This window comes from Aphelocoma coerulescens, chromosome 29 (genome assembly GCF_041296385.1).
Source record: "Aphelocoma coerulescens isolate FSJ_1873_10779 chromosome 29, UR_Acoe_1.0, whole genome shotgun sequence".
NCBI classification, from domain to species: Eukaryota; Metazoa; Chordata; class Aves; order Passeriformes; family Corvidae; genus Aphelocoma; species Aphelocoma coerulescens.
Window position 1 is genome coordinate 255,897 of NC_091042.1, and position 71,856 is coordinate 327,752.

Below are 71,856 nucleotides of genomic sequence, written 5' to 3' on the forward strand. Positions count from 1 at the left end.
TTGCTGCTCTATGCCCAGAAGTGAACTTTGTGCATTTCTGTGCCTTTCAACTGAGCCTGAGAGGGGGGAGAGGAAAAAAAAGCCAGACAAACTTCTCAGAGCGTTTGTTCAAGGACACACATACACACTCCTCTGCATCCTGCTTGCAGCAAGAGCAGAGGAAGCAACTTTGTTTCTTTTTAGCCAGTTTTCAGCTCCTTTTCTCTGGGGGGAGATGGAGAGTTGAACTTTGTTTTCCTGGGACTTCGGGGGTTTTTTTTCCCTTCTTCTCTTCTTGACTCTTTCAACATCAGAGCACATTGGGAGAATTTTCTCCCGAGGTGGGGGCCCTGAATGTGGGCCCATGAGCCAGCTGCAAGGAGGAGGAGAGAGACTACACCTACGGAAGTGTTGGGGTTCCTCCCCCCTGCCATGAGGTCATGGGAGAGGGGACCCTGGGGTAGAGGCATGGCCTGGGCACGGGGTCTCCCTGCTCCCTGCTCACATGTGCCCTAATCCTGTTCAGCACTGCTTATTTTGTGTTGCCCTCTGTGAGGAGGGCCCTGGTTGTCCCTTGATTGCTCAGTTCTTTGGCAGTGCCCCGCCCATGTGGCTGGAGAAGAAAGAGCTCTGCAACTTCTCTCAAGAATGGCTCCCTGTTTCTTTGCACGGGCCTCGCTGTCTATGGATGTTTCAGGAGACCCCACCGAAACACAGAAGGACTCTCAAATTATCCCAGCTTTCTCTGCACAGCGAGAGCTTTTAATATTTAGCATTGCTATCCTTTTCCTGTGTGTTTGTTAAAAAAATAGTTTTTATCTCTTTCACTTTCTTCCCAGGAAAGTTCTTTCTTCCAAAAACCTGGTGGGGGAGGGCTGGGTGTAACCTGCCTTCTATCAGAGGATATTTTCCTCCACATTTGTCCAAACTGGCACAGCCTGTCCTTTCCTGGGTCTCTGTTGCAGATGGAAGCTGCTGGTGCCATTGTCAGCTTGAAGCACTCTTTTGATGCAAGCAGATGTTGCCAGGTGTGTTCAGCAGCTGTTGCTCAATGCTTATGCCAAGCTATTGTGTTCCTCATGGAACCAAGGAGCCATTGTGACACTGCAGGGGCTGATGGCATCAAGGAGGCAATTGTGACAGTACAGAACCTCCTAGAAACAAGGCTCCATTGTGACACCGTGGGGAATCATGGAATCAAGGAGCCCATTGTGACACAGCCAGGCTGCATGGAACCAATGGTCCATGGTTACACGGCGGATTCAAGAAGAGCACGGTGACACCACGCAACATCATGGAACCGTGCGTCCATTGTGACACAGCGGGGCCTCATGGAAACAAGGGGACCATTGTGGCAAAGCAGGGCCTAATGGAAGCATGGAGAGCATTGTGACACTAAGGAAACTCCTGGAACCAAGATGACCACTGGCACATAATGGAACCTCATGGAAGCAAGCCTCCACAATGACTTTGGAGGGCCTCAGGGACCACAGGACCCATTGTGACACAGCAGGACCTGGTGGAACCAAGGAGCCTTTGTGATACTCCACATCCACATGGAAGCCAGGGTGCACTGAGACACAGCGGGGCCTTGTTGGAACCAAAGACACCTCTGCAAAAAGCAGGCTAGCTCATAGAAGCAAGGAGTCCTTTGTTACAACATCAAACCTATGGAAGCAAGGGACCATTGTGACACTGCGGGGCCTCATGGAACCAATTGTCCATGATGACAATGCGGATCAAAGGAGACCATGGTGACACTGCGGAACCTGATGGAACCAAGGAGCCATTGTGACACAGTGGGGCCTCATGGAATCAAGGAGACCATTGTGACCCAGGTGTTGCATGTGAAGGCAAGGAGCCATTGTGACACTTTGGGCTTCTTCCCTTGAGCTCTGCAGCTGGCTGTCCCAGCCCAGCGCACCATGTGCCACCTGCTCTCCTCAGGGCTCTGCCTGCACACAGCCCCAGGAGAAGTTTTCCTGTTTGGAAGGAAAGAATGGAAAAGCCGGAGCAGGTTTCCTAAACAACAAACCCCACTCAGGAGCCACATGCTCAGTACAGGCTGCCTGGAACGATGTCCCCTTTCTACAAGGGTCAGTGTGAGCAGGAATGATCTCTGGGAGCAGAATTCTCGGAGTCTTTCCACTGAATTCTCTGTCCCTGTGTCTTGGGGTGACTTTATCATGTGTATCCCCTATTGCTGCTCTATGCCCAGAAGTGAACTTTGTGCATTTCTGTGCCTTTCAACTGAGCCTGAGAGGGGGGAGAGGAAAAAAAAGCCAGACAAACTTCTCAGAGCGTTTGTTCAATGACACACATACACACTCCTCTGCATCCTGCTTGCAGCAAGAGCGGAGGAAGCAACTTTGTTTCTTTTTAGCCAGTTTTCAGCTCCTTTTCTCTGGGGGGAGATGGAGAGTTGAACTTCGTTTTCCTGGGACTTTGGGGGTTTTTTTCCCTTCTTCTCTTCTTGACTCTTTCAACATCAGAGCACATTGGGAGAATTTTCTCCCGAGGTGGGGGCCCTGAATGTGGGCCCATGAGCCAGCTGCAAGGAGGAGGAGAGAGACTGCACCTACGGAAGTGTTGGGGTTCCTCCCTCCTGCCATGAGGTCATGGGAGAGGGGACCCTGGGGTAGAGGCATGGCCTGGGCACGGGGTCTCCCTGCTCCCTGCTCACATGTGCCCTAACCCTGTTCAGCACTGCTTATTTTGTGTTGCCTTGTGCGAGGAGGGCCCTGGTTGTGCCGTGATTGCTCAGTTCTTTGGCAGTGCCCCGCCCATGTGGCTGGAGAAGAAAGAGCTCTGAAACTTCTCTCAAGAATCGCTCCCTGTTTCTTTGCACGGGCCTCGCTGTCTATGGATGTTTCAGGAGACCCCACCGAAACACGGAAGGACTCTCAAATTATCCCAGCTTTCTCTGCACAGCGAGAGCTTTTAATATTTAGCATTGCTATCCTTTTCATGTGTGTTTGTTAAAAAAATAGTTTTTATCTCTTTCACTTTCTTCCCAGGAAAGTTCTTTTTTCCAAAAACCTGGTGGGGGAGGGCTGGGTGTAACCTGCCTTCTATCAGAGGATATTTTCCTCCACATTTGTCCAAACCGGCACAGCCTGTCCTTTCCTGGGTCTCTGTTGCAGATGGAAGCTGCTGGTGCCATTGTCAGCTTGAAGCACTCTTTTGATGCAAGCAGATGTTGCCAGGTGTGTTCAGCAGCTGTTGCTCAATGCTTATGCCAAGCTATTGTGTTCCTCATGGAACCAAGGAGCCATTGTGACACTGCAGGGGCTGATGGCATCAAGGAGGCAATTGTGACAGTACAGAACCTCCTAGAAACAAGGCTCCATTGTGACACCGTGGGGAATCATGGAATCAAGGAGCCCATTGTGACACGGCTGCATGGAACCAATGGTCCATGGTTACACTGCGGATTCAAGAAGAGCACGGTGACACCACGCAACATCATGGAACCATAGGTCCATTGTGACACAGCGGGGCCTCATGGAAACAAGGGGACCATTGTGGCAAAGCAGGGCCTAATGGAAGCATGGAGAGCATTGTGACACTAAGGAAACTCCTGGAACCAAGATGACCACTGGCACATAATGGAACCTCATGGAAGCAAGCCTCCACAATGACTTTGGAGGGCCTCAGGGACCACAGGACCCATTGTGACACAGCAGGACCTGGTGGAACCAAGGAGCCTTTGTGATACTCCAGATCCACATGGAAGCCAGGGTGCACTGAGACACAGCGGGGCCTTGTTGGAACCAAAGACACCTCTGCAAAAAGCAGGCTAGCTCATAGAAGCAAGGAGTCCATTGTTACAACGTAAAAGCTATGAAAGCAAGGGACCATTGTGACACTGCGGGGCCTCATGGAACCAATTGTCCATGATGACAATGCGGATCAAAGGAGACCATGGTGACACTGCGGAACCTGATGGAACCAAGGAGCCATTGTGACACAGTGGGGCCTCATGGAATCAAGGAGACCATTGTGACCCAGGTGTTGCATGTGAAGGCAAGGAGCCATTGTGACACTTTGGGCTTCTTCCCTTGAGCTCTGCAGCTGGCTGTCCCAGCCCAGCGCACCATGTGCCACCTGCTCTCCTCAGGGCTCTGCCTGCACACAGCCCCAGGAGAAGTTTTCCTGTTTGGAAGGAAAGAATGGAAAAGCCGGAGCAGGTTTCCTAAACAACAAACGCCACTCAGGAGCCACATGCTCAGTACAGGCTGCCTGGAACGATGTCCCCTTTCTACAAGGGTCAGTGTGAGCAGGAATGATCTCTGGGAGCAGAATTCTCGGAGTCTTTCCACTGAATTCTCTGTCCCTGTGTCTTGGGGTGACTTTATCGTGTGTATCCCCTATTGCTGCTCTATGCCCAGAAGTGAACTTTGTGCGTTTCTGTGCCTTTCAACTGAGCCTGAGAGGGGGGAGAGGAAAAAAACCGGACAAACTTCTCAGAGCGTTTTTTCAAGGACACACATAAACACTCCTCTGCATCCTGCTTGCAGCAAGAGCAGAGGAAGCAACTTTGTTTCTTTTTAGCCAGTTTTCAGCTCCTTTTCTCTGGGGGGAGATGGAGAGTTGAACTTTGTTTTCCTGGGACTTTGGGGGTTTTTTCCCCTTCTCTTCTTGACTCTTTCAACATCAGAGCACATTGGGAGAATTTTCTCCCGAGGTGGGGGCCCTGAATGTGGGCCCATGAGCCAGCTGCAAGGAGGAGGAGAGAGACTACACCTACGGAAGTGTTGGGGTTCCTCCCCCCTGCCATGAGGTCATGGGAGAGGGGACCCTGGGGTAGAGGCATGGCCTGGGCACGGGGTCTCCCTGCTCCCTGCTCACATGTGCCCTAATCCTGTTCAGCACTGCTTATTTTGTGTTGCCCTGTGCGAGGAGGGCCCTGGTTGTGCTGTGATTGCTCAGTTCTTTGGCAGTGCCCCGCCCATGTGGCTGGAGAAGAAAGAGCTCTGCAACTTCTCTCAAGAATGGCTCCCTGTTTCTTTGCACGGGCCTCGCTGTCTATGGATGTTTCAGGAGACCCCACCGAAACACAGAAGGACTCTCAAATTATCCCAGCTTTCTCTGCACAGCGAGAGCTTTTAATATTTAGCATTGCTATCCTTTTCCTGTGTGTTTGTTAAAAAAATAGTTTTTATCTCTTTCACTTTCTTCCCAGGAAAGTTCTTTCTTCCAAAAACCTGGTGGGGGAGGGCTGGGTGTAACCTGCCTTCTATCAGAGGATATTTTCCTCCACATTTGTCCAAACCGGCACAGCCTGTCCTTTCCTGGGTCTCTGTTGCAGATGGAAGCTGCTGGTGCCATTGTCAGCTTGAAGCACTCTTTTGATGCAAGCAGATGTTGCCAGGTGTGTTCAGCAGCTGTTGCTCAATGCTTATGCCAAGCTATTGTGTTCCTCATGGAACCAAGGAGCCATTGTGACACTGCAGGGGCTGATGGCATCAAGGAGGCAATTGTGACAGTACAGAACCTCCTAGAAACAAGGCTCCATTGTGACACCGTGGGGAATCATGGAATCAAGGAGCCCATTGTGACACGGCTGCATGGAACCAATGGTCCATGGTTACACGGCGGATTCAAGAAGAGCACGGTGACACCACGCAACATCATGGAACCATAGGTCCATTGTGACACAGCGGGGCCTCATGGAAACAAGGGGACCATTGTGGCAAAGCAGGGCCTAATGGAAGCATGGAGAGCATTGTGACACTAAGGAAACTCCTGGAACCAAGATGACCACTGGCACATAATGGAACCTCATGGAAGCAAGCCTCCACAATGACTTTGGAGGGCCTCAGGGACCACAGGACCCATTGTGACACAGCAGGACCTGGTGGAACCAAGGAGCCTTTGTGATACTCCACATCCACATGGAAGCCAGGGTGCACTGAGACACAGCGGGGCCTTGTTGGAACCAAAGACACCTCTGCAAAAAGCAGGCTAGCTCATAGAAGCAAGGAGTCCATTGTTACAACGTAAAAGCTATGGAAGCAAGGGACCATTGTGACACTGCGGGGCCTCATGGAACCAATTGTCCATGATGACAATGCGGATCAAAGGAGACCATGGTGACACTGCGGAACCTGATGGAACCAAGGAGCCATTGTGACACAGTGGGGCCTCATGGAATCAAGGAGACCATTGTGACCCAGGTGTTGCATGTGAAGGCAAGGAGCCATTGTGACACTTTGGGCTTCTTCCCTTGAGCTCTGCAGCTGGCTGTCCCAGCCCAGCGCACCATGTGCCACCTGCTCTCCTCAGGGCTCTGCCTGCACACAGCCCCAGGAGAAGTTTTCCTGTTTGGAAGGAAAGAATGGAAAAGCCGGAGCAGGTTTCCTAAACAACAAACGCCACTCAGGAGCCACATGCTCAGTACAGGCTGCCTGGAACGATGTCCCCTTTCTACAAGGGTCAGTGTGAGCAGGAATGATCTCTGGGAGCAGAATTCTCGGAGTCTTTCCACTGAATTCTCTGTCCCTGTGTCTTGGGGTGACTTTATCGTGTGTATCCCCTATTGCTGCTCTATGCCCAGAAGTGAACTTTGTGCGTTTCTGTGCCTTTCAACTGAGCCTGAGAGGGGGGAGAGGAAAAAAACCGGACAAACTTCTCAGAGCGTTTTTTCAAGGACACACATACACACTCCTCTGCATCCTGCTTGCAGCAAGAGCAGAGGAAGCAACTTTGTTTCTTTTTAGCCAGTTTTCAGCTCCTTTTCTCTGGGGGGAGATGGAGAGTTGAACTTTGTTTTCCTGGGACTTTGGGGGTTTTTTCCCCTTCTCTTCTTGACTCTTTCAACATCAGAGCACATTGGGAGAATTTTCTCCCGAGGTGGGGGCCCTGAATGTGGGCCCATGAGCCAGCTGCAAGGAGGAGGAGAGAGACTACACCTACGGAAGTGTTGGGGTTCCTCCCTCCTGCCATGAGGTCATGGGAGAGGGGACCCTGGGGTAGAGGCATGGCCTGGGCACGGGGGTCTCCCTGCTCCCTGCTCACATGTGCCCTAATCCTGTTCAGCACTGCTTATTTTGGGTTGCCCTGTGCCAGGAGGGCCCTGGTTGTGCTGTGATTGCTCAGTTCTTTGGCAGTGCCCCGCCCATGTGGCTGGAGAAGAAAGAGCTCTGCAACTTCTCTCAAGAATGGCTCCCTGTTTCTTTGCACGGGCCTCGCTGTCTATGGATGTTTCAGGAGACCCCACCGAAACACGGAAGGACTCTCAAATTATCCCGGCTTTCTCTGCACAGCGAGAGCTTTTAATATTTAGCATTGCTATCCTTTTCCTGTGTGTTTGTTAAAAAAATAGTTTTTATCTCTTTCACTTTCTTCCCAGGAAAGTTCTTTTTTCCAAAAACCTGGTGGGGGAGGGCTGGGTGTAACCTGCCTTCTATCAGAGGATATTTTCCTCCACATTTGTCCAAACCGGCACAGCCTGTCCTTTCCTGGGTCTCTGTTGCAGATGGAAGCTGCTGGTGCCATTGTCAGCTTGAAGCACTCTTTTGATGCAAGCAGATGTTGCCAGGTGTGTTCAGCAGCTGTTGCTCAATGCTTATGCCAAGCTATTGTGTTCCTCATGGAACCAAGGAGCCATTGTGACACTGCAGGGGCTGATGGCATCAAGGAGGCAATTGTGACAGTACAGAACCTCCTAGAAACAAGGCTCCATTGTGACACCGTGGGGAATCATGGAATCAAGGAGCCCATTGTGACACGGCTGCATGGAACCAATGGTCCATGGTTACACGGCGGATTCAAGAAGAGCACGGTGACACCACGCAACATCATGGAACCGTGCGTCCATTGTGACACAGCGGGGCCTCATGGAAACAAGGGGACCATTGTGGCAAAGCAGGGCCTAATGGAAGCATGGAGAGCATTGTGACACTAAGGAAACTCCTGGAACCAAGATGACCACTGGCACATAATGGAACCTCATGGAAGCAAGCCTCCACAATGACTTTGGAGGGCCTCAGGGACCACAGGACCCATTGTGACACAGCAGGACCTGGTGGAACCAAGGAGCCTTTGTGATACTCCACATCCACATGGAAGCCAGGGTGCACTGAGACACAGCGGGGCCTTGTTGGAACCAAAGACACCTCTGCAAAAAGCAGGCTAGCTCATAGAAGCAAGGAGTCCTTTGTTACAACATCAAACCTATGGAAGCAAGGGACCATTGTGACACTGCGGGGCCTCATGGAACCAATTGTCCATGATGACAATGCGGATCAAAGGAGACCATGGTGACACTGCGGAACCTGATGGAACCAAGGAGCCATTGTGACACAGTGGGGCCTCATGGAATCAAGGAGACCATTGTGACCCAGGTGTTGCATGTGAAGGCAAGGAGCCATTGTGACACTTTGGGCTTCTTCCCTTGAGCTCTGCAGCTGGCTGTCCCAGCCCAGCGCACCATGTGCCACCTGCTCTCCTCAGGGCTCTGCCTGCACACAGCCCCAGGAGAAGTTTTCCTGTTTGCAAGGAAAGAATGGAAAAGCCGGAGCAGGTTTCCTAAACAACAAACGCCACTCAGGAGCCACATGCTCAGTACAGGCTGCCTGGAACGATGTCCCCTTTCTACAAGGGTCAGTGTGAGCAGGAATGATCTCTGGGAGCAGAATTCTCGGAGTCTTTCCACTGAATTCTCTGTCCCTGTGTCTTGGGGTGACTTTATCATGTGTATCCCCTATTGCTGCTCTATGCCCAGAAGTGAACTTTGTGCATTTCTGTGCCTTTCAACTGAGCCTGAGAGGGGGGAGAGGAAAAAAAAGCCAGACAAACTTCTCAGAGCGTTTGTTCAAGGACACACATACACACTCCTCTGCATCCTGCTTGCAGCAAGAGCGGAGGAAGCAACTTTGTTTCTTTTTAGCCAGTTTTCAGCTCCTTTTCTCTGGGGGGAGATGGAGAGTTGAACTTCGTTTTCCTGGGACTTTGGGGGTTTTTTTCCCTTCTTCTCTTCTTGACTCTTTCAACATCAGAGCACATTGGGAGAATTTTCTCCCGAGGTGGGGGCCCTGAATGTGGGCCCATGAGCCAGCTGCAAGGAGGAGGAGAGAGACTACACCTACGGAAGTGTTGGGGTTCCTCCCCCCTGCCATGAGGTCATGGGAGAGGGGACCCTGGGGTAGAGGCATGGCCTGGGCACGGGGGTCTCCCTGCTCCCTGCTCACATGTGCCCTAACCCTGTTCAGCACTGCTTATTTTGTGTTGCCTTGTGCGAGGAGGGCCCTGGTTGTGCCGTGATTGCTCAGTTCTTTGGCAGTGCCCCGCCCATGTGGCTGGAGAAGAAAGAGCTCTGAAACTTCTCTCAAGAATCGCTCCCTGTTTCTTTGCACGGGCCTCGCTGTCTATGGATGTTTCAGGAGACCCCACCGAAACACGGAAGGACTCTCAAATTATCCCAGCTTTCTCTGCACAGCGAGAGCTTTTAATATTTAGCATTGCTATCCTTTTCCTGTGTGTTTGTTAAAAAAATAGTTTTTATCTCTTTCACTTTCTTCCCAGGAAAGTTCTTTTTTCCAAAAACCTGGTGGGGGAGGGCTGGGTGTAACCTGCCTTCTATCAGAGGATATTTTCCTCCACATTTGTCCAAACCGGCACAGCCTGTCCTTTCCTGGGTCTCTGTTGCAGATGGAAGCTGCTGGTGCCATTGTCAGCTTGAAGCACTCTTTTGATGCAAGCAGATGTTGCCAGGTGTGTTCAGCAGCTGTTGCTCAATGCTTATGCCAAGCTATTGTGTTCCTCATGGAACCAAGGAGCCATTGTGACACTGCAGGGGCTGATGGCATCAAGGAGGCAATTGTGACAGTACAGAACCTCCTAGAAACAAGGCTCCATTGTGACACCGTGGGGAATCATGGAATCAAGGAGCCCATTGTGACACGGCTGCATGGAACCAATGGTCCATGGTTACACTGCGGATTCAAGAAGAGCACGGTGACACCACGCAACATCATGGAACCATAGGTCCATTGTGACACAGCGGGGCCTCATGGAAACAAGGGGACCATTGTGGCAAAGCAGGGCCTAATGGAAGCATGGAGAGCATTGTGACACTAAGGAAACTCCTGGAACCAAGATGACCACTGGCACATAATGGAACCTCATGGAAGCAAGCCTCCACAATGACTTTGGAGGGCCTCAGGGACCACAGGACCCATTGTGACACAGCAGGACCTGGTGGAACCAAGGAGCCTTTGTGATACTCCACATCCACATGGAAGCCAGGGTGCACTGAGACACAGCGGGGCCTTGTTGGAACCAAAGACACCTCTGCAAAAAGCAGGCTAGCTCATAGAAGCAAGGAGTCCATTGTTACAACGTAAAAGCTATGGAAGCAAGGGACCATTGTGACACTGCGGGGCCTCATGGAACCAATTGTCCATGATGACAATGCGGATCAAAGGAGACCATGGTGACACTGCGGAACCTGATGGAACCAAGGAGCCATTGTGACACAGTGGGGCCTCATGGAATCAAGGAGACCATTGTGACCCAGGTGTTGCATGTGAAGGCAAGGAGCCATTGTGACACTTTGGGCTTCTTCCCTTGAGCTCTGCAGCTGGCTGTCCCAGCCCAGCGCACCATGTGCCACCTGCTCTCCTCAGGGCTCTGCCTGCACACAGCCCCGGGAGAAGTTTTCCTGTTTGGAAGGAAAGAATGGAAAAGCCGGAGCAGGTTTCCTAAACAACAAACGCCACTCAGGAGCCACATGCTCAGTACAGGCTGCCTGGAACGATGTCCCCTTTCTACAAGGGTCAGTGTGAGCAGGAATGATCTCTGGGAGCAGAATTCTCGGAGTCTTTCCACTGAATTCTCTGTCCCTGTGTCTTGGGGTGACTTTATCGTGTGTATCCCCTATTGCTGCTCTATGCCCAGAAGTGAACTTTGTGCGTTTCTGTGCCTTTCAACTGAGCCTGAGAGGGGGGAGAGGAAAAAAACCGGACAAACTTCTCAGAGCGTTTTTTCAAGGACACACATACACACTCCTCTGCATCCTGCTTGCAGCAAGAGCGGAGGAAGCAACTTTGTTTCTTTTTAGCCAGTTTTCAGCTCCTTTTCTCTGGGGGGAGATGGAGAGTTGAACTTCGTTTTCCTGGGACTTTGGGGGTTTTTTTCCCTTCTTCTCTTCTTGACTCTTTCAACATCAGAGCACATTGGGAGAATTTTCTCCCGAGGTGGGGGCCCTGAATGTGGGCCCATGAGCCAGCTGCAAGGAGGAGGAGAGAGACTGCACCTACGGAAGTGTTGGGGTTCCTCCCTCCTGCCATGAGGTCATGGGAGAGGGGACCCTGGGGTAGAGGCATGGCCTGGGCACGGGGGTCTCCCTGCTCCCTGCTCACATGTGCCCTAACCCTGTTCAGCACTGCTTATTTTGTGTTGCCTTGTGCGAGGAGGGCCCTGGTTGTGCCGTGATTGCTCAGTTCTTTGGCAGTGCCCCGCCCATGTGGCTGGAGAAGAAAGAGCTCTGAAACTTCTCTCAAGAATCGCTCCCTGTTTCTTTGCACGGGCCTCGCTGTCTATGGATGTTTCAGGAGACCCCACCGAAACACGGAAGGACTCTCAAATTATCCCAGCTTTCTCTGCACAGCGAGAGCTTTTAATATTTAGCATTGCTATCCTTTTCCTGTGTGTTTGTTAAAAAAATAGTTTTTATCTCTTTCACTTTCTTCCCAGGAAAGTTCTTTTTTCCAAAAACCTGGTGGGGGAGGGCTGGGTGTAACCTGCCTTCTATCAGAGGATATTTTCCTCCACATTTGTCCAAACCGGCACAGCCTGTCCTTTCCTGGGTCTCTGTTGCAGATGGAAGCTGCTGGTGCCATTGTCAGCTTGAAGCACTCTTTTGATGCAAGCAGATGTTGCCAGGTGTGTTCAGCAGCTGTTGCTCAATGCTTATGCCAAGCTATTGTGTTCCTCATGGAACCAAGGAGCCATTGTGACACTGCAGGGGCTGATGGCATCAAGGAGGCAATTGTGACAGTACAGAACCTCCTAGAAACAAGGCTCCATTGTGACACCGTGGGGAATCATGGAATCAAGGAGCCCATTGTGACACGGCTGCATGGAACCAATGGTCCATGGTTACACTGCGGATTCAAGAAGAGCACGGTGACACCACGCAACATCATGGAACCATAGGTCCATTGTGACACAGCGGGGCCTCATGGAAACAAGGGGACCATTGTGGCAAAGCAGGGCCTAATGGAAGCATGGAGAGCATTGTGACACTAAGGAAACTCCTGGAACCAAGATGACCACTGGCACATAATGGAACCTCATGGAAGCAAGCCTCCACAATGACTTTGGAGGGCCTCAGGGACCACAGGACCCATTGTGACACAGCAGGACCTGGTGGAACCAAGGAGCCTTTGTGATACTCCAGATCCACATGGAAGCCAGGGTGCACTGAGACACAGCGGGGCCTTGTTGGAACCAAAGACACCTCTGCAAAAAGCAGGCTAGCTCATAGAAGCAAGGAGTCCATTGTTACAACGTAAAAGCTATGGAAGCAAGGGACCATTGTGACACTGCGGGGCCTCATGGAACCAATTGTCCATGATGACAATGCGGATCAAAGGAGACCATGGTGACACTGCGGAACCTGATGGAACCAAGGAGCCATTGTGACACAGTGGGGCCTCATGGAATCAAGGAGACCATTGTGACCCAGGTGTTGCATGTGAAGGCAAGGAGCCATTGTGACACTTTGGGCTTCTTCCCTTGAGCTCTGCAGCTGGCTGTCCCAGCCCAGCGCACCATGTGCCACCTGCTCTCCTCAGGGCTCTGCCTGCACACAGCCCCAGGAGAAGTTTTCCTGTTTGGAAGGAAAGAATGGAAAAGCCGGAGCAGGTTTCCTAAACAACAAACGCCACTCAGGAGCCACATGCTCAGTACAGGCTGCCTGGAACGATGTCCCCTTTCTACAAGGGTCAGTGTGAGCAGGAATGATCTCTGGGAGCAGAATTCTCGGAGTCTTTCCACTGAATTCTCTGTCCCTGTGTCTTGGGGTGACTTTATCGTGTGTATCCCCTATTGCTGCTCTATGCCCAGAAGTGAACTTTGTGCGTTTCTGTGCCTTTCAACTGAGCCTGAGAGGGGGGAGAGGAAAAAAACCGGACAAACTTCTCAGAGCGTTTTTTCAAGGACACACATACACACTCCTCTGCATCCTGCTTGCAGCAAGAGCAGAGGAAGCAACTTTGTTTCTTTTTAGCCAGTTTTCAGCTCCTTTTCTCTGGGGGGAGATGGAGAGTTGAACTTTGTTTTCCTGGGACTTTGGGGGTTTTTTCCCCTTCTCTTCTTGACTCTTTCAACATCAGAGCACATTGGGAGAATTTTCTCCCGAGGTGGGGGCCCTGAATGTGGGCCCATGAGCCAGCTGCACGGAGGAGGAGAGAGACTACACCTACGGAAGTGTTGGGGTTCCTCCCTCCTGCCATGAGGTCATGGGAGAGGGGACCCTGGGGTAGAGGCATGGCCTGGGCACGGGGGTCTCCCTGCTCCCTGCTCACATGTGCCCTAATCCTGTTCAGCACTGCTTATTTTGTGTTGCCCTGTGCGAGGAGGGCCCTGGTTGTGCTGTGATTGCTCAGTTCTTTGGCAGTGCCCCGCCCATGTGGCTGGAGAAGAAAGAGCTCTGCAACTTCTCTCAAGAATCGCTCCCTGTTTCTTTGCACGGGCCTCGCTGTCTATGGATGTTTCAGGAGACCCCACCGAAACACGGAAGGACTCTCAAATTATCCCGGCTTTCTCTGCACAGCGAGAGCTTTTAATATTTAGCATTGCTATCCTTTTCCTGTGTGTTTGTTAAAAAAATAGTTTTTATCTCTTTCACTTTCTTCCCAGGAAAGTTCTTTTTTCCAAAAACCTGGTGGGGGAGGGCTGGGTGTAACCTGCCTTCTATCAGAGGATATTTTCCTCCACATTTGTCCAAACCGGCACAGCCTGTCCTTTCCTGGGTCTCTGTTGCAGATGGAAGCTGCTGGTGCCATTGTCAGCTTGAAGCACTCTTTTGATGCAAGCAGATGTTGCCAGGTGTGTTCAGCAGCTGTTGCTCAATGCTTATGCCAAGCTATTGTGTTCCTCATGGAACCAAGGAGCCATTGTGACACTGCAGGGGCTGATGGCATCAAGGAGGCAATTGTGACAGTACAGAACCTCCTAGAAACAAGGCTCCATTGTGACACCGTGGGGAATCATGGAATCAAGAAGCCCATTGTGACACGGCTGCATGGAACCAATGGTCCATGGTTACACGGCGGATTCAAGAAGAGCACGGTGACACCACGCAACATCATGGAACCATAGGTCCATTGTGACACAGCGGGGCCTCATGGAAACAAGGGGACCATTGTGGGAAAGCAGGGCCTAATGGAAGCATGGAGAGCATTGTGACACTAAGGAAACTCCTGGAACCAAGATGACCACTGGCACATAATGGAACCTCATGGAAGCAAGCCTCCACAATGACTTTGGAGGGCCTCAGGGACCACAGGACCCATTGTGACACAGCAGGACCTGGTGGAACCAAGGAGCCTTTGTGATACTCCACATCCACATGGAAGCCAGGGTGCACTGAGACACAGCGGGGCCTTGTTGGAACCAAAGACACCTCTGCAAAAAGCAGGCTAGCTCATAGAAGCAAGGAGTCCATTGTTACAACGTAAAAGCTATGGAAGCAAGGGACCATTGTGACACTGCGGGGCCTCATGGAACCAATTGTCCATGATGACAGTGCGGATCAAAGGAGACCATGGTGACACTGCGGAACCTGATGGAACCAAGGAGCCATTGTGACACAGTGGGGCCTCATGGAATCAAGGAGACCATTGTGACCCAGGTGTTGCATGGGAAGGCAAGGAGCCATTGTGACACTTTGGGCTTCTTCCCTTGAGCTCTGCAGCTGGCTGTCCCAGCCCAGCGCACCATGTGCCACCTGCTCTCCTCAGGGCTCTGCCTGCACACAGCCCCAGGAGAAGTTTTCCTGTTTGGAAGGAAAGAATGGAAAAGCCTGAGCAGGTTTCCTAAACAACAAACCCCACTCAGGAGCCACATGCTCAGTACAGGCTGCCTGGAACGATGTCCCCTTTCTACAAGGGTCAGTGTGAGCAGGAATGAATGATCTCTGGGAGCAGAATTCTCGGAGTCTTTCCACTGAATTCTCTGTCCCTGTGTCTTGGGGTGACTTTATTGTGTGTATCCCCTATTGCTGCTCTATGCCCAGAAGTGAACTTTGTGCATTTCTGTGCCTTTCAACTGAGCCTGAGAGGGGGGAGAGGAAAAAAAAGCCAGACAAACTTCTCAGAGCGTTTGTTCAAGGACACACATACACACTCCTCTGCATCCTGCTTGCAGCAAGAGCGGAGGAAGCAACTTTGTTTCTTTTTAGCCAGTTTTCAGCTCCTTTTCTCTGGGGGGAGATGGAGAGTTGAACTTTGTTTTCCTGGGACTTCGGGGGTTTTTTTTCCCTTCTTCTCTTCTTGACTCTTTCAACATCAGAGCACATTGGGAGAATTTTCTCCCGAGGTGGGGGCCCTGAATGTGGGCCCATGAGCCAGCTGCAAGGAGGAGGAGAGAGACTACACCTACGGAAGTGTTGGGGTTCCTCCCCCCTGCCATGAGGTCATGGGAGAGGGGACCCTGGGGTAGAGGCATGGCCTGGGCACGGGGTCTCCCTGCTCCCTGCTCACATGTGCCCTAACCCTGTTCAGCACTGCTTATTTTGTGTTGCCTTGTGCGAGGAGGGCCCTGGTTGTGCCGTGATTGCTCAGTTCTTTGGCAGTGCCCCGCCCATGTGGCTGGAGAAGAAAGAGCTCTGAAACTTCTCTCAAGAATCGCTCCCTGTTTCTTTGCACGGGCCTCGCTGTCTATGGATGTTTCAGGAGACCCCACCGAAACACGGAAGGACTCTCAAATTATCCCAGCTTTCTCTGCACAGCGAGAGCTTTTAATATTTAGCATTGCTATCCTTTTCCTGTGTGTTTGTTAAAAAAATAGTTTTTATCTCTTTCACTTTCTTCCCAGGAAAGTTCTTTTTTCCAAAAACCTGGTGGGGGAGGGCTGGGTGTAACCTGCCTTCTATCAGAGGATATTTTCCTCCACATTTGTCCAAACTGGCACAGCCTGTCCTTTCCTGGGTCTCTGTTGCAGATGGAAGCTGCTGGTGCCATTGTCAGCTTGAAGCACTCTTTTGATGCAAGCAGATGTTGCCAGGTGTGTTCAGCAGCTGTTGCTCAATGCTTATGCCAAGCTATTGTGTTCCTCATGGAACCAAGGAGCCATTGTGACACTGCAGGGGCTGATGGCATCAAGGAGGCAATTGTGACAGTACAGAACCTCCTAGAAACAAGGCTCCATTGTGACACCGTGGGGAATCATGGAATCAAGGAGCCCATTGTGACACGGCTGCATGGAACCAATGGTCCATGGTTACACTGCGGATTCAAGAAGAGCACGGTGACACCACGCAACATCATGGAACCATAGGTCCATTGTGACACAGCGGGGCCTCATGGAAACAAGGGGACCATTGTGGCAAAGCAGGGCCTAATGGAAGCATGGAGAGCATTGTGACACTAAGGAAACTCCTGGAACCAAGATGACCACTGGCACATAATGGAACCTCATGGAAGCAAGCCTCCACAATGACTTTGGAGGGCCTCAGGGACCACAGGACCCATTGTGACACAGCAGGACCTGGTGGAACCAAGGAGCCTTTGTGATACTCCACATCCACATGGAAGCCAGGGTGCACTGAGACACAGCGGGGCCTTGTTGGAACCAAAGACACCTCTGCAAAAAGCAGGCTAGCTCATAGAAGCAAGGAGTCCATTGTTACAACGTAAAAGCTATGAAAGCAAGGGACCATTGTGACACTGCGGGGCCTCATGGAACCAATTGTCCATGATGACAATGCGGATCAAAGGAGACCATGGTGACACTGCGGAACCTGATGGAACCAAGGAGCCATTGTGACACAGTGGGGCCTCATGGAATCAAGGAGACCATTGTGACCCAGGTGTTGCATGTGAAGGCAAGGAGCCATTGTGACACTTTGGGCTTCTTCCCTTGAGCTCTGCAGCTGGCTGTCCCAGCCCAGCGCACCATGTGCCACCTGCTCTCCTCAGGGCTCTGCCTGCACACAGCCCCAGGAGAAGTTTTCCTGTTTGGAAGGAAAGAATGGAAAAGCCGGAGCAGGTTTCCTAAACAACAAACGCCACTCAGGAGCCACATGCTCAGTACAGGCTGCCTGGAACGATGTCCCCTTTCTACAAGGGTCAGTGTGAGCAGGAATGATCTCTGGGAGCAGAATTCTCGGAGTCTTTCCACTGAATTCTCTGTCCCTGTGTCTTGGGGTGACTTTATCGTGTGTATCCCCTATTGCTGCTCTATGCCCAGAAGTGAACTTTGTGCGTTTCTGTGCCTTTCAACTGAGCCTGAGAGGGGGGAGAGGAAAAAAACCGGACAAACTTCTCAGAGCGTTTTTTCAAGGACACACATAAACACTCCTCTGCATCCTGCTTGCAGCAAGAGCAGAGGAAGCAACTTTGTTTCTTTTTAGCCAGTTTTCAGCTCCTTTTCTCTGGGGGGAGATGGAGAGTTGAACTTTGTTTTCCTGGGACTTTGGGGGTTTTTTCCCCTTCTCTTCTTGACTCTTTCAACATCAGAGCACATTGGGAGAATTTTCTCCCGAGGTGGGGGCCCTGAATGTGGGCCCATGAGCCAGCTGCAAGGAGGAGGAGAGAGACTACACCTACGGAAGTGTTGGGGTTCCTCCCCCCTGCCATGAGGTCATGGGAGAGGGGACCCTGGGGTAGAGGCATGGCCTGGGCACGGGGTCTCCCTGCTCCCTGCTCACATGTGCCCTAATCCTGTTCAGCACTGCTTATTTTGTGTTGCCCTGTGCGAGGAGGGCCCTGGTTGTGCTGTGATTGCTCAGTTCTTTGGCAGTGCCCCGCCCATGTGGCTGGAGAAGAAAGAGCTCTGCAACTTCTCTCAAGAATGGCTCCCTGTTTCTTTGCACGGGCCTCGCTGTCTATGGATGTTTCAGGAGACCCCACCGAAACACAGAAGGACTCTCAAATTATCCCAGCTTTCTCTGCACAGCGAGAGCTTTTAATATTTAGCATTGCTATCCTTTTCCTGTGTGTTTGTTAAAAAAATAGTTTTTATCTCTTTCACTTTCTTCCCAGGAAAGTTCTTTCTTCCAAAAACCTGGTGGGGGAGGGCTGGGTGTAACCTGCCTTCTATCAGAGGATATTTTCCTCCACATTTGTCCAAACCGGCACAGCCTGTCCTTTCCTGGGTCTCTGTTGCAGATGGAAGCTGCTGGTGCCATTGTCAGCTTGAAGCACTCTTTTGATGCAAGCAGATGTTGCCAGGTGTGTTCAGCAGCTGTTGCTCAATGCTTATGCCAAGCTATTGTGTTCCTCATGGAACCAAGGAGCCATTGTGACACTGCAGGGGCTGATGGCATCAAGGAGGCAATTGTGACAGTACAGAACCTCCTAGAAACAAGGCTCCATTGTGACACCGTGGGGAATCATGGAATCAAGGAGCCCATTGTGACACGGCTGCATGGAACCAATGGTCCATGGTTACACGGCGGATTCAAGAAGAGCACGGTGACACCACGCAACATCATGGAACCATAGGTCCATTGTGACACAGCGGGGCCTCATGGAAACAAGGGGACCATTGTGGCAAAGCAGGGCCTAATGGAAGCATGGAGAGCATTGTGACACTAAGGAAACTCCTGGAACCAAGATGACCACTGGCACATAATGGAACCTCATGGAAGCAAGCCTCCACAATGACTTTGGAGGGCCTCAGGGACCACAGGACCCATTGTGACACAGCAGGACCTGGTGGAACCAAGGAGCCTTTGTGATACTCCACATCCACATGGAAGCCAGGGTGCACTGAGACACAGCGGGGCCTTGTTGGAACCAAAGACACCTCTGCAAAAAGCAGGCTAGCTCATAGAAGCAAGGAGTCCATTGTTACAACGTAAAAGCTATGGAAGCAAGGGACCATTGTGACACTGCGGGGCCTCATGGAACCAATTGTCCATGATGACAATGCGGATCAAAGGAGACCATGGTGACACTGCGGAACCTGATGGAACCAAGGAGCCATTGTGACACAGTGGGGCCTCATGGAATCAAGGAGACCATTGTGACCCAGGTGTTGCATGTGAAGGCAAGGAGCCATTGTGACACTTTGGGCTTCTTCCCTTGAGCTCTGCAGCTGGCTGTCCCAGCCCAGCGCACCATGTGCCACCTGCTCTCCTCAGGGCTCTGCCTGCACACAGCCCCAGGAGAAGTTTTCCTGTTTGGAAGGAAAGAATGGAAAAGCCGGAGCAGGTTTCCTAAACAACAAACGCCACTCAGGAGCCACATGCTCAGTACAGGCTGCCTGGAACGATGTCCCCTTTCTACAAGGGTCAGTGTGAGCAGGAATGATCTCTGGGAGCAGAATTCTCGGAGTCTTTCCACTGAATTCTCTGTCCCTGTGTCTTGGGGTGACTTTATCGTGTGTATCCCCTATTGCTGCTCTATGCCCAGAAGTGAACTTTGTGCGTTTCTGTGCCTTTCAACTGAGCCTGAGAGGGGGGAGAGGAAAAAAACCGGACAAACTTCTCAGAGCGTTTTTTCAAGGACACACATACACACTCCTCTGCATCCTGCTTGCAGCAAGAGCAGAGGAAGCAACTTTGTTTCTTTTTAGCCAGTTTTCAGCTCCTTTTCTCTGGGGGGAGATGGAGAGTTGAACTTTGTTTTCCTGGGACTTTGGGGGTTTTTTCCCCTTCTCTTCTTGACTCTTTCAACATCAGAGCACATTGGGAGAATTTTCTCCCGAGGTGGGGGCCCTGAATGTGGGCCCATGAGCCAGCTGCAAGGAGGAGGAGAGAGACTACACCTACGGAAGTGTTGGGGTTCCTCCCTCCTGCCATGAGGTCATGGGAGAGGGGACCCTGGGGTAGAGGCATGGCCTGGGCACGGGGGTCTCCCTGCTCCCTGCTCACATGTGCCCTAATCCTGTTCAGCACTGCTTATTTTGGGTTGCCCTGTGCCAGGAGGGCCCTGGTTGTGCTGTGATTGCTCAGTTCTTTGGCAGTGCCCCGCCCATGTGGCTGGAGAAGAAAGAGCTCTGCAACTTCTCTCAAGAATGGCTCCCTGTTTCTTTGCACGGGCCTCGCTGTCTATGGATGTTTCAGGAGACCCCACCGAAACACGGAAGGACTCTCAAATTATCCCGGCTTTCTCTGCACAGCGAGAGCTTTTAATATTTAGCATTGCTATCCTTTTCCTGTGTGTTTGTTAAAAAAATAGTTTTTATCTCTTTCACTTTCTTCCCAGGAAAGTTCTTTTTTCCAAAAACCTGGTGGGGGAGGGCTGGGTGTAACCTGCCTTCTATCAGAGGATATTTTCCTCCACATTTGTCCAAACCGGCACAGCCTGTCCTTTCCTGGGTCTCTGTTGCAGATGGAAGCTGCTGGTGCCATTGTCAGCTTGAAGCACTCTTTTGATGCAAGCAGATGTTGCCAGGTGTGTTCAGCAGCTGTTGCTCAATGCTTATGCCAAGCTATTGTGTTCCTCATGGAACCAAGGAGCCATTGTGACACTGCAGGGGCTGATGGCATCAAGGAGGCAATTGTGACAGTACAGAACCTCCTAGAAACAAGGCTCCATTGTGACACCGTGGGGAATCATGGAATCAAGGAGCCCATTGTGACACGGCTGCATGGAACCAATGGTCCATGGTTACACGGCGGATTCAAGAAGAGCACGGTGACACCACGCAACATCATGGAACCGTGCGTCCATTGTGACACAGCGGGGCCTCATGGAAACAAGGGGACCATTGTGGCAAAGCAGGGCCTAATGGAAGCATGGAGAGCATTGTGACACTAAGGAAACTCCTGGAACCAAGATGACCACTGGCACATAATGGAACCTCATGGAAGCAAGCCTCCACAATGACTTTGGAGGGCCTCAGGGACCACAGGACCCATTGTGACACAGCAGGACCTGGTGGAACCAAGGAGCCTTTGTGATACTCCACATCCACATGGAAGCCAGGGTGCACTGAGACACAGCGGGGCCTTGTTGGAACCAAAGACACCTCTGCAAAAAGCAGGCTAGCTCATAGAAGCAAGGAGTCCTTTGTTACAACATCAAACCTATGGAAGCAAGGGACCATTGTGACACTGCGGGGCCTCATGGAACCAATTGTCCATGATGACAATGCGGATCAAAGGAGACCATGGTGACACTGCGGAACCTGATGGAACCAAGGAGCCATTGTGACACAGTGGGGCCTCATGGAATCAAGGAGACCATTGTGACCCAGGTGTTGCATGTGAAGGCAAGGAGCCATTGTGACACTTTGGGCTTCTTCCCTTGAGCTCTGCAGCTGGCTGTCCCAGCCCAGCGCACCATGTGCCACCTGCTCTCCTCAGGGCTCTGCCTGCACACAGCCCCAGGAGAAGTTTTCCTGTTTGCAAGGAAAGAATGGAAAAGCCGGAGCAGGTTTCCTAAACAACAAACGCCACTCAGGAGCCACATGCTCAGTACAGGCTGCCTGGAACGATGTCCCCTTTCTACAAGGGTCAGTGTGAGCAGGAATGATCTCTGGGAGCAGAATTCTCGGAGTCTTTCCACTGAATTCTCTGTCCCTGTGTCTTGGGGTGACTTTATCATGTGTATCCCCTATTGCTGCTCTATGCCCAGAAGTGAACTTTGTGCATTTCTGTGCCTTTCAACTGAGCCTGAGAGGGGGGAGAGGAAAAAAAAGCCAGACAAACTTCTCAGAGCGTTTGTTCAAGGACACACATACACACTCCTCTGCATCCTGCTTGCAGCAAGAGCGGAGGAAGCAACTTTGTTTCTTTTTAGCCAGTTTTCAGCTCCTTTTCTCTGGGGGGAGATGGAGAGTTGAACTTCGTTTTCCTGGGACTTTGGGGGTTTTTTTCCCTTCTTCTCTTCTTGACTCTTTCAACATCAGAGCACATTGGGAGAATTTTCTCCCGAGGTGGGGGCCCTGAATGTGGGCCCATGAGCCAGCTGCAAGGAGGAGGAGAGAGACTACACCTACGGAAGTGTTGGGGTTCCTCCCCCCTGCCATGAGGTCATGGGAGAGGGGACCCTGGGGTAGAGGCATGGCCTGGGCACGGGGGTCTCCCTGCTCCCTGCTCACATGTGCCCTAACCCTGTTCAGCACTGCTTATTTTGTGTTGCCTTGTGCGAGGAGGGCCCTGGTTGTGCCGTGATTGCTCAGTTCTTTGGCAGTGCCCCGCCCATGTGGCTGGAGAAGAAAGAGCTCTGAAACTTCTCTCAAGAATCGCTCCCTGTTTCTTTGCACGGGCCTCGCTGTCTATGGATGTTTCAGGAGACCCCACCGAAACACGGAAGGACTCTCAAATTATCCCAGCTTTCTCTGCACAGCGAGAGCTTTTAATATTTAGCATTGCTATCCTTTTCCTGTGTGTTTGTTAAAAAAATAGTTTTTATCTCTTTCACTTTCTTCCCAGGAAAGTTCTTTTTTCCAAAAACCTGGTGGGGGAGGGCTGGGTGTAACCTGCCTTCTATCAGAGGATATTTTCCTCCACATTTGTCCAAACCGGCACAGCCTGTCCTTTCCTGGGTCTCTGTTGCAGATGGAAGCTGCTGGTGCCATTGTCAGCTTGAAGCACTCTTTTGATGCAAGCAGATGTTGCCAGGTGTGTTCAGCAGCTGTTGCTCAATGCTTATGCCAAGCTATTGTGTTCCTCATGGAACCAAGGAGCCATTGTGACACTGCAGGGGCTGATGGCATCAAGGAGGCAATTGTGACAGTACAGAACCTCCTAGAAACAAGGCTCCATTGTGACACCGTGGGGAATCATGGAATCAAGGAGCCCATTGTGACACGGCTGCATGGAACCAATGGTCCATGGTTACACTGCGGATTCAAGAAGAGCACGGTGACACCACGCAACATCATGGAACCATAGGTCCATTGTGACACAGCGGGGCCTCATGGAAACAAGGGGACCATTGTGGCAAAGCAGGGCCTAATGGAAGCATGGAGAGCATTGTGACACTAAGGAAACTCCTGGAACCAAGATGACCACTGGCACATAATGGAACCTCATGGAAGCAAGCCTCCACAATGACTTTGGAGGGCCTCAGGGACCACAGGACCCATTGTGACACAGCAGGACCTGGTGGAACCAAGGAGCCTTTGTGATACTCCACATCCACATGGAAGCCAGGGTGCACTGAGACACAGCGGGGCCTTGTTGGAACCAAAGACACCTCTGCAAAAAGCAGGCTAGCTCATAGAAGCAAGGAGTCCATTGTTACAACGTAAAAGCTATGGAAGCAAGGGACCATTGTGACACTGCGGGGCCTCATGGAACCAATTGTCCATGATGACAATGCGGATCAAAGGAGACCATGGTGACACTGCGGAACCTGATGGAACCAAGGAGCCATTGTGACACAGTGGGGCCTCATGGAATCAAGGAGACCATTGTGACCCAGGTGTTGCATGTGAAGGCAAGGAGCCATTGTGACACTTTGGGCTTCTTCCCTTGAGCTCTGCAGCTGGCTGTCCCAGCCCAGCGCACCATGTGCCACCTGCTCTCCTCAGGGCTCTGCCTGCACACAGCCCCGGGAGAAGTTTTCCTGTTTGGAAGGAAAGAATGGAAAAGCCGGAGCAGGTTTCCTAAACAACAAACGCCACTCAGGAGCCACATGCTCAGTACAGGCTGCCTGGAACGATGTCCCCTTTCTACAAGGGTCAGTGTGAGCAGGAATGATCTCTGGGAGCAGAATTCTCGGAGTCTTTCCACTGAATTCTCTGTCCCTGTGTCTTGGGGTGACTTTATCGTGTGTATCCCCTATTGCTGCTCTATGCCCAGAAGTGAACTTTGTGCGTTTCTGTGCCTTTCAACTGAGCCTGAGAGGGGGGAGAGGAAAAAAACCGGACAAACTTCTCAGAGCGTTTTTTCAAGGACACACATACACACTCCTCTGCATCCTGCTTGCAGCAAGAGCGGAGGAAGCAACTTTGTTTCTTTTTAGCCAGTTTTCAGCTCCTTTTCTCTGGGGGGAGATGGAGAGTTGAACTTCGTTTTCCTGGGACTTTGGGGGTTTTTTTCCCTTCTTCTCTTCTTGACTCTTTCAACATCAGAGCACATTGGGAGAATTTTCTCCCGAGGTGGGGGCCCTGAATGTGGGCCCATGAGCCAGCTGCAAGGAGGAGGAGAGAGACTGCACCTACGGAAGTGTTGGGGTTCCTCCCTCCTGCCATGAGGTCATGGGAGAGGGGACCCTGGGGTAGAGGCATGGCCTGGGCACGGGGGTCTCCCTGCTCCCTGCTCACATGTGCCCTAACCCTGTTCAGCACTGCTTATTTTGTGTTGCCTTGTGCGAGGAGGGCCCTGGTTGTGCCGTGATTGCTCAGTTCTTTGGCAGTGCCCCGCCCATGTGGCTGGAGAAGAAAGAGCTCTGAAACTTCTCTCAAGAATCGCTCCCTGTTTCTTTGCACGGGCCTCGCTGTCTATGGATGTTTCAGGAGACCCCACCGAAACACGGAAGGACTCTCAAATTATCCCAGCTTTCTCTGCACAGCGAGAGCTTTTAATATTTAGCATTGCTATCCTTTTCCTGTGTGTTTGTTAAAAAAATAGTTTTTATCTCTTTCACTTTCTTCCCAGGAAAGTTCTTTTTTCCAAAAACCTGGTGGGGGAGGGCTGGGTGTAACCTGCCTTCTATCAGAGGATATTTTCCTCCACATTTGTCCAAACCGGCACAGCCTGTCCTTTCCTGGGTCTCTGTTGCAGATGGAAGCTGCTGGTGCCATTGTCAGCTTGAAGCACTCTTTTGATGCAAGCAGATGTTGCCAGGTGTGTTCAGCAGCTGTTGCTCAATGCTTATGCCAAGCTATTGTGTTCCTCATGGAACCAAGGAGCCATTGTGACACTGCAGGGGCTGATGGCATCAAGGAGGCAATTGTGACAGTACAGAACCTCCTAGAAACAAGGCTCCATTGTGACACCGTGGGGAATCATGGAATCAAGGAGCCCATTGTGACACGGCTGCATGGAACCAATGGTCCATGGTTACACTGCGGATTCAAGAAGAGCACGGTGACACCACGCAACATCATGGAACCATAGGTCCATTGTGACACAGCGGGGCCTCATGGAAACAAGGGGACCATTGTGGCAAAGCAGGGCCTAATGGAAGCATGGAGAGCATTGTGACACTAAGGAAACTCCTGGAACCAAGATGACCACTGGCACATAATGGAACCTCATGGAAGCAAGCCTCCACAATGACTTTGGAGGGCCTCAGGGACCACAGGACCCATTGTGACACAGCAGGACCTGGTGGAACCAAGGAGCCTTTGTGATACTCCAGATCCACATGGAAGCCAGGGTGCACTGAGACACAGCGGGGCCTTGTTGGAACCAAAGACACCTCTGCAAAAAGCAGGCTAGCTCATAGAAGCAAGGAGTCCATTGTTACAACGTAAAAGCTATGGAAGCAAGGGACCATTGTGACACTGCGGGGCCTCATGGAACCAATTGTCCATGATGACAATGCGGATCAAAGGAGACCATGGTGACACTGCGGAACCTGATGGAACCAAGGAGCCATTGTGACACAGTGGGGCCTCATGGAATCAAGGAGACCATTGTGACCCAGGTGTTGCATGTGAAGGCAAGGAGCCATTGTGACACTTTGGGCTTCTTCCCTTGAGCTCTGCAGCTGGCTGTCCCAGCCCAGCGCACCATGTGCCACCTGCTCTCCTCAGGGCTCTGCCTGCACACAGCCCCAGGAGAAGTTTTCCTGTTTGGAAGGAAAGAATGGAAAAGCCGGAGCAGGTTTCCTAAACAACAAACGCCACTCAGGAGCCACATGCTCAGTACAGGCTGCCTGGAACGATGTCCCCTTTCTACAAGGGTCAGTGTGAGCAGGAATGATCTCTGGGAGCAGAATTCTCGGAGTCTTTCCACTGAATTCTCTGTCCCTGTGTCTTGGGGTGACTTTATCGTGTGTATCCCCTATTGCTGCTCTATGCCCAGAAGTGAACTTTGTGCGTTTCTGTGCCTTTCAACTGAGCCTGAGAGGGGGGAGAGGAAAAAAACCGGACAAACTTCTCAGAGCGTTTTTTCAAGGACACACATACACACTCCTCTGCATCCTGCTTGCAGCAAGAGCAGAGGAAGCAACTTTGTTTCTTTTTAGCCAGTTTTCAGCTCCTTTTCTCTGGGGGGAGATGGAGAGTTGAACTTTGTTTTCCTGGGACTTTGGGGGTTTTTTCCCCTTCTCTTCTTGACTCTTTCAACATCAGAGCACATTGGGAGAATTTTCTCCCGAGGTGGGGGCCCTGAATGTGGGCCCATGAGCCAGCTGCACGGAGGAGGAGAGAGACTACACCTACGGAAGTGTTGGGGTTCCTCCCTCCTGCCATGAGGTCATGGGAGAGGGGACCCTGGGGTAGAGGCATGGCCTGGGCACGGGGGTCTCCCTGCTCCCTGCTCACATGTGCCCTAATCCTGTTCAGCACTGCTTATTTTGTGTTGCCCTGTGCGAGGAGGGCCCTGGTTGTGCTGTGATTGCTCAGTTCTTTGGCAGTGCCCCGCCCATGTGGCTGGAGAAGAAAGAGCTCTGCAACTTCTCTCAAGAATCGCTCCCTGTTTCTTTGCACGGGCCTCGCTGTCTATGGATGTTTCAGGAGACCCCACCGAAACACGGAAGGACTCTCAAATTATCCCGGCTTTCTCTGCACAGCGAGAGCTTTTAATATTTAGCATTGCTATCCTTTTCCTGTGTGTTTGTTAAAAAAATAGTTTTTATCTCTTTCACTTTCTTCCCAGGAAAGTTCTTTTTTCCAAAAACCTGGTGGGGGAGGGCTGGGTGTAACCTGCCTTCTATCAGAGGATATTTTCCTCCACATTTGTCCAAACCGGCACAGCCTGTCCTTTCCTGGGTCTCTGTTGCAGATGGAAGCTGCTGGTGCCATTGTCAGCTTGAAGCACTCTTTTGATGCAAGCAGATGTTGCCAGGTGTGTTCAGCAGCTGTTGCTCAATGCTTATGCCAAGCTATTGTGTTCCTCATGGAACCAAGGAGCCATTGTGACACTGCAGGGGCTGATGGCATCAAGGAGGCAATTGTGACAGTACAGAACCTCCTAGAAACAAGGCTCCATTGTGACACCGTGGGGAATCATGGAATCAAGAAGCCCATTGTGACACGGCTGCATGGAACCAATGGTCCATGGTTACACGGCGGATTCAAGAAGAGCACGGTGACACCACGCAACATCATGGAACCATAGGTCCATTGTGACACAGCGGGGCCTCATGGAAACAAGGGGACCATTGTGGGAAAGCAGGGCCTAATGGAAGCATGGAGAGCATTGTGACACTAAGGAAACTCCTGGAACCAAGATGACCACTGGCACATAATGGAACCTCATGGAAGCAAGCCTCCACAATGACTTTGGAGGGCCTCAGGGACCACAGGACCCATTGTGACACAGCAGGACCTGGTGGAACCAAGGAGCCTTTGTGATACTCCACATCCACATGGAAGCCAGGGTGCACTGAGACACAGCGGGGCCTTGTTGGAACCAAAGACACCTCTGCAAAAAGCAGGCTAGCTCATAGAAGCAAGGAGTCCATTGTTACAACGTAAAAGCTATGGAAGCAAGGGACCATTGTGACACTGCGGGGCCTCATGGAACCAATTGTCCATGATGACAGTGCGGATCAAAGGAGACCATGGTGACACTGCGGAACCTGATGGAACCAAGGAGCCATTGTGACACAGTGGGGCCTCATGGAATCAAGGAGACCATTGTGACCCAGGTGTTGCATGGGAAGGCAAGGAGCCATTGTGACACTTTGGGCTTCTTCCCTTGAGCTCTGCAGCTGGCTGTCCCAGCCCAGCGCACCATGTGCCACCTGCTCTCCTCAGGGCTCTGCCTGCACACAGCCCCAGGAGAAGTTTTCCTGTTTGGAAGGAAAGAATGGAAAAGCCTGAGCAGGTTTCCTAAACAACAAACCCCACTCAGGAGCCACATGCTCAGTACAGGCTGCCTGGAACGATGTCCCCTTTCTACAAGGGTCAGTGTGAGCAGGAATGAATGATCTCTGGGAGCAGAATTCTCGGAGTCTTTCCACTGAATTCTCTGTCCCTGTGTCTTGGGGTGACTTTATTGTGTGTATCCCCTATTGCTGCTCTATGCCCAGAAGTGAACTTTGTGCATTTCTGTGCCTTTCAACTGAGCCTGAGAGGGGGGAGAGGAAAAAAAAGCCAGACAAACTTCTCAGAGCGTTTGTTCAAGGACACACATACACACTCCTCTGCATCCTGCTTGCAGCAAGAGCGGAGGAAGCAACTTTGTTTCTTTTTAGCCAGTTTTCAGCTCCTTTTCTCTGGGGGGAGATGGAGAGTTGAACTTTGTTTTCCTGGGACTTCGGGGGTTTTTTTTCCCTTCTTCTCTTCTTGACTCTTTCAACATCAGAGCACATTGGGAGAATTTTCTCCCGAGGTGGGGGCCCTGAATGTGGGCCCATGAGCCAGCTGCAAGGAGGAGGAGAGAGACTACACCTACGGAAGTGTTGGGGTTCCTCCCCCCTGCCATGAGGTCATGGGAGAGGGGACCCTGGGGTAGAGGCATGGCCTGGGCACGGGGTCTCCCTGCTCCCTGCTCACATGTGCCCTAACCCTGTTCAGCACTGCTTATTTTGTGTTGCCTTGTGCGAGGAGGGCCCTGGTTGTGCCGTGATTGCTCAGTTCTTTGGCAGTGCCCCGCCCATGTGGCTGGAGAAGAAAGAGCTCTGAAACTTCTCTCAAGAATCGCTCCCTGTTTCTTTGCACGGGCCTCGCTGTCTATGGATGTTTCAGGAGACCCCACCGAAACACGGAAGGACTCTCAAATTATCCCAGCTTTCTCTGCACAGCGAGAGCTTTTAATATTTAGCATTGCTATCCTTTTCCTGTGTGTTTGTTAAAAAAATAGTTTTTATCTCTTTCACTTTCTTCCCAGGAAAGTTCTTTTTTCCAAAAACCTGGTGGGGGAGGGCTGGGTGTAACCTGCCTTCTATCAGAGGATATTTTCCTCCACATTTGTCCAAACCGGCACAGCCTGTCCTTTCCTGGGTCTCTGTTGCAGATGGAAGCTGCTGGTGCCATTGTCAGCTTGAAGCACTCTTTTGATGCAAGCAGATGTTGCCAGGTGTGTTCAGCAGCTGTTGCTCAATGCTTATGCCAAGCTATTGTGTTCCTCATGGAACCAAGGAGCCATTGTGACACTGCAGGGGCTGATGGCATCAAGGAGGCAATTGTGACAGTACAGAACCTCCTAGAAACAAGGCTCCATTGTGACACCGTGGGGAATCATGGAATCAAGGAGCCCATTGTGACACGGCTGCATGGAACCAATGGTCCATGGTTACACTGCGGATTCAAGAAGAGCACGGTGACACCACGCAACATCATGGAACCATAGGTCCATTGTGACACAGCGGGGCCTCATGGAAACAAGGGGACCATTGTGGCAAAGCAGGGCCTAATGGAAGCATGGAGAGCATTGTGACACTAAGGAAACTCCTGGAACCAAGATGACCACTGGCACATAATGGAACCTCATGGAAGCAAGCCTCCACAATGACTTTGGAGGGCCTCAGGGACCACAGGACCCATTGTGACACAGCAGGACCTGGTGGAACCAAGGAGCCTTTGTGATACTCCACATCCACATGGAAGCCAGGGTGCACTGAGACACAGCGGGGCCTTGTTGGAACCAAAGACACCTCTGCAAAAAGCAGGCTAGCTCATAGAAGCAAGGAGTCCATTGTTACAACGTAAAAGCTATGGAAGCAAGGGACCATTGTGACACTGCGGGGCCTCATGGAACCAATTGTCCATGATGACAATGCGGATCAAAGGAGACCATGGTGACACTGCGGAACCTGATGGAACCAAGGAGCCATTGTGACACAGTGGGGCCTCATGGAATCAAGGAGACCATTGTGACCCAGGTGTTGCATGTGAAGGCAAGGAGCCATTGTGACACTTTGGGCTTCTTCCCTTGAGCTCTGCAGCTGGCTGTCCCAGCCCAGCGCACCATGTGCCACCTGCTCTCCTCAGGGCTCTGCCTGCACACAGCCCCAGGAGAAGTTTTCCTGTTTGGAAGGAAAGAATGGAAAAGCCGGAGCAGGTTTCCTAAACAACAAACGCCACTCAGGAGCCACATGCTCAGTACAGGCTGCCTGGAACGATGTCCCCTTTCTACAAGGGTCAGTGTGAGCAGGAATGATCTCTGGGAGCAGAATTCTCGGAGTCTTTCCACTGAATTCTCTGTCCCTGTGTCTTGGGGTGACTTTATCGTGTGTATCCCCTATTGCTGCTCTATGCCCAGAAGTGAACTTTGTGCGTTTCTGTGCCTTTCAACTGAGCCTGAGAGGGGGGAGAGGAAAAAAACCGGACAAACTTCTCAGAGCGTTTTTTCAAGGACACACATACACACTCCTCTGCATCCTGCTTGCAGCAAGAGCAGAGGAAGCAACTTTGTTTCTTTTTAGCCAGTTTTCAGCTCCTTTTCTCTGGGGGGAGATGGAGAGTTGAACTTTGTTTTCCTGGGACTTTGGGGGTTTTTTCCCCTTCTCTTCTTGACTCTTTCAACATCAGAGCACATTGGGAGAATTTTCTCCCGAGGTGGGGGCCCTGAATGTGGGCCCATGAGCCAGCTGCAAGGAGGAGGAGAGAGACTACACCTACGGAAGTGTTGGGGTTCCTCCCCCCTGCCATGAGGTCATGGGAGAGGGGACCCTGGGGTAGAGGCATGGCCTGGGCACGGGGTCTCCCTGCTCCCTGCTCACATGTGCCCTAATCCTGTTCAGCACTGCTTATTTTGTGTTGCCCTCTGTGAGGAGGGCCCTGGTTGTCCCTTGATTGCTCAGTTCTTTGGCAGTGCCCCGCCCATGTGGCTGGAGAAGAAAGAGCTCTGCAACTTCTCTCAAGAATGGCTCCCTGTTTCTTTGCACGGGCCTCGCTGTCTATGGATGTTTCAGGAGACCCCACCGAAACACAGAAGGACTCTCAAATTATCCCAGCTTTCTCTGCACAGTGAGAGCTTTTAATATTTAGCATTGCTATCCTTTTCCTGTGTGTTTGTTAAAAAAATAGTTTTTATCTCTTTCACTTTCTTCCCAGGAAAGTTCTTTCTTCCAAAAACCTGGTGGGGGAGGGCTGGGTGTAACCTGCCTTCTATCAGAGGATATTTTCCTCCACATTTGTCCAAACCGGCACAGCCTGTCCTTTCCTGGGTCTCTGTTGCAGATGGAAGCTGCTGGTGCCATTGTCAGCTTGAAGCACTCTTTTGATGCAAGCAGATGTTGCCAGGTGTGTTCAGCAGCTGTTGCTCAATGCTTATGCCAAGCTATTGTGTTCCTCATGGAACCAAGGAGCCATTGTGACACTGCAGGGGCTGATGGCATCAAGGAGGCAATTGTGACAGTACAGAACCTCCTAGAAACAAGGCTCCATTGTGACACCGTGGGGAATCATGGAATCAAGGAGCCCATTGTGACACGGCTGCATGGAACCAATGGTCCATGGTTACACGGCGGATTCAAGAAGAGCACGGTGACACCACGCAACATCATGGAACCATAGGTCCATTGTGACACAGCGGGGCCTCATGGAAACAAGGGGACCATTGTGGCAAAGCAGGGCCTAATGGAAGCATGGAGAGCATTGTGACACTAAGGAAACTCCTGGAACCAAGATGACCACTGGCACATAATGGAACCTCATGGAAGCAAGCCTCCACAATGACTTTGGAGGGCCTCAGGGACCACAGGACCCATTGTGACACAGCAGGACCTGGTGGAACCAAGGAGCCTTTGTGATACTCCACATCCACATGGAAGCCAGGGTGCACTGAGACACAGCGGGGCCTTGTTGGAACCAAAGACACCTCTGCAAAAAGCAGGCTAGCTCATAGAAGCAAGGAGTCCATTGTTACAACGTAAAAGCTATGGAAGCAAGGGACCATTGTGACACTGCGGGGCCTCATGGAACCAATTGTCCATGATGACAATGCGGATCAAAGGAGACCATGGTGACACTGCGGAACCTGATGGAACCAAGGAGCCATTGTGACACAGTGGGGCCTCATGGAATCAAGGAGACCATTGTGACCCAGGTGTTGCATGTGAAGGCAAGGAGCCATTGTGACACTTTGGGCTTCTTCCCTTGAGCTCTGCAGCTGGCTGTCCCAGCCCAGCGCACCATGTGCCACCTGCTCTCCTCAGGGCTCTGCCTGCACACAGCCCCAGGAGAAGTTTTCCTGTTTGGAAGGAAAGAATGGAAAAGCCGGAGCAGGTTTCCTAAACAACAAACGCCACTCAGGAGCCACATGCTCAGTACAGGCTGCCTGGAACGATGTCCCCTTTCTACAAGGGTCAGTGTGAGCAGGAATGATCTCTGGGAGCAGAATTCTCGGAGTCTTTCCACTGAATTCTCTGTCCCTGTGTCTTGGGGTGACTTTATCGTGTGTATCCCCTATTGCTGCTCTATGCCCAGAAGTGAACTTTGTGCGTTTCTGTGCCTTTCAACTGAGCCTGAGAGGGGGGAGAGGAAAAAAACCGGACAAACTTCTCAGAGCGTTTTTTCAAGGACACACATACACACTCCTCTGCATCCTGCTTGCAGCAAGAGCAGAGGAAGCAACTTTGTTTCTTTTTAGCCAGTTTTCAGCTCCTTTTCTCTGGGGGGAGATGGAGAGTTGAACTTTGTTTTCCTGGGACTTTGGGGGTTTTTTCCCCTTCTCTTCTTGACTCTTTCAACATCAGAGCACATTGGGAGAATTTTCTCCCGAGGTGGGGGCCCTGAATGTGGGCCCATGAGCCAGCTGCAAGGAGGAGGAGAGAGACTACACCTACGGAAGTGTTGGGGTTCCTCCCTCCTGCCATGAGGTCATGGGAGAGGGGACCCTGGGGTAGAGGCATGGCCTGGGCACGGGGGTCTCCCTGCTCCCTGCTCACATGTGCCCTAATCCTGTTCAGCACTGCTTATTTTGGGTTGCCCTGTGCCAGGAGGGCCCTGGTTGTGCTGTGATTGCTCAGTTCTTTGGCAGTGCCCCGCCCATGTGGCTGGAGAAGAAAGAGCTCTGCAACTTCTCTCAAGAATGGCTCCCTGTTTCTTTGCACGGGCCTCGCTGTCTATGGATGTTTCAGGAGACCCCACCGAAACACGGAAGGACTCTCAAATTATCCCGGCTTTCTCTGCACAGCGAGAGCTTTTAATATTTAGCATTGCTATCCTTTTCCTGTGTGTTTGTTAAAAAAATAGTTTTTATCTCTTTCACTTTCTTCCCAGGAAAGTTCTTTTTTCCAAAAACCTGGTGGGGGAGGGCTGGGTGTAACCTGCCTTCTATCAGAGGATATTTTCCTCCACATTTGTCCAAACCGGCACAGCCTGTCCTTTCCTGGGTCTCTGTTGCAGATGGAAGCTGCTGGTGCCATTGTCAGCTTGAAGCACTCTTTTGATGCAAGCAGATGTTGCCAGGTGTGTTCAGCAGCTGTTGCTCAATGCTTATGCCAAGCTATTGTGTTCCTCATGGAACCAAGGAGCCATTGTGACACTGCAGGGGCTGATGGCATCAAGGAGGCAATTGTGACAGTACAGAACCTCCTAGAAACAAGGCTCCATTGTGACACCGTGGGGAATCATGGAATCAAGGAGCCCATTGTGACACGGCTGCATGGAACCAATGGTCCATGGTTACACGGCGGATTCAAGAAGAGCACGGTGACACCACGCAACATCATGGAACCATAGGTCCATTGTGACACAGCGGGGCCTCATGGAAACAAGGGGACCATTGTGGCAAAGCAGGGCCTAATGGAAGCATGGAGAGCATTGTGACACTAAGGAAACTCCTGGAACCAAGATGACCACTGGCACATAATGGAACCTCATGGAAGCAAGCCTCCACAATGACTTTGGAGGGCCTCAGGGACCACAGGACCCATTGTGACACAGCAGGACCTGGTGGAACCAAGGAGCCTTTGTGATACTCCACATCCACATGGAAGCCAGGGTGCACTGAGACACAGCGGGGCCTTGTTGGAACCAAAGACACCTCTGCAAAAAGCAGGCTAGCTCATAGAAGCAAGGAGTCCTTTGTTACAACATCAAACCTATGGAAGCAAGGGACCATTGTGACACTGCGGGGCCTCATGGAACCAATTGTCCATGATGACAATGCGGATCAAAGGAGACCATGGTGACACTGCGGAACCTGATGGAACCAAGGAGCCATTGTGACACAGTGGGGCCTCATGGAATCAAGGAGACCATTGTGACCCAGGTGTTGCATGTGAAGGCAAGGAGCCATTGTGACACTTTGGGCTTCTTCCCTTGAGCTCTGCAGCTGGCTGTCCCAGCCCAGCGCACCATGTGCCACCTGCTCTCCTCAGGGCTCTGCCTGCACACAGCCCCAGGAGAAGTTTTCCTGTTTGCAAGGAAAGAATGGAAAAGCCGGAGCAGGTTTCCTAAACAACAAACGCCACTCAGGAGCCACATGCTCAGTACAGGCTGCCTGGAACGATGTCCCCTTTCTACAAGGGTCAGTGTGAGCAGGAATGATCTCTGGGAGCAGAATTCTCGGAGTCTTTCCACTGAATTCTCTGTCCCTGTGTCTTGGGGTGACTTTATCATGTGTATCCCCTATTGCTGCTCTATGCCCAGAAGTGAACTTTGTGCATTTCTGTGCCTTTCAACTGAGCCTGAGAGGGGGGAGAGGAAAAAAAAGCCAGACAAACTTCTCAGAGCGTTTGTTCAAGGACACACATACACACTCCTCTGCATCCTGCTTGCAGCAAGAGCGGAGGAAGCAACTTTGTTTCTTTTTAGCCAGTTTTCAGCTCCTTTTCTCTGGGGGGAGATGGAGAGTTGAACTTCGTTTTCCTGGGACTTTGGGGGTTTTTTTCCCTTCTTCTCTTCTTGACTCTTTCAACATCAGAGCACATTGGGAGAATTTTCTCCCGAGGTGGGGGCCCTGAATGTGGGCCCATGAGCCAGCTGCAAGGAGGAGGAGAGAGACTGCACCTACGGAAGTGTTGGGGTTCCTCCCTCCTGCCATGAGGTCATGGGAGAGGGGACCCTGGGGTAGAGGCATGGCCTGGGCACGGGGGTCTCCCTGCTCCCTGCTCACATGTGCCCTAATCCTGTTCAGCACTGCTTATTTTGTGTTGCCCTGTGCGAGGAGGGCCCTGGTTGTGCCGTGATTGCTCAGTTCTTTGGCAGTGCCCCGCCCATGTGGCTGGAGAAGAAAGAGCTCTGAAACTTCTCTCAAGAATCGCTCCCTGTTTCTTTGCACGGGCCTCGCTGTCTATGGATGTTTCAGGAGACCCCACCGAAACACAGAAGGACTCTCAAATTATCCCAGCTTTCTCTGCACAGCGAGAGCTTTTAATATTTAGCATTGCTATCCTTTTCCTGTGTGTTTGTTAAAAAAATAGTTTTTATCTCTTTCACTTTCTTCCCAGGAAAGTTCTTTTTTCCAAAAACCTGGTGGGGGAGGGCTGGGTGTAACCTGCCTTCTATCAGAGGATATTTTCCTCCACATTTGTCCAAACCGGCACAGCCTGTCCTTTCCTGGGTCTCTGTTGCAGATGGAAGCTGCTGGTGCCATTGTCAGCTTGAAGCACTCTTTTGATGCAAGCAGATGTTGCCAGGTGTGTTCAGCAGCTGTTGCTCAATGCTTATGCCAAGCTATTGTGTTCCTCATGGAACCAAGGAGCCATTGTGACACTGCAGGGGCTGATGGCATCAAGGAGGCAATTGTGACAGTACAGAACCTCCTAGAAACAAGGCTCCATTGTGACACCGTGGGGAATCATGGAATCAAGGAGCCCATTGTGACACGGCTGCATGGAACCAATGGTCCATGGTTACACGGCGGATTCAAGAAGAGCACGGTGACACCACGCAACATCATGGAACCATAGGTCCATTGTGACACAGCGGGGCCTCATGGAAACAAGGGGACCATTGTGGCAAAGCAGGGCCTAATGGAAGCATGGAGAGCATTGTGACACTAAGGAAACTCCTGGAACCAAGATGACCACTGGCACATAATGGAACCTCATGGAAGCAAGCCTCCACAATGACTTTGGAGGGCCTCAGGGACCACAGGACCCATTGTGACACAGCAGGACCTGGTGGAACCAAGGAGCCTTTGTGATACTCCACATCCACATGGAAGCCAGGGTGCACTGAGACACAGCGGGGCCTTGTTGGAACCAAAGACACCTCTGCAAAAAGCAGGCTAGCTCATAGAAGCAAGGAGTCCATTGTTACAACGTAAAAGCTATGGAAGCAAGGGACCATTGTGACACTGCGGGGCCTCATGGAACCAATTGTCCATGATGACAATGCGGATCAAAGGAGACCATGGTGACACTGCGGAACCTGATGGAACCAAGGAGCCATTGTGACACAGTGGGGCCTCATGGAATCAAGGAGACCATTGTGACCCAGGTGTTGCATGTGAAGGCAAGGAGCCATTGTGACACTTTGGGCTTCTTCCCTTGAGCTCTGCAGCTGGCTGTCCCAGCCCAGCGCACCATGTGCCACCTGCTCTCCTCAGGGCTCTGCCTGCACACAGCCCCAGGAGAAGTTTTCCTGTTTGGAAGGAAAGAATGGAAAAGCCGGAGCAGGTTTCCTAAACAACAAACGCCACTCAGGAGCCACATGCTCAGTACAGGCTGCCTGGAACGATGTCCCCTTTCTACAAGGGTCAGTGTGAGCAGGAATGATCTCTGGGAGCAGAATTCTCGGAGTCTTTCCACTGAATTCTCTGTCCCTGTGTCTTGGGGTGACTTTATCGTGTGTATCCCCTATTGCTGCTCTATGCCCAGAAGTGAACTTTGTGCGTTTCTGTGCCTTTCAACTGAGCCTGAGAGGGGGGAGAGGAAAAAAACCGGACAAACTTCTCAGAGCGTTTTTTCAAGGACACACATACACACTCCTCTGCATCCTGCTTGCAGCAAGAGCAGAGGAAGCAACTTTGTTTCTTTTTAGCCAGTTTTCAGCTCCTTTTCTCTGGGGGGAGATGGAGAGTTGAACTTTGTTTTCCTGGGACTTTGGGGGTTTTTTCCCCTTCTCTTCTTGACTCTTTCAACATCAGAGCACATTGGGAGAATTTTCTCCCGAGGTGGGGGCCCTGAATGTGGGCCCATGAGCCAGCTGCAAGGAGGAGGAGAGAGACTACACCTACGGAAGTGTTGGGGTTCCTCCCCCCTGCCATGAGGTCATGGGAGAGGGGACCCTGGGGTAGAGGCATGGCCTGGGCACGGGGGTCTCCCTGCTCCCTGCTCACATGTGCCCTAATCCTGTTCAGCACTGCTTATTTTGGGTTGCCCTGTGCCAGGAGGGCCCTGGTTGTGCTGTGATTGCTCAGTTCTTTGGCAGTGCCCCGCCCATGTGGCTGGAGAAGAAAGAGCTCTGAAACTTCTCTCAAGAATGGCTCCCTGTTTCTTTGCACGGGCCTCGCTGTCTATGGATGTTTCAGGAGACCCCACCGAAACACGGAAGGACTCTCAAATTATCCCGGCTTTCTCTGCACAGCGAGAGCTTTTAATATTTAGCATTGCTATCCTTTTCCTGTGTGTTTGTTAAAAAAATAGTTTTTATCTCTTTCACTTTCTTCCCAGGAAAGTTCTTTTTTCCAAAAACCTGGTGGGGGAGGGCTGGGTGTAACCTGCCTTCTATCAGAGGATATTTTCCTCCACATTTGTCCAAACCGGCACAGCCTGTCCTTTCCTGGGTGTCTGTTGCAGATGGAAGCTGCTGGTGCCATTGTCAGCTTGAAGCACTCTTTTGATGCAAGCAGATGTTGCCAGGTGTGTTCAGCAGCTGTTGCTCAATGCTTATGCCAAGCTATTGTGTTCCTCATGGAACCAAGGAGCCATTGTGACACTGCAGGGGCTGATGGCATCAAGGAGGCAATTGTGACAGTACAGAACCTCCTAGAAACAAGGCTCCATTGTGACACCGTGGGGAATCATGGAATCAAGGAGCCCATTGTGACACGGCTGCATGGAACCAATGGTCCATGGTTACACGGCGGATTCAAGAAGAGCACGGTGACACCACGCAACATCATGGAACCATAGGTCCATTGTGACACAGCGGGGCCTCATGGAAACAAGGGGACCATTGTGGCAAAGCAGGGCCTAATGGAAGCATGGAGAGCATTGTGACACTAAGGAAACTCCTGGAACCAAGATGACCACTGGCACATAATGGAACCTCATGGAAGCAAGCCTCCACAATGACTTTGGAGGGCCTCAGGGACCACAGGACCCATTGTGACACAGCAGGACCTGGTGGAACCAAGGAGCCTTTGTGATACTCCAGATCCACATGGAAGCCAGGGTGCACTGAGACACAGCGGGGCCTTGTTGGAACCAAAGACACCTCTGCAAAAAGCAGGCTAGCTCATAGAAGCAAGGAGTCCTTTGTTACAACATCAAACCTATGGAAGCAAGGGACCATTGTGACACTGCGGGGCCTCATGGAACCAATTGTCCATGATGACAATGCGGATCAAAGGAGACCATGGTGACACTGCGGAACCTGATGGAACCAAGGAGCCATTGTGACACAGTGGGGCCTCATGGAATCAAGGAGACCATTGTGACCCAGGTGTTGCATGTGAAGGCAAGGAGCCATTGTGACACTTTGGGCTTCTTCCCTTGAGCTCTGCAGCTGGCTGTCCCAGCCCAGCGCACCATGTGCCACCTGCTCTCCTCAGGGCTCTGCCTGCACACAGCCCCAGGAGAAGTTTTCCTGTTTGCAAGGAAAGAATGGAAAAGCCGGAGCAGGTTTCCTAAACAACAAACGCCACTCAGGAGCCACATGCTCAGTACAGGCTGCCTGGAACGATGTCCCCTTTCTACAAGGGTCAGTGTGAGCAGGAATGATCTCTGGGAGCAGAATTCTCGGAGTCTTTCCACTGAATTCTCTGTCCCTGTGTCTTGGGGTGACTTTATCATGTGTATCCCCTATTGCTGCTCTATGCCCAGAAGTGAACTTTGTGCATTTCTGTGCCTTTCAACTGAGCCTGAGAGGGGGGAGAGGAAAAAAAAGCCAGACAAACTTCTCAGAGCGTTTGTTCAAGGACACACATACACACTCCTCTGCATCCTGCTTGCAGCAAGAGCGGAGGAAGCAACTTTGTTTCTTTTTAGCCAGTTTTCAGCTCCTTTTCTCTGGGGGGAGATGGAGAGTTGAACTTCGTTTTCCTGGGACTTTGGGGGTTTTTTTCCCTTCTTCTCTTCTTGACTCTTTCAACATCAGAGCACATTGGGAGAATTTTCTCCCGAGGTGGGGGCCCTGAATGTGGGCCCATGAGCCAGCTGCAAGGAGGAGGAGAGAGACTGCACCTACGGAAGTGTTGGGGTTCCTCCCTCCTGCCATGAGGTCATGGGAGAGGGGACCCTGGGGTAGAGGCATGGCCTGGGCACGGGGGTCTCCCTGCTCCCTGCTCACATGTGCCCTAACCCTGTTCAGCACTGCTTATTTTGTGTTGCCTTGTGCGAGGAGGGCCCTGGTTGTGCCGTGATTGCTCAGTTCTTTGGCAGTGCCCCGCCCATGTGGCTGGAGAAGAAAGAGCTCTGAAACTTCTCTCAAGAATCGCTCCCTGTTTCTTTGCACGGGCCTCGCTGTCTATGGATGTTTCAGGAGACCCCACCGAAACACGGAAGGACTCTCAAATTATCCCAGCTTTCTCTGCACAGCGAGAGCTTTTAATATTTAGCATTGCTATCCTTTTCCTGTGTGTTTGTTAAAAAAATAGTTTTTATCTCTTTCACTTTCTTCCCAGGAAAGTTCTTTTTTCCAAAAACCTGGTGGGGGAGGGCTGGGTGTAACCTGCCTTCTATCAGAGGATATTTTCCTCCACATTTGTCCAAACCGGCACAGCCTGTCCTTTCCTGGGTGTCTGTTGCAGATGGAAGCTGCTGGTGCCATTGTCAGCTTGAAGCACTCTTTTGATGCAAGCAGATGTTGCCAGGTGTGTTCAGCAGCTGTTGCTCAATGCTTATGCCAAGCTATTGTGTTCCTCATGGAACCAAGGAGCCATTGTGACACTGCAGGGGCTGATGGCATCAAGGAGGCAATTGTGACAGTACAGAACCTCCTAGAAACAAGGCTCCATTGTGACACCGTGGGGAATCATGGAATCAAGGAGCCCATTGTGACACGGCTGCATGGAACCAATGGTCCATGGTTACACGGCGGATTCAAGAAGAGCACGGTGACACCACGCAACATCATGGAACCATAGGTCCATTGTGACACAGCGGGGCCTCATGGAAACAAGGGGACCATTGTGGCAAAGCAGGGCCTAATGGAAGCATGGAGAGCATTGTGACACTAAGGAAACTCCTGGAACCAAGATGACCACTGGCACATAATGGAACCTCATGGAAGCAAGCCTCCACAATGACTTTGGAGGGCCTCAGGGACCACAGGACCCATTGTGACACAGCAGGACCTGGTGGAACCAAGGAGCCTTTGTGATACTCCACATCCACATGGAAGCCAGGGTGCACTGAGACACAGCGGGGCCTTGTTGGAACCAAAGACACCTCTGCAAAAAGCAGGCTAGCTCATAGAAGCAAGGAGTCCTTTGTTACAACATCAAACCTATGGAAGCAAGGGACCATTGTGACACTGCGGGGCCTCATGGAACCAATTGTCCATGATGACAATGCGGATCAAAGGAGACCATGGTGACACTGCGGAACCTGATGGAACCAAGGAGCCATTGTGACACAGTGGGGCCTCATGGAATCAAGGAGACCATTGTGACCCAGGTGTTGCATGTGAAGGCAAGGAGCCATTGTGACACTTTGGGCTTCTTCCCTTGAGCTCTGCAGCTGGCTGTCCCAGCCCAGCGCACCATGTGCCACCTGCTCTCCTCAGGGCTCTGCCTGCACACAGCCCCAGGAGAAGTTTTCCTGTTTGCAAGGAAAGAATGGAAAAGCCGGAGCAGGTTTCCTAAACAACAAACGCCACTCAGGAGCCACATGCTCAGTACAGGCTGCCTGGAACGATGTCCCCTTTCTACAAGGGTCAGTGTGAGCAGGAATGATCTCTGGGAGCAGAATTCTCGGAGTCTTTCCACTGAATTCTCTGTCCCTGTGTCTTGGGGTGACTTTATCATGTGTATCCCCTATTGCTGCTCTATGCCCAGAAGTGAACTTTGTGCATTTCTGTGCCTTTCAACTGAGCCTGAGAGGGGGGAGAGGAAAAAAAAGCCAGACAAACTTCTCAGAGCGTTTGTTCAAGGACACACATACACACTCCTCTGCATCCTGCTTGCAGCAAGAGCGGAGGAAGCAACTTTGTTTCTTTTTAGCCAGTTTTCAGCTCCTTTTCTCTGGGGGGAGATGGAGAGTTGAACTTCGTTTTCCTGGGACTTTGGGGGTTTTTTTCCCTTCTTCTCTTCTTGACTCTTTCAACATCAGAGCACATTGGGAGAATTTTCTCCCGAGGTGGGGGCCCTGAATGTGGGCCCATGAGCCAGCTGCAAGGAGGAGGAGAGAGACTGCACCTACGGAAGTGTTGGGGTTCCTCCCTCCTGCCATGAGGTCATGGGAGAGGGGACCCTGGGGTAGAGGCATGGCCTGGGCACGGGGGTCTCCCTGCTCCCTGCTCACATGTGCCCTAACCCTGTTCAGCACTGCTTATTTTGTGTTGCCTTGTGCGAGGAGGGCCCTGGTTGTGCCGTGATTGCTCAGTTCTTTGGCAGTGCCCCGCCCATGTGGCTGGAGAAGAAAGAGCTCTGAAACTTCTCTCAAGAATCGCTCCCTGTTTCTTTGCACGGGCCTCGCTGTCTATGGATGTTTCAGGAGACCCCACCGAAACACGGAAGGACTCTCAAATTATCCCAGCTTTCTCTGCACAGCGAGAGCTTTTAATATTTAGCATTGCTATCCTTTTCCTGTGTGTTTGTTAAAAAAATAGTTTTTATCTCTTTCACTTTCTTCCCAGGAAAGTTCTTTTTTCCAAAAACCTGGTGGGGGAGGGCTGGGTGTAACCTGCCTTCTATCAGAGGATATTTTCCTCCACATTTGTCCAAACCGGCACAGCCTGTCCTTTCCTGGGTCTCTGTTGCAGATGGAAGCTGCTGGTGCCATTGTCAGCTTGAAGCACTCTTTTGATGCAAGCAGATGTTGCCAGGTGTGTTCAGCAGCTGTTGCTCAATGCTTATGCCAAGCTATTGTGTTCCTCATGGAACCAAGGAGCCATTGTGACACTGCAGGGGCTGATGGCATCAAGGAGGCAATTGTGACAGTACAGAACCTCCTAGAAACAAGGCTCCATTGTGACACCGTGGGGAATCATGGAATCAAGGAGCCCATTGTGACACGGCTGCATGGAACCAATGGTCCATGGTTACACGGCGGATTCAAGAAGAGCACGGTGACACCACGCAACATCATGGAACCATAGGTCCATTGTGACACAGCGGGGCCTCATGGAAACAAGGGGACCATTGTGGCAAAGCAGGGCCTAATGGAAGCATGGAGAGCATTGTGACACTAAGGAAACTCCTGGAACCAAGATGACCACTGGCACATAATGGAACCTCATGGAAGCAAGCCTCCACAATGACTTTGGAGGGCCTCAGGGACCACAGGACCCATTGTGACACAGCAGGACCTGGTGGAACCAAGGAGCCTTTGTGATACTCCACATCCACATGGAAGCCAGGGTGCACTGAGACACAGCGGGGCCTTGTTGGAACCAAAGACACCTCTGCAAAAAGCAGGCTAGCTCATAGAAGCAAGGAGTCCATTGTTACAACGTAAAAGCTATGGAAGCAAGGGACCATTGTGACACTGCGGGGCCTCATGGAACCAATTGTCCATGATGACAATGCGGATCAAAGGAGACCATGGTGACACTGCGGAACCTGATGGAACCAAGGAGCCATTGTGACACAGTGGGGCCTCATGGAATCAAGGAGACCATTGTGACCCAGGTGTTGCATGTGAAGGCAAGGAGCCATTGTGACACTTTGGGCTTCTTCCCTTGAGCTCTGCAGCTGGCTGTCCCAGCCCAGCGCACCATGTGCCACCTGCTCTCCTCAGGGCTCTGCCTGCACACAGCCCCAGGAGAAGTTTTCCTGTTTGGAAGGAAAGAATGGAAAAGCCGGAGCAGGTTTCCTAAACAACAAACGCCACTCAGGAGCCACATGCTCAGTACAGGCTGCCTGGAACGATGTCCCCTTTCTACAAGGGTCAGTGTGAGCAGGAATGATCTCTGGGAGCAGAATTCTCGGAGTCTTTCCACTGAATTCTCTGTCCCTGTGTCTTGGGGTGACTTTATCGTGTGTATCCCCTATTGCTGCTCTATGCCCAGAAGTGAACTTTGTGCGTTTCTGTGCCTTTCAACTGAGCCTGAGAGGGGGGAGAGGAAAAAAACCGGACAAACTTCTCAGAGCGTTTTTTCAAGGACACACATACACACTCCTCTGCATCCTGCTTGCAGCAAGAGCAGAGGAAGCAACTTTGTTTCTTTTTAGCCAGTTTTCAGCTCCTTTTCTCTGGGGGGAGATGGAGAGTTGAACTTTGTTTTCCTGGGACTTTGGGGGTTTTTTCCCCTTCTCTTCTTGACTCTTTCAACATCAGAGCACATTGGGAGAATTTTCTCCCGAGGTGGGGGCCCTGAATGTGGGCCCATGAGCCAGCTGCAAGGAGGAGGAGAGAGACTACACCTACGGAAGTGTTGGGGTTCCTCCCTCCTGCCATGAGGTCATGGGAGAGGGGACCCTGGGGTAGAGGCATGGCCTGGGCACGGGGGTCTCCCTGCTCCCTGCTCACATGTGCCCTAATCCTGTTCAGCACTGCTTATTTTGGGTTGCCCTGTGCCAGGAGGGCCCTGGTTGTGCTGTGATTGCTCAGTTCTTTGGCAGTGCCCCGCCCATGTGGCTGGAGAAGAAAGAGCTCTGCAACTTCTCTCAAGAATGGCTCCCTGTTTCTTTGCACGGGCCTCGCTGTCTATGGATGTTTCAGGAGACCCCACCGAAACACGGAAGGACTCTCAAATTATCCCGGCTTTCTCTGCACAGCGAGAGCTTTTAATATTTAGCATTGCTATCCTTTTCCTGTGTGTTTGTTAAAAAAATAGTTTTTATCTCTTTCACTTTCTTCCCAGGAAAGTTCTTTTTTCCAAAAACCTGGTGGGGGAGGGCTGGGTGTAACCTGCCTTCTATCAGAGGATATTTTCCTCCACATTTGTCCAAACCGGCACAGCCTGTCCTTTCCTGGGTGTCTGTTGCAGATGGAAGCTGCTGGTGCCATTGTCAGCTTGAAGCACTCTTTTGATGCAAGCAGATGTTGCCAGGTGTGTTCAGCAGCTGTTGCTCAATGCTTATGCCAAGCTATTGTGTTCCTCATGGAACCAAGGAGCCATTGTGACACTGCAGGGGCTGATGGCATCAAGGAGGCAATTGTGACAGTACAGAACCTCCTAGAAACAAGGCTCCATTGTGACACCGTGGGGAATCATGGAATCAAGGAGCCCATTGTGACACGGCTGCATGGAACCAATGGTCCATGGTTACACGGCGGATTCAAGAAGAGCACGGTGACACCACGCAACATCATGGAACCATAGGTCCATTGTGACACAGCGGGGCCTCATGGAAACAAGGGGACCATTGTGGCAAAGCAGGGCCTAATGGAAGCATGGAGAGCATTGTGACACTAAGGAAACTCCTGGAACCAAGATGACCACTGGCACATAATGGAACCTCATGGAAGCAAGCCTCCACAATGACTTTGGAGGGCCTCAGGGACCACAGGACCCATTGTGACACAGCAGGACCTGGTGGAACCAAGGAGCCTTTGTGATACTCCACATCCACATGGAAGCCAGGGTGCACTGAGACACAGCGGGGCCTTGTTGGAACCAAAGACACCTCTGCAAAAAGCAGGCTAGCTCATAGAAGCAAGGAGTCCTTTGTTACAACATCAAACCTATGGAAGCAAGGGACCATTGTGACACTGCGGGGCCTCATGGAACCAATTGTCCATGATGACAATGCGGATCAAAGGAGACCATGGTGACACTGCGGAACCTGATGGAACCAAGGAGCCATTGTGACACAGTGGGGCCTCATGGAATCAAGGAGACCATTGTGACCCAGGTGTTGCATGTGAAGGCAAGGAGCCATTGTGACACTTTGGGCTTCTTCCCTTGAGCTCTGCAGCTGGCTGTCCCAGCCCAGCGCACCATGTGCCACCTGCTCTCCTCAGGGCTCTGCCTGCACACAGCCCCAGGAGAAGTTTTCCTGTTTGCAAGGAAAGAATGGAAAAGCCGGAGCAGGTTTCCTAAACAACAAACGCCACTCAGGAGCCACATGCTCAGTACAGGCTGCCTGGAACGATGTCCCCTTTCTACAAGGGTCAGTGTGAGCAGGAATGATCTCTGGGAGCAGAATTCTCGGAGTCTTTCCACTGAATTCTCTGTCCCTGTGTCTTGGGGTGACTTTATCATGTGTATCCCCTATTGCTGCTCTATGCCCAGAAGTGAACTTTGTGCATTTCTGTGCCTTTCAACTGAGCCTGAGAGGGGGGAGAGGAAAAAAAAGCCAGACAAACTTCTCAGAGCGTTTGTTCAAGGACACACATACACACTCCTCTGCATCCTGCTTGCAGCAAGAGCGGAGGAAGCAACTTTGTTTCTTTTTAGCCAGTTTTCAGCTCCTTTTCTCTGGGGGGAGATGGAGAGTTGAACTTCGTTTTCCTGGGACTTTGGGGGTTTTTTTCCCTTCTTCTCTTCTTGACTCTTTCAACATCAGAGCACATTGGGAGAATTTTCTCCCGAGGTGGGGGCCCTGAATGTGGGCCCATGAGCCAGCTGCAAGGAGGAGGAGAGAGACTGCACCTACGGAAGTGTTGGGGTTCCTCCCTCCTGCCATGAGGTCATGGGAGAGGGGACCCTGGGGTAGAGGCATGGCCTGGGCACGGGGGTCTCCCTGCTCCCTGCTCACATGTGCCCTAATCCTGTTCAGCACTGCTTATTTTGTGTTGCCTTGTGCGAGGAGGGCCCTGGTTGTGCCGTGATTGCTCAGTTCTTTGGCAGTGCCCCGCCCATGTGGCTGGAGAAGAAAGAGCTCTGAAACTTCTCTCAAGAATCGCTCCCTGTTTCTTTGCACGGGCCTCGCTGTCTATGGATGTTTCAGGAGACCCCACCGAAACACAGAAGGACTCTCAAATTATCCCAGCTTTCTCTGCACAGCGAGAGCTTTTAATATTTAGCATTGCTATCCTTTTCCTGTGTGTTTGTTAAAAAAATAGTTTTTATCTCTTTCACTTTCTTCCCAGGAAAGTTCTTTTTTCCAAAAACCTGGTGGGGGAGGGCTGGGTGTAACCTGCCTTCTATCAGAGGATATTTTCCTCCACATTTGTCCAAACCGGCACAGCCTGTCCTTTCCTGGGTCTCTGTTGCAGATGGAAGCTGCTGGTGCCATTGTCAGCTTGAAGCACTCTTTTGATGCAAGCAGATGTTGCCAGGTGTGTTCAGCAGCTGTTGCTCAATGCTTATGCCAAGCTATTGTGTTCCTCATGGAACCAAGGAGCCATTGTGACACTGCAGGGGCTGATGGCATCAAGGAGGCAATTGTGACAGTACAGAACCTCCTAGAAACAAGGCTCCATTGTGACACCGTGGGGAATCATGGAATCAAGGAGCCCATTGTGACACGGCTGCATGGAACCAATGGTCCATGGTTACACGGCGGATTCAAGAAGAGCACGGTGACACCACGCAACATCATGGAACCATAGGTCCATTGTGACACAGCGGGGCCTCATGGAAACAAGGGGACCATTGTGGCAAAGCAGGGCCTAATGGAAGCATGGAGAGCATTGTGACACTAAGGAAACTCCTGGAACCAAGATGACCACTGGCACATAATGGAACCTCATGGAAGCAAGCCTCCACAATGACTTTGGAGGGCCTCAGGGACCACAGGACCCATTGTGACACAGCAGGACCTGGTGGAACCAAGGAGCCTTTGTGATACTCCACATCCACATGGAAGCCAGGGTGCACTGAGACACAGCGGGGCCTTGTTGGAACCAAAGACACCTCTGCAAAAAGCAGGCTAGCTCATAGAAGCAAGGAGTCCATTGTTACAACGTAAAAGCTATGGAAGCAAGGGACCATTGTGACACTGCGGGGCCTCATGGAACCAATTGTCCATGATGACAATGCGGATCAAAGGAGACCATGGTGACACTGCGGAACCTGATGGAACCAAGGAGCCATTGTGACACAGTGGGGCCTCATGGAATCAAGGAGACCATTGTGACCCAGGTGTTGCATGTGAAGGCAAGGAGCCATTGTGACACTTTGGGCTTCTTCCCTTGAGCTCTGCAGCTGGCTGTCCCAGCCCAGCGCACCATGTGCCACCTGCTCTCCTCAGGGCTCTGCCTGCACACAGCCCCAGGAGAAGTTTTCCTGTTTGGAAGGAAAGAATGGAAAAGCCGGAGCAGGTTTCCTAAACAACAAACGCCACTCAGGAGCCACATGCTCAGTACAGGCTGCCTGGAACGATGTCCCCTTTCTACAAGGGTCAGTGTGAGCAGGAATGATCTCTGGGAGCAGAATTCTCGGAGTCTTTCCACTGAATTCTCTGTCCCTGTGTCTTGGGGTGACTTTATCGTGTGTATCCCCTATTGCTGCTCTATGCCCAGAAGTGAACTTTGTGCGTTTCTGTGCCTTTCAACTGAGCCTGAGAGGGGGGAGAGGAAAAAAACCGGACAAACTTCTCAGAGCGTTTTTTCAAGGACACACATACACACTCCTCTGCATCCTGCTTGCAGCAAGAGCAGAGGAAGCAACTTTGTTTCTTTTTAGCCAGTTTTCAGCTCCTTTTCTCTGGGGGGAGATGGAGAGTTGAACTTTGTTTTCCTGGGACTTTGGGGGTTTTTTCCCCTTCTCTTCTTGACTCTTTCAACATCAGAGCACATTGGGAGAATTTTCTCCCGAGGTGGGGGCCCTGAATGTGGGCCCATGAGCCAGCTGCAAGGAGGAGGAGAGAGACTACACCTACGGAAGTGTTGGGGTTCCTCCCTCCTGCCATGAGGTCATGGGAGAGGGGACCCTGGGGTAGAGGCATGGCCTGGGCACGGGGGTCTCCCTGCTCCCTGCTCACATGTGCCCTAATCCTGTTCAGCACTGCTTATTTTGGGTTGCCCTGTGCCAGGAGGGCCCTGGTTGTGCTGTGATTGCTCAGTTCTTTGGCAGTGCCCCGCCCATGTGGCTGGAGAAGAAAGAGCTCTGCAACTTCTCTCAAGAATGGCTCCCTGTTTCTTTGCACGGGCCTCGCTGTCTATGGATGTTTCAGGAGACCCCACCGAAACACGGAAGGACTCTCAAATTATCCCAGCTTTCTCTGCACAGCGAGAGCTTTTAATATTTAGCATTGCTATCCTTTTCCTGTGTGTTTGTTAAAAAAATAGTTTTTATCTCTTTCACTTTCTTCCCAGGAAAGTTCTTTTTTCCAAAAACCTGGTGGGGGAGGGCTGGGTGTAACCTGCCTTCTATCAGAGGATATTTTCCTCCACATTTGTCCAAACCGGCACAGCCTGTCCTTTCCTGGGTGTCTGTTGCAGATGGAAGCTGCTGGTGCCATTGTCAGCTTGAAGCACTCTTTTGATGCAAGCAGATGTTGCCAGGTGTGTTCAGCAGCTGTTGCTCAATGCTTATGCCAAGCTATTGTGTTCCTCATGGAACCAAGGAGCCATTGTGACACTGCAGGGGCTGATGGCATCAAGGAGGCAATTGTGACAGTACAGAACCTCCTAGAAACAAGGCTCCATTGTGACACCGTGGGGAATCATGGAATCAAGGAGCCCATTGTGACACGGCTGCATGGAACCAATGGTCCATGGTTACACGGCGGATTCAAGAAGAGCACGGTGACACCACGCAACATCATGGAACCATAGGTCCATTGTGACACAGCGGGGCCTCATGGAAACAAGGGGACCATTGTGGCAAAGCAGGGCCTAATGGAAGCATGGAGAGCATTGTGACACTAAGGAAACTCCTGGAACCAAGATGACCACTGGCACATAATGGAACCTCATGGAAGCAAGCCTCCACAATGACTTTGGAGGGCCTCAGGGACCACAGGACCCATTGTGACACAGCAGGACCTGGTGGAACCAAGGAGCCTTTGTGATACTCCACATCCACATGGAAGCCAGGGTGCACTGAGACACAGCGGGGCCTTGTTGGAACCAAAGACACCTCTGCAAAAAGCAGGCTAGCTCATAGAAGCAAGGAGTCCTTTGTTACAACATCAAACCTATGGAAGCAAGGGACCATTGTGACACTGCGGGGCCTCATGGAACCAATTGTCCATGATGACAATGCGGATCAAAGGAGACCATGGTGACACTGCGGAACCTGATGGAACCAAGGAGCCATTGTGACACAGTGGGGCCTCATGGAATCAAGGAGACCATTGTGACCCAGGTGTTGCATGTGAAGGCAAGGAGCCATTGTGACACTTTGGGCTTCTTCCCTTGAGCTCTGCAGCTGGCTGTCCCAGCCCAGCGCACCATGTGCCACCTGCTCTCCTCAGGGCTCTGCCTGCACACAGCCCCAGGAGAAGTTTTCCTGTTTGCAAGGAAAGAATGGAAAAGCTGGAGCAGGTTTCCTAAACAACAAACGCCACTCAGGAGCCACATGCTCAGTACAGGCTGCCTGGAACGATGTCCCCTTTCTACAAGGGTCAGTGTGAGCAGGAATGATCTCTGGGAGCAGAATTCTCGGAGTCTTTCCACTGAATTCTCTGTCCCTGTGTCTTGGGGTGACTTTATCATGTGTATCCCCTATTGCTGCTCTATGCCCAGAAGTGAACTTTGTGCATTTCTGTGCCTTTCAACTGAGCCTGAGAGGGGGGAGAGGAAAAAAAAGCCAGACAAACTTCTCAGAGCGTTTGTTCAAGGACACACATACACACTCCTCTGCATCCTGCTTGCAGCAAGAGCGGAGGAAGCAACTTTGTTTCTTTTTAGCCAGTTTTCAGCTCCTTTTCTCTGGGGGGAGATGGAGAGTTGAACTTCGTTTTCCTGGGACTTTGGGGGTTTTTTTCCCTTCTTCTCTTCTTGACTCTTTCAACATCAGAGCACATTGGGAGAATTTTCTCCCGAGGTGGGGGCCCTGAATGTGGGCCCATGAGCCAGCTGCAAGGAGGAGGAGAGAGACTGCACCTACGGAAGTGTTGGGGTTCCTCCCTCCTGCCATGAGGTCATGGGAGAGGGGACCCTGGGGTAGAGGCATGGCCTGGGCACGGGGGTCTCCCTGCTCCCTGCTCACATGTGCCCTAACCCTGTTCAGCACTGCTTATTTTGTGTTGCCTTGTGCGAGGAGGGCCCTGGTTGTGCCGTGATTGCTCAGTTCTTTGGCAGTGCCCCGCCCATGTGGCTGGAGAAGAAAGAGCTCTGAAACTTCTCTCAAGAATCGCTCCCTGTTTCTTTGCACGGGCCTCGCTGTCTATGGATGTTTCAGGAGACCCCACCGAAACACGGAAGGACTCTCAAATTATCCCAGCTTTCTCTGCACAGCGAGAGCTTTTAATATTTAGCATTGCTATCCTTTTCCTGTGTGTTTGTTAAAAAAATAGTTTTTATCTCTTTCACTTTCTTCCCAGGAAAGTTCTTTTTTCCAAAAACCTGGTGGGGGAGGGCTGGGTGTAACCTGCCTTCTATCAGAGGATATTTTCCTCCACATTTGTCCAAACCGGCACAGCCTGTCCTTTCCTGGGTCTCTGTTGCAGATGGAAGCTGCTGGTGCCATTGTCAGCTTGAAGCACTCTTTTGATGCAAGCAGATGTTGCCAGGTGTGTTCAGCAGCTGTTGCTCAATGCTTATGCCAAGCTATTGTGTTCCTCATGGAACCAAGGAGCCATTGTGACACTGCAGGGGCTGATGGCATCAAGGAGGCAATTGTGACAGTACAGAACCTCCTAGAAACAAGGCTCCATTGTGACACCGTGGGGAATCATGGAATCAAGGAGCCCATTGTGACACGGCTGCATGGAACCAATGGTCCATGGTTACACGGCGGATTCAAGAAGAGCACGGTGACACCACGCAACATCATGGAACCATAGGTCCATTGTGACACAGCGGGGCCTCATGGAAACAAGGGGACCATTGTGGCAAAGCAGGGCCTAATGGAAGCATGGAGAGCATTGTGACACTAAGGAAACTCCTGGAACCAAGATGACCACTGGCACATAATGGAACCTCATGGAAGCAAGCCTCCACAATGACTTTGGAGGGCCTCAGGGACCACAGGACCCATTGTGACACAGCAGGACCTGGTGGAACCAAGGAGCCTTTGTGATACTCCACATCCACATGGAAGCCAGGGTGCACTGAGACACAGCGGGGCCTTGTTGGAACCAAAGACACCTCTGCAAAAAGCAGGCTAGCTCATAGAAGCAAGGAGTCCTTTGTTACAACATCAAACCTATGGAAGCAAGGGACCATTGTGACACTGCGGGGCCTCATGGAACCAATTGTCCATGATGACAATGCGGATCAAAGGAGACCATGGTGACACTGCGGAACCTGATGGAACCAAGGAGCCATTGTGACACAGTGGGGCCTCATGGAATCAAGGAGACCATTGTGACCCAGGTGTTGCATGTGAAGGCAAGGAGCCATTGTGACACTTTGGGCTTCTTCCCTTGAGCTCTGCAGCTGGCTGTCCCAGCCCAGCGCACCATGTGCCACCTGCTCTCCTCAGGGCTCTGCCTGCACACAGCCCCAGGAGAAGTTTTCCTGTTTGCAAGGAAAGAATGGAAAAGCCGGAGCAGGTTTCCTAAACAACAAACGCCACTCAGGAGCCACATGCTCAGTACAGGCTGCCTGGAACGATGTCCCCTTTCTACAAGGGTCAGTGTGAGCAGGAATGATCTCTGGGAGCAGAATTCTCGGAGTCTTTCCACTGAATTCTCTGTCCCTGTGTCTTGGGGTGACTTTATCATGTGTATCCCCTATTGCTGCTCTATGCCCAGAAGTGAACTTTGTGCATTTCTGTGCCTTTCAACTGAGCCTGAGAGGGGGGAGAGGAAAAAAAAGCCAGACAAACTTCTCAGAGCGTTTGTTCAAGGACACACATACACACTCCTCTGCATCCTGCTTGCAGCAAGAGCGGAGGAAGCAACTTTGTTTCTTTTTAGCCAGTTTTCAGCTCCTTTTCTCTGGGGGGAGATGGAGAGTTGAACTTCGTTTTCCTGGGACTTTGGGGGTTTTTTTCCCTTCTTCTCTTCTTGACTCTTTCAACATCAGAGCACATTGGGAGAATTTTCTCCCGAGGTGGGGGCCCTGAATGTGGGCCCATGAGCCAGCTGCAAGGAGGAGGAGAGAGACTGCACCTACGGAAGTGTTGGGGTTCCTCCCTCCTGCCATGAGGTCATGGGAGAGGGGACCCTGGGGTAGAGGCATGGCCTGGGCACGGGGGTCTCCCTGCTCCCTGCTCACATGTGCCCTAACCCTGTTCAGCACTGCTTATTTTGTGTTGCCTTGTGCGAGGAGGGCCCTGGTTGTGCCGTGATTGCTCAGTTCTTTGGCAGTGCCCCGCCCATGTGGCTGGAGAAGAAAGAGCTCTGAAACTTCTCTCAAGAATCGCTCCCTGTTTCTTTGCACGGGCCTCGCTGTCTATGGATGTTTCAGGAGACCCCACCGAAACACGGAAGGACTCTCAAATTATCCCAGCTTTCTCTGCACAGCGAGAGCTTTTAATATTTAGCATTGCTATCCTTTTCCTGTGTGTTTGTTAAAAAAATAGTTTTTATCTCTTTCACTTTCTTCCCAGGAAAGTTCTTTTTTCCAAAAACCTGGTGGGGGAGGGCTGGGTGTAACCTGCCTTCTATCAGAGGATATTTTCCTCCACATTTGTCCAAACCGGCACAGCCTGTCCTTTCCTGGGTCTCTGTTGCAGATGGAAGCTGCTGGTGCCATTGTCAGCTTGAAGCACTCTTTTGATGCAAGCAGATGTTGCCAGGTGTGTTCAGCAGCTGTTGCTCAATGCTTATGCCAAGCTATTGTGTTCCTCATGGAACCAAGGAGCCATTGTGACACTGCAGGGGCTGATGGCATCAAGGAGGCAATTGTGACAGTACAGAACCTCCTAGAAACAAGGCTCCATTGTGACACCGTGGGGAATCATGGAATCAAGGAGCCCATTGTGACACGGCTGCATGGAACCAATGGTCCATGGTTACACGGCGGATTCAAGAAGAGCACGGTGACACCACGCAACATCATGGAACCATAGGTCCATTGTGACACAGCGGGGCCTCATGGAAACAAGGGGACCATTGTGGCAAAGCAGGGCCTAATGGAAGCATGGAGAGCATTGTGACACTAAGGAAACTCCTGGAACCAAGATGACCACTGGCACATAATGGAACCTCATGGAAGCAAGCCTCCACAATGACTTTGGAGGGCCTCAGGGACCACAGGACCCATTGTGACACAGCAGGACCTGGTGGAACCAAGGAGCCTTTGTGATACTCCACATCCACATGGAAGCCAGGGTGCACTGAGACACAGCGGGGCCTTGTTGGAACCAAAGACACCTCTGCAAAAAGCAGGCTAGCTCATAGAAGCAAGGAGTCCATTGTTACAACGTAAAAGCTATGGAAGCAAGGGACCATTGTGACACTGCGGGGCCTCATGGAACCAATTGTCCATGATGACAATGCGGATCAAAGGAGACCATGGTGACACTGCGGAACCTGATGGAACCAAGGAGCCATTGTGACACAGTGGGGCCTCATGGAATCAAGGAGACCATTGTGACCCAGGTGTTGCATGTGAAGGCAAGGAGCCATTGTGACACTTTGGGCTTCTTCCCTTGAGCTCTGCAGCTGGCTGTCCCAGCCCAGCGCACCATGTGCCACCTGCTCTCCTCAGGGCTCTGCCTGCACACAGCCCCAGGAGAAGTTTTCCTGTTTGGAAGGAAAGAATGGAAAAGCCGGAGCAGGTTTCCTAAACAACAAACGCCACTCAGGAGCCACATGCTCAGTACAGGCTGCCTGGAACGATGTCCCCTTTCTACAAGGGTCAGTGTGAGCAGGAATGATCTCTGGGAGCAGAATTCTCGGAGTCTTTCCACTGAATTCTCTGTCCCTGTGTCTTGGGGTGACTTTATCGTGTGTATCCCCTATTGCTGCTCTATGCCCAGAAGTGAACTTTGTGCGTTTCTGTGCCTTTCAACTGAGCCTGAGAGGGGGGAGAGGAAAAAAACCGGACAAACTTCTCAGAGCGTTTTTTCAAGGACACACATACACACTCCTCTGCATCCTGCTTGCAGCAAGAGCAGAGGAAGCAACTTTGTTTCTTTTTAGCCAGTTTTCAGCTCCTTTTCTCTGGGGGGAGATGGAGAGTTGAACTTTGTTTTCCTGGGACTTTGGGGGTTTTTTCCCCTTCTCTTCTTGACTCTTTCAACATCAGAGCACATTGGGAGAATTTTCTCCCGAGGTGGGGGCCCTGAATGTGGGCCCATGAGCCAGCTGCAAGGAGGAGGAGAGAGACTACACCTACGGAAGTGTTGGGGTTCCTCCCTCCTGCCATGAGGTCATGGGAGAGGGGACCCTGGGGTAGAGGCATGGCCTGGGCACGGGGGTCTCCCTGCTCCCTGCTCACATGTGCCCTAATCCTGTTCAGCACTGCTTATTTTGGGTTGCCCTGTGCCAGGAGGGCCCTGGTTGTGCTGTGATTGCTCAGTTCTTTGGCAGTGCCCCGCCCATGTGGCTGGAGAAGAAAGAGCTCTGCAACTTCTCTCAAGAATGGCTCCCTGTTTCTTTGCACGGGCCTCGCTGTCTATGGATGTTTCAGGAGACCCCACCGAAACACGGAAGGACTCTCAAATTATCCCGGCTTTCTCTGCACAGCGAGAGCTTTTAATATTTAGCATTGCTATCCTTTTCCTGTGTGTTTGTTAAAAAAATAGTTTTTATCTCTTTCACTTTCTTCCCAGGAAAGTTCTTTTTTCCAAAAACCTGGTGGGGGAGGGCTGGGTGTAACCTGCCTTCTATCAGAGGATATTTTCCTCCACATTTGTCCAAACCGGCACAGCCTGTCCTTTCCTGGGTGTCTGTTGCAGATGGAAGCTGCTGGTGCCATTGTCAGCTTGAAGCACTCTTTTGATGCAAGCAGATGTTGCCAGGTGTGTTCAGCAGCTGTTGCTCAATGCTTATGCCAAGCTATTGTGTTCCTCATGGAACCAAGGAGCCATTGTGACACTGCAGGGGCTGATGGCATCAAGGAGGCAATTGTGACAGTACAGAACCTCCTAGAAACAAGGCTCCATTGTGACACCGTGGGGAATCATGGAATCAAGGAGCCCATTGTGACACGGCTGCATGGAACCAATGGTCCATGGTTACACGGCGGATTCAAGAAGAGCACGGTGACACCACGCAACATCATGGAACCATAGGTCCATTGTGACACAGCGGGGCCTCATGGAAACAAGGGGACCATTGTGGCAAAGCAGGGCCTAATGGAAGCATGGAGAGCATTGTGACACTAAGGAAACTCCTGGAACCAAGATGACCACTGGCACATAATGGAACCTCATGGAAGCAAGCCTCCACAATGACTTTGGAGGGCCTCAGGGACCACAGGACCCATTGTGACACAGCAGGACCTGGTGGAACCAAGGAGCCTTTGTGATACTCCACATCCACATGGAAGCCAGGGTGCACTGAGACACAGCGGGGCCTTGTTGGAACCAAAGACACCTCTGCAAAAAGCAGGCTAGCTCATAGAAGCAAGGAGTCCTTTGTTACAACATCAAACCTATGGAAGCAAGGGACCATTGTGACACTGCGGGGCCTCATGGAACCAATTGTCCATGATGACAATGCGGATCAAAGGAGACCATGGTGACACTGCGGAACCTGATGGAACCAAGGAGCCATTGTGACACAGTGGGGCCTCATGGAATCAAGGAGACCATTGTGACCCAGGTGTTGCATGTGAAGGCAAGGAGCCATTGTGACACTTTGGGCTTCTTCCCTTGAGCTCTGCAGCTGGCTGTCCCAGCCCAGCGCACCATGTGCCACCTGCTCTCCTCAGGGCTCTGCCTGCACACAGCCCCAGGAGAAGTTTTCCTGTTTGCAAGGAAAGAATGGAAAAGCCGGAGCAGGTTTCCTAAACAACAAACGCCACTCAGGAGCCACATGCTCAGTACAGGCTGCCTGGAACGATGTCCCCTTTCTACAAGGGTCAGTGTGAGCAGGAATGATCTCTGGGAGCAGAATTCTCGGAGTCTTTCCACTGAATTCTCTGTCCCTGTGTCTTGGGGTGACTTTATCATGTGTATCCCCTATTGCTGCTCTATGCCCAGAAGTGAACTTTGTGCATTTCTGTGCCTTTCAACTGAGCCTGAGAGGGGGGAGAGGAAAAAAAAGCCAGACAAACTTCTCAGAGCGTTTGTTCAAGGACACACATACACACTCCTCTGCATCCTGCTTGCAGCAAGAGCGGAGGAAGCAACTTTGTTTCTTTTTAGCCAGTTTTCAGCTCCTTTTCTCTGGGGGGAGATGGAGAGTTGAACTTCGTTTTCCTGGGACTTTGGGGGTTTTTTTCCCTTCTTCTCTTCTTGACTCTTTCAACATCAGAGCACATTGGGAGAATTTTCTCCCGAGGTGGGGGCCCTGAATGTGGGCCCATGAGCCAGCTGCAAGGAGGAGGAGAGAGACTGCACCTACGGAAGTGTTGGGGTTCCTCCCTCCTGCCATGAGGTCATGGGAGAGGGGACCCTGGGGTAGAGGCATGGCCTGGGCACGGGGGTCTCCCTGCTCCCTGCTCACATGTGCCCTAATCCTGTTCAGCACTGCTTATTTTGTGTTGCCTTGTGCGAGGAGGGCCCTGGTTGTGCCGTGATTGCTCAGTTCTTTGGCAGTGCCCCGCCCATGTGGCTGGAGAAGAAAGAGCTCTGAAACTTCTCTCAAGAATCGCTCCCTGTTTCTTTGCACGGGCCTCGCTGTCTATGGATGTTTCAGGAGACCCCACCGAAACACAGAAGGACTCTCAAATTATCCCAGCTTTCTCTGCACAGCGAGAGCTTTTAATATTTAGCATTGCTATCCTTTTCCTGTGTGTTTGTTAAAAAAATAGTTTTTATCTCTTTCACTTTCTTCCCAGGAAAGTTCTTTTTTCCAAAAACCTGGTGGGGGAGGGCTGGGTGTAACCTGCCTTCTATCAGAGGATATTTTCCTCCACATTTGTCCAAACCGGCACAGCCTGTCCTTTCCTGGGTCTCTGTTGCAGATGGAAGCTGCTGGTGCCATTGTCAGCTTGAAGCACTCTTTTGATGCAAGCAGATGTTGCCAGGTGTGTTCAGCAGCTGTTGCTCAATGCTTATGCCAAGCTATTGTGTTCCTCATGGAACCAAGGAGCCATTGTGACACTGCAGGGGCTGATGGCATCAAGGAGGCAATTGTGACAGTACAGAACCTCCTAGAAACAAGGCTCCATTGTGACACCGTGGGGAATCATGGAATCAAGGAGCCCATTGTGACACGGCTGCATGGAACCAATGGTCCATGGTTACACGGCGGATTCAAGAAGAGCACGGTGACACCACGCAACATCATGGAACCATAGGTCCATTGTGACACAGCGGGGCCTCATGGAAACAAGGGGACCATTGTGGCAAAGCAGGGCCTAATGGAAGCATGGAGAGCATTGTGACACTAAGGAAACTCCTGGAACCAAGATGACCACTGGCACATAATGGAACCTCATGGAAGCAAGCCTCCACAATGACTTTGGAGGGCCTCAGGGACCACAGGACCCATTGTGACACAGCAGGACCTGGTGGAACCAAGGAGCCTTTGTGATACTCCACATCCACATGGAAGCCAGGGTGCACTGAGACACAGCGGGGCCTTGTTGGAACCAAAGACACCTCTGCAAAAAGCAGGCTAGCTCATAGAAGCAAGGAGTCCATTGTTACAACGTAAAAGCTATGGAAGCAAGGGACCATTGTGACACTGCGGGGCCTCATGGAACCAATTGTCCATGATGACAATGCGGATCAAAGGAGACCATGGTGACACTGCGGAACCTGATGGAACCAAGGAGCCATTGTGACACAGTGGGGCCTCATGGAATCAAGGAGACCATTGTGACCCAGGTGTTGCATGTGAAGGCAAGGAGCCATTGTGACACTTTGGGCTTCTTCCCTTGAGCTCTGCAGCTGGCTGTCCCAGCCCAGCGCACCATGTGCCACCTGCTCTCCTCAGGGCTCTGCCTGCACACAGCCCCAGGAGAAGTTTTCCTGTTTGGAAGGAAAGAATGGAAAAGCCGGAGCAGGTTTCCTAAACAACAAACGCCACTCAGGAGCCACATGCTCAGTACAGGCTGCCTGGAACGATGTCCCCTTTCTACAAGGGTCAGTGTGAGCAGGAATGATCTCTGGGAGCAGAATTCTCGGAGTCTTTCCACTGAATTCTCTGTCCCTGTGTCTTGGGGTGACTTTATCGTGTGTATCCCCTATTGCTGCTCTATGCCCAGAAGTGAACTTTGTGCGTTTCTGTGCCTTTCAACTGAGCCTGAGAGGGGGGAGAGGAAAAAAACCGGACAAACTTCTCAGAGCGTTTTTTCAAGGACACACATACACACTCCTCTGCATCCTGCTTGCAGCAAGAGCAGAGGAAGCAACTTTGTTTCTTTTTAGCCAGTTTTCAGCTCCTTTTCTCTGGGGGGAGATGGAGAGTTGAACTTTGTTTTCCTGGGACTTTGGGGGTTTTTTCCCCTTCTCTTCTTGACTCTTTCAACATCAGAGCACATTGGGAGAATTTTCTCCCGAGGTGGGGGCCCTGAATGTGGGCCCATGAGCCAGCTGCAAGGAGGAGGAGAGAGACTACACCTACGGAAGTGTTGGGGTTCCTCCCTCCTGCCATGAGGTCATGGGAGAGGGGACCCTGGGGTAGAGGCATGGCCTGGGCACGGGGGTCTCCCTGCTCCCTGCTCACATGTGCCCTAATCCTGTTCAGCACTGCTTATTTTGGGTTGCCCTGTGCCAGGAGGGCCCTGGTTGTGCTGTGATTGCTCAGTTCTTTGGCAGTGCCCCGCCCATGTGGCTGGAGAAGAAAGAGCTCTGCAACTTCTCTCAAGAATGGCTCCCTGTTTCTTTGCACGGGCCTCGCTGTCTATGGATGTTTCAGGAGACCCCACCGAAACACGGAAGGACTCTCAAATTATCCCAGCTTTCTCTGCACAGCGAGAGCTTTTAATATTTAGCATTGCTATCCTTTTCCTGTGTGTTTGTTAAAAAAATAGTTTTTATCTCTTTCACTTTCTTCCCAGGAAAGTTCTTTTTTCCAAAAACCTGGTGGGGGAGGGCTGGGTGTAACCTGCCTTCTATCAGAGGATATTTTCCTCCACATTTGTCCAAACCGGCACAGCCTGTCCTTTCCTGGGTGTCTGTTGCAGATGGAAGCTGCTGGTGCCATTGTCAGCTTGAAGCACTCTTTTGATGCAAGCAGATGTTGCCAGGTGTGTTCAGCAGCTGTTGCTCAATGCTTATGCCAAGCTATTGTGTTCCTCATGGAACCAAGGAGCCATTGTGACACTGCAGGGGCTGATGGCATCAAGGAGGCAATTGTGACAGTACAGAACCTCCTAGAAACAAGGCTCCATTGTGACACCGTGGGGAATCATGGAATCAAGGAGCCCATTGTGACACGGCTGCATGGAACCAATGGTCCATGGTTACACGGCGGATTCAAGAAGAGCACGGTGACACCACGCAACATCATGGAACCATAGGTCCATTGTGACACAGCGGGGCCTCATGGAAACAAGGGGACCATTGTGGCAAAGCAGGGCCTAATGGAAGCATGGAGAGCATTGTGACACTAAGGAAACTCCTGGAACCAAGATGACCACTGGCACATAATGGAACCTCATGGAAGCAAGCCTCCACAATGACTTTGGAGGGCCTCAGGGACCACAGGACCCATTGTGACACAGCAGGACCTGGTGGAACCAAGGAGCCTTTGTGATACTCCACATCCACATGGAAGCCAGGGTGCACTGAGACACAGCGGGGCCTTGTTGGAACCAAAGACACCTCTGCAAAAAGCAGGCTAGCTCATAGAAGCAAGGAGTCCTTTGTTACAACATCAAACCTATGGAAGCAAGGGACCATTGTGACACTGCGGGGCCTCATGGAACCAATTGTCCATGATGACAATGCGGATCAAAGGAGACCATGGTGACACTGCGGAACCTGATGGAACCAAGGAGCCATTGTGACACAGTGGGGCCTCATGGAATCAAGGAGACCATTGTGACCCAGGTGTTGCATGTGAAGGCAAGGAGCCATTGTGACACTTTGGGCTTCTTCCCTTGAGCTCTGCAGCTGGCTGTCCCAGCCCAGCGCACCATGTGCCACCTGCTCTCCTCAGGGCTCTGCCTGCACACAGCCCCAGGAGAAGTTTTCCTGTTTGCAAGGAAAGAATGGAAAAGCCGGAGCAGGTTTCCTAAACAACAAACGCCACTCAGGAGCCACATGCTCAGTACAGGCTGCCTGGAACGATGTCCCCTTTCTACAAGGGTCAGTGTGAGCAGGAATGATCTCTGGGAGCAGAATTCTCGGAGTCTTTCCACTGAATTCTCTGTCCCTGTGTCTTGGGGTGACTTTATCATGTGTATCCCCTATTGCTGCTCTATGCCCAGAAGTGAACTTTGTGCATTTCTGTGCCTTTCAACTGAGCCTGAGAGGGGGGAGAGGAAAAAAAAGCCAGACAAACTTCTCAGAGCGTTTGTTCAAGGACACACATACACACTCCTCTGCATCCTGCTTGCAGCAAGAGCGGAGGAAGCAACTTTGTTTCTTTTTAGCCAGTTTTCAGCTCCTTTTCTCTGGGGGGAGATGGAGAGTTGAACTTCGTTTTCCTGGGACTTTGGGGGTTTTTTTCCCTTCTTCTCTTCTTGACTCTTTCAACATCAGAGCACATTGGGAGAATTTTCTCCCGAGGTGGGGGCCCTGAATGTGGGCCCATGAGCCAGCTGCAAGGAGGAGGAGAGAGACTGCACCTACGGAAGTGTTGGGGTTCCTCCCTCCTGCCATGAGGTCATGGGAGAGGGGACCCTGGGGTAGAGGCATGGCCTGGGCACGGGGGTCTCCCTGCTCCCTGCTCACATGTGCCCTAATCCTGTTCAGCACTGCTTATTTTGTGTTGCCTTGTGCGAGGAGGGCCCTGGTTGTGCCGTGATTGCTCAGTTCTTTGGCAGTGCCCCGCCCATGTGGCTGGAGAAGAAAGAGCTCTGAAACTTCTCTCAAGAATCGCTCCCTGTTTCTTTGCACGGGCCTCGCTGTCTATGGATGTTTCAGGAGACCCCACCGAAACACAGAAGGACTCTCAAATTATCCCAGCTTTCTCTGCACAGCGAGAGCTTTTAATATTTAGCATTGCTATCCTTTTCCTGTGTGTTTGTTAAAAAAATAGTTTTTATCTCTTTCACTTTCTTCCCAGGAAAGTTCTTTTTTCCAAAAACCTGGTGGGGGAGGGCTGGGTGTAACCTGCCTTCTATCAGAGGATATTTTCCTCCACATTTGTCCAAACCGGCACAGCCTGTCCTTTCCTGGGTCTCTGTTGCAGATGGAAGCTGCTGGTGCCATTGTCAGCTTGAAGCACTCTTTTGATGCAAGCAGATGTTGCCAGGTGTGTTCAGCAGCTGTTGCTCAATGCTTATGCCAAGCTATTGTGTTCCTCATGGAACCAAGGAGCCATTGTGACACTGCAGGGGCTGATGGCATCAAGGAGGCAATTGTGACAGTACAGAACCTCCTAGAAACAAGGCTCCATTGTGACACCGTGGGGAATCATGGAATCAAGGAGCCCATTGTGACACGGCTGCATGGAACCAATGGTCCATGGTTACACGGCGGATTCAAGAAGAGCACGGTGACACCACGCAACATCATGGAACCATAGGTCCATTGTGACACAGCGGGGCCTCATGGAAACAAGGGGACCATTGTGGCAAAGCAGGGCCTAATGGAAGCATGGAGAGCATTGTGACACTAAGGAAACTCCTGGAACCAAGATGACCACTGGCACATAATGGAACCTCATGGAAGCAAGCCTCCACAATGACTTTGGAGGGCCTCAGGGACCACAGGACCCATTGTGACACAGCAGGACCTGGTGGAACCAAGGAGCCTTTGTGATACTCCACATCCACATGGAAGCCAGGGTGCACTGAGACACAGCGGGGCCTTGTTGGAACCAAAGACACCTCTGCAAAAAGCAGGCTAGCTCATAGAAGCAAGGAGTCCATTGTTACAACGTAAAAGCTATGGAAGCAAGGGACCATTGTGACACTGCGGGGCCTCATGGAACCAATTGTCCATGATGACAATGCGGATCAAAGGAGACCATGGTGACACTGCGGAACCTGATGGAACCAAGGAGCCATTGTGACACAGTGGGGCCTCATGGAATCAAGGAGACCATTGTGACCCAGGTGTTGCATGTGAAGGCAAGGAGCCATTGTGACACTTTGGGCTTCTTCCCTTGAGCTCTGCAGCTGGCTGTCCCAGCCCAGCGCACCATGTGCCACCTGCTCTCCTCAGGGCTCTGCCTGCACACAGCCCCAGGAGAAGTTTTCCTGTTTGCAAGGAAAGAATGGAAAAGCCGGAGCAGGTTTCCTAAACAACAAACGCCACTCAGGAGCCACATGCTCAGTACAGGCTGCCTGGAACGATGTCCCCTTTCTACAAGGGTCAGTGTGAGCAGGAATGATCTCTGGGAGCAGAATTCTCGGAGTCTTTCCACTGAATTCTCTGTCCCTGTGTCTTGGGGTGACTTTATCGTGTGTATCCCCTATTGCTGCTCTATGCCCAGAAGTGAACTTTGTGCGTTTCTGTGCCTTTCAACTGAGCCTGAGAGGGGGGAGAGGAAAAAAACCGGACAAACTTCTCAGAGCGTTTTTTCAAGGACACACATACACACTCCTCTGCATCCTGCTTGCAGCAAGAGCAGAGGAAGCAACTTTGTTTCTTTTTAGCCAGTTTTCAGCTCCTTTTCTCTGGGGGGAGATGGAGAGTTGAACTTTGTTTTCCTGGGACTTTGGGGGTTTTTTCCCCTTCTCTTCTTGACTCTTTCAACATCAGAGCACATTGGGAGAATTTTCTCCCGAGGTGGGGGCCCTGAATGTGGGCCCATGAGCCAGCTGCAAGGAGGAGGAGAGAGACTACACCTACGGAAGTGTTGGGGTTCCTCCCTCCTGCCATGAGGTCATGGGAGAGGGGACCCTGGGGTAGAGGCATGGCCTGGGCACGGGGGTCTCCCTGCTCCCTGCTCACATGTGCCCTAATCCTGTTCAGCACTGCTTATTTTGGGTTGCCCTGTGCCAGGAGGGCCCTGGTTGTGCTGTGATTGCTCAGTTCTTTGGCAGTGCCCCGCCCATGTGGCTGGAGAAGAAAGAGCTCTGCAACTTCTCTCAAGAATGGCTCCCTGTTTCTTTGCACGGGCCTCGCTGTCTATGGATGTTTCAGGAGACCCCACCGAAACACGGAAGGACTCTCAAATTATCCCGGCTTTCTCTGCACAGCGAGAGCTTTTAATATTTAGCATTGCTATCCTTTTCCTGTGTGTTTGTTAAAAAAATAGTTTTTATCTCTTTCACTTTCTTCCCAGGAAAGTTCTTTTTTCCAAAAACCTGGTGGGGGAGGGCTGGGTGTAACCTGCCTTCTATCAGAGGATATTTTCCTCCACATTTGTCCAAACCGGCACAGCCTGTCCTTTCCTGGGTGTCTGTTGCAGATGGAAGCTGCTGGTGCCATTGTCAGCTTGAAGCACTCTTTTGATGCAAGCAGATGTTGCCAGGTGTGTTCAGCAGCTGTTGCTCAATGCTTATGCCAAGCTATTGTGTTCCTCATGGAACCAAGGAGCCATTGTGACACTGCAGGGGCTGATGGCATCAAGGAGGCAATTGTGACAGTACAGAACCTCCTAGAAACAAGGCTCCATTGTGACACCGTGGGGAATCATGGAATCAAGGAGCCCATTGTGACACGGCTGCATGGAACCAATGGTCCATGGTTACACGGCGGATTCAAGAAGAGCACGGTGACACCACGCAACATCATGGAACCATAGGTCCATTGTGACACAGCGGGGCCTCATGGAAACAAGGGGACCATTGTGGCAAAGCAGGGCCTAATGGAAGCATGGAGAGCATTGTGACACTAAGGAAACTCCTGGAACCAAGATGACCACTGGCACATAATGGAACCTCATGGAAGCAAGCCTCCACAATGACTTTGGAGGGCCTCAGGGACCACAGGACCCATTGTGACACAGCAGGACCTGGTGGAACCAAGGAGCCTTTGTGATACTCCAGATCCACATGGAAGCCAGGGTGCACTGAGACACAGCGGGGCCTTGTTGGAACCAAAGACACCTCTGCAAAAAGCAGGCTAGCTCATAGAAGCAAGGAGTCCTTTGTTACAACATCAAACCTATGGAAGCAAGGGACCATTGTGACACTGCGGGGCCTCATGGAACCAATTGTCCATGATGACAATGCGGATCAAAGGAGACCATGGTGACACTGCGGAACCTGATGGAACCAAGGAGCCATTGTGACACAGTGGGGCCTCATGGAATCAAGGAGACCATTGTGACCCAGGTGTTGCATGTGAAGGCAAGGAGCCATTGTGACACTTTGGGCTTCTTCCCTTGAGCTCTGCAGCTGGCTGTCCCAGCCCAGCGCACCATGTGCCACCTGCTCTCCTCAGGGCTCTGCCTGCACACAGCCCCAGGAGAAGTTTTCCTGTTTGCAAGGAAAGAATGGAAAAGCCGGAGCAGGTTTCCTAAACAACAAACGCCACTCAGGAGCCACATGCTCAGTACAGGCTGCCTGGAACGATGTCCCCTTTCTACAAGGGTCAGTGTGAGCAGGAATGATCTCTGGGAGCAGAATTCTCGGAGTCTTTCCACTGAATTCTCTGTCCCTGTGTCTTGGGGTGACTTTATCATGTGTATCCCCTATTGCTGCTCTATGCCCAGAAGTGAACTTTGTGCATTTCTGTGCCTTTCAACTGAGCCTGAGAGGGGGGAGAGGAAAAAAAAGCCAGACAAACTTCTCAGAGCGTTTGTTCAAGGACACACATACACACTCCTCTGCATCCTGCTTGCAGCAAGAGCGGAGGAAGCAACTTTGTTTCTTTTTAGCCAGTTTTCAGCTCCTTTTCTCTGGGGGGAGATGGAGAGTTGAACTTCGTTTTCCTGGGACTTTGGGGGTTTTTTTCCCTTCTTCTCTTCTTGACTCTTTCAACATCAGAGCACATTGGGAGAATTTTCTCCCGAGGTGGGGGCCCTGAATGTGGGCCCATGAGCCAGCTGCAAGGAGGAGGAGAGAGACTGCACCTACGGAAGTGTTGGGGTTCCTCCCTCCTGCCATGAGGTCATGGGAGAGGGGACCCTGGGGTAGAGGCATGGCCTGGGCACGGGGGTCTCCCTGCTCCCTGCTCACATGTGCCCTAACCCTGTTCAGCACTGCTTATTTTGTGTTGCCTTGTGCGAGGAGGGCCCTGGTTGTGCCGTGATTGCTCAGTTCTTTGGCAGTGCCCCGCCCATGTGGCTGGAGAAGAAAGAGCTCTGAAACTTCTCTCAAGAATCGCTCCCTGTTTCTTTGCACGGGCCTCGCTGTCTATGGATGTTTCAGGAGACCCCACCGAAACACGGAAGGACTCTCAAATTATCCCAGCTTTCTCTGCACAGCGAGAGCTTTTAATATTTAGCATTGCTATCCTTTTCCTGTGTGTTTGTTAAAAAAATAGTTTTTATCTCTTTCACTTTCTTCCCAGGAAAGTTCTTTTTTCCAAAAACCTGGTGGGGGAGGGCTGGGTGTAACCTGCCTTCTATCAGAGGATATTTTCCTCCACATTTGTCCAAACCGGCACAGCCTGTCCTTTCCTGGGTCTCTGTTGCAGATGGAAGCTGCTGGTGCCATTGTCAGCTTGAAGCACTCTTTTGATGCAAGCAGATGTTGCCAGGTGTGTTCAGCAGCTGTTGCTCAATGCTTATGCCAAGCTATTGTGTTCCTCATGGAACCAAGGAGCCATTGTGACACTGCAGGGGCTGATGGCATCAAGGAGGCAATTGTGACAGTACAGAACCTCCTAGAAACAAGGCTCCATTGTGACACCGTGGGGAATCATGGAATCAAGGAGCCCATTGTGACACGGCTGCATGGAACCAATGGTCCATGGTTACACGGCGGATTCAAGAAGAGCACGGTGACACCACGCAACATCATGGAACCATAGGTCCATTGTGACACAGCGGGGCCTCATGGAAACAAGGGGACCATTGTGGCAAAGCAGGGCCTAATGGAAGCATGGAGAGCATTGTGACACTAAGGAAACTCCTGGAACCAAGATGACCACTGGCACATAATGGAACCTCATGGAAGCAAGCCTCCACAATGACTTTGGAGGGCCTCAGGGACCACAGGACCCATTGTGACACAGCAGGACCTGGTGGAACCAAGGAGCCTTTGTGATACTCCACATCCACATGGAAGCCAGGGTGCACTGAGACACAGCGGGGCCTTGTTGGAACCAAAGACACCTCTGCAAAAAGCAGGCTAGCTCATAGAAGCAAGGAGTCCTTTGTTACAACATCAAACCTATGGAAGCAAGGGACCATTGTGACACTGCGGGGCCTCATGGAACCAATTGTCCATGATGACAATGCGGATCAAAGGAGACCATGGTGACACTGCGGAACCTGATGGAACCAAGGAGCCATTGTGACACAGTGGGGCCTCATGGAATCAAGGAGACCATTGTGACCCAGGTGTTGCATGTGAAGGCAAGGAGCCATTGTGACACTTTGGGCTTCTTCCCTTGAGCTCTGCAGCTGGCTGTCCCAGCCCAGCGCACCATGTGCCACCTGCTCTCCTCAGGGCTCTGCCTGCACACAGCCCCAGGAGAAGTTTTCCTGTTTGCAAGGAAAGAATGGAAAAGCCGGAGCAGGTTTCCTAAACAACAAACGCCACTCAGGAGCCACATGCTCAGTACAGGCTGCCTGGAACGATGTCCCCTTTCTACAAGGGTCAGTGTGAGCAGGAATGATCTCTGGGAGCAGAATTCTCGGAGTCTTTCCACTGAATTCTCTGTCCCTGTGTCTTGGGGTGACTTTATCATGTGTATCCCCTATTGCTGCTCTATGCCCAGAAGTGAACTTTGTGCATTTCTGTGCCTTTCAACTGAGCCTGAGAGGGGGGAGAGGAAAAAAAAGCCAGACAAACTTCTCAGAGCGTTTGTTCAAGGACACACATACACACTCCTCTGCATCCTGCTTGCAGCAAGAGCGGAGGAAGCAACTTTGTTTCTTTTTAGCCAGTTTTCAGCTCCTTTTCTCTGGGGGGAGATGGAGAGTTGAACTTCGTTTTCCTGGGACTTTGGGGGTTTTTTTCCCTTCTTCTCTTCTTGACTCTTTCAACATCAGAGCACATTGGGAGAATTTTCTCCCGAGGTGGGGGCCCTGAATGTGGGCCCATGAGCCAGCTGCAAGGAGGAGGAGAGAGACTGCACCTACGGAAGTGTTGGGGTTCCTCCCTCCTGCCATGAGGTCATGGGAGAGGGGACCCTGGGGTAGAGGCATGGCCTGGGCACGGGGGTCTCCCTGCTCCCTGCTCACATGTGCCCTAACCCTGTTCAGCACTGCTTATTTTGTGTTGCCTTGTGCGAGGAGGGCCCTGGTTGTGCCGTGATTGCTCAGTTCTTTGGCAGTGCCCCGCCCATGTGGCTGGAGAAGAAAGAGCTCTGAAACTTCTCTCAAGAATCGCTCCCTGTTTCTTTGCACGGGCCTCGCTGTCTATGGATGTTTCAGGAGACCCCACCGAAACACGGAAGGACTCTCAAATTATCCCAGCTTTCTCTGCACAGCGAGAGCTTTTAATATTTAGCATTGCTATCCTTTTCCTGTGTGTTTGTTAAAAAAATAGTTTTTATCTCTTTCACTTTCTTCCCAGGAAAGTTCTTTTTTCCAAAAACCTGGTGGGGGAGGGCTGGGTGTAACCTGCCTTCTATCAGAGGATATTTTCCTCCACATTTGTCCAAACCGGCACAGCCTGTCCTTTCCTGGGTCTCTGTTGCAGATGGAAGCTGCTGGTGCCATTGTCAGCTTGAAGCACTCTTTTGATGCAAGCAGATGTTGCCAGGTGTGTTCAGCAGCTGTTGCTCAATGCTTATGCCAAGCTATTGTGTTCCTCATGGAACCAAGGAGCCATTGTGACACTGCAGGGGCTGATGGCATCAAGGAGGCAATTGTGACAGTACAGAACCTCCTAGAAACAAGGCTCCATTGTGACACCGTGGGGAATCATGGAATCAAGGAGCCCATTGTGACACGGCTGCATGGAACCAATGGTCCATGGTTACACTGCGGATTCAAGAAGAGCACGGTGACACCACGCAACATCATGGAACCATAGGTCCATTGTGACACAGCGGGGCCTCATGGAAACAAGGGGACCATTGTGGCAAAGCAGGGCCTAATGGAAGCATGGAGAGCATTGTGACACTAAGGAAACTCCTGGAACCAAGATGACCACTGGCACATAATGGAACCTCATGGAAGCAAGCCTCCACAATGACTTTGGAGGGCCTCAGGGACCACAGGACCCATTGTGACACAGCAGGACCTGGTGGAACCAAGGAGCCTTTGTGATACTCCACATCCACATGGAAGCCAGGGTGCACTGAGACACAGCGGGGCCTTGTTGGAACCAAAGACACCTCTGCAAAAAGCAGGCTAGCTCATAGAAGCAAGGAGTCCATTGTTACAACGTAAAAGCTATGGAAGCAAGGGACCATTGTGACACTGCGGGGCCTCATGGAACCAATTGTCCATGATGACAATGCGGATCAAAGGAGACCATGGTGACACTGCGGAACCTGATGGAACCAAGGAGCCATTGTGACACAGTGGGGCCTCATGGAATCAAGGAGACCATTGTGACCCAGGTGTTGCATGTGAAGGCAAGGAGCCATTGTGACACTTTGGGCTTCTTCCCTTGAGCTCTGCAGCTGGCTGTCCCAGCCCAGCGCACCATGTGCCACCTGCTCTCCTCAGGGCTCTGCCTGCACACAGCCCCAGGAGAAGTTTTCCTGTTTGGAAGGAAAGAATGGAAAAGCCGGAGCAGGTTTCCTAAACAACAAACGCCACTCAGGAGCCACATGCTCAGTACAGGCTGCCTGGAACGATGTCCCCTTTCTACAAGGGTCAGTGTGAGCAGGAATGATCTCTGGGAGCAGAATTCTCGGAGTCTTTCCACTGAATTCTCTGTCCCTGTGTCTTGGGGTGACTTTATCGTGTGTATCCCCTATTGCTGCTCTATGCCCAGAAGTGAACTTTGTGCGTTTCTGTGCCTTTCAACTGAGCCTGAGAGGGGGGAGAGGAAAAAAACCGGACAAACTTCTCAGAGCGTTTTTTCAAGGACACACATACACACTCCTCTGCATCCTGCTTGCAGCAAGAGCAGAGGAAGCAACTTTGTTTCTTTTTAGCCAGTTTTCAGCTCCTTTTCTCTGGGGGGAGATGGAGAGTTGAACTTTGTTTTCCTGGGACTTTGGGGGTTTTTTCCCCTTCTCTTCTTGACTCTTTCAACATCAGAGCACATTGGGAGAATTTTCTCCCGAGGTGGGGGCCCTGAATGTGGGCCCATGAGCCAGCTGCAAGGAGGAGGAGAGAGACTACACCTACGGAAGTGTTGGGGTTCCTCCCCCCTGCCATGAGGTCATGGGAGAGGGGACCCTGGGGTAGAGGCATGGCCTGGGCACGGGGTCTCCCTGCTCCCTGCTCACATGTGCCCTAATCCTGTTCAGCACTGCTTATTTTGTGTTGCCCTCTGTGAGGAGGGCCCTGGTTGTCCCTTGATTGCTCAGTTCTTTGGCAGTGCCCCGCCCATGTGGCTGGAGAAGAAAGAGCTCTGCAACTTCTCTCAAGAATGGCTCCCTGTTTCTTTGCACGGGCCTCGCTGTCTATGGATGTTTCAGGAGACCCCACCGAAACACAGAAGGACTCTCAAATTATCCCAGCTTTCTCTGCACAGCGAGAGCTTTTAATATTTAGCATTGCTATCCTTTTCCTGTGTGTTTGTTAAAAAAATAGTTTTTATCTCTTTCACTTTCTTCCCAGGAAAGTTCTTTCTTCCAAAAACCTGGTGGGGGAGGGCTGGGTGTAACCTGCCTTCTATCAGAGGATATTTTCCTCCACATTTGTCCAAACCGGCACAGCCTGTCCTTTCCTGGGTCTCTGTTGCAGATGGAAGCTGCTGGTGCCATTGTCAGCTTGAAGCACTCTTTTGATGCAAGCAGATGTTGCCAGGTGTGTTCAGCAGCTGTTGCTCAATGCTTATGCCAAGCTATTGTGTTCCTCATGGAACCAAGGAGCCATTGTGACACTGCAGGGGCTGATGGCATCAAGGAGGCAATTGTGACAGTACAGAACCTCCTAGAAACAAGGCTCCATTGTGACACCGTGGGGAATCATGGAATCAAGGAGCCCATTGTGACACGGCTGCATGGAACCAATGGTCCATGGTTACACGGCGGATTCAAGAAGAGCACGGTGACACCACGCAACATCATGGAACCATAGGTCCATTGTGACACAGCGGGGCCTCATGGAAACAAGGGGACCATTGTGGCAAAGCAGGGCCTAATGGAAGCATGGAGAGCATTGTGACACTAAGGAAACTCCTGGAACCAAGATGACCACTGGCACATAATGGAACCTCATGGAAGCAAGCCTCCACAATGACTTTGGAGGGCCTCAGGGACCACAGGACCCATTGTGACACAGCAGGACCTGGTGGAACCAAGGAGCCTTTGTGATACTCCACATCCACATGGAAGCCAGGGTGCACTGAGACACAGCGGGGCCTTGTTGGAACCAAAGACACCTCTGCAAAAAGCAGGCTAGCTCATAGAAGCAAGGAGTCCATTGTTACAACGTAAAAGCTATGGAAGCAAGGGACCATTGTGACACTGCGGGGCCTCATGGAACCAATTGTCCATGATGACAATGCGGATCAAAGGAGACCATGGTGACACTGCGGAACCTGATGGAACCAAGGAGCCATTGTGACACAGTGGGGCCTCATGGAATCAAGGAGACCATTGTGACCCAGGTGTTGCATGTGAAGGCAAGGAGCCATTGTGACACTTTGGGCTTCTTCCCTTGAGCTCTGCAGCTGGCTGTCCCAGCCCAGCGCACCATGTGCCACCTGCTCTCCTCAGGGCTCTGCCTGCACACAGCCCCAGGAGAAGTTTTCCTGTTTGGAAGGAAAGAATGGAAAAGCCGGAGCAGGTTTCCTAAACAACAAACGCCACTCAGGAGCCACATGCTCAGTACAGGCTGCCTGGAACGATGTCCCCTTTCTACAAGGGTCAGTGTGAGCAGGAATGATCTCTGGGAGCAGAATTCTCGGAGTCTTTCCACTGAATTCTCTGTCCCTGTGTCTTGGGGTGACTTTATCGTGTGTATCCCCTATTGCTGCTCTATGCCCAGAAGTGAACTTTGTGCGTTTCTGTGCCTTTCAACTGAGCCTGAGAGGGGGGAGAGGAAAAAAACCGGACAAACTTCTCAGAGCGTTTTTTCAAGGACACACATACACACTCCTCTGCATCCTGCTTGCAGCAAGAGCAGAGGAAGCAACTTTGTTTCTTTTTAGCCAG